This window comes from Vicia villosa, linkage group LG2, assembly GCF_029867415.1.
Source record: "Vicia villosa cultivar HV-30 ecotype Madison, WI linkage group LG2, Vvil1.0, whole genome shotgun sequence".
NCBI lineage: Eukaryota > Viridiplantae > Streptophyta > Magnoliopsida > Fabales > Fabaceae > Vicia > Vicia villosa.
In genome coordinates, this window is record NC_081181.1 from 153,436,896 (window position 1) to 153,508,984 (window position 72,089).

General features: G+C 35.9%; 2 protein-coding genes and 2 long non-coding RNA genes across 10 annotated transcripts; all 4 read right to left on the bottom strand.

Moving 5' to 3' along the window:
• Window positions 1-1,222: 1,222 nt before the first annotated feature.
• Window positions 1,223-16,580, bottom strand: LOC131652538 (protein EXPORTIN 1A-like). The gene is made up of 32 exons (XM_058922420.1): window positions 16,307-16,580; window positions 15,724-15,840; window positions 12,324-12,416; window positions 12,137-12,208; window positions 11,773-11,880; window positions 11,618-11,700; window positions 11,056-11,194; window positions 10,906-10,974; window positions 10,738-10,815; window positions 10,502-10,564; window positions 10,368-10,412; window positions 9,785-9,892; window positions 9,449-9,550; window positions 8,464-8,661; window positions 8,142-8,201; window positions 7,252-7,362; window positions 5,671-5,768; window positions 5,480-5,588; window positions 4,930-4,995; window positions 4,705-4,803; window positions 4,528-4,608; window positions 4,306-4,395; window positions 3,920-4,005; window positions 3,698-3,778; window positions 3,431-3,613; window positions 3,189-3,255; window positions 2,907-3,017; window positions 2,675-2,782; window positions 2,309-2,446; window positions 2,097-2,234; window positions 1,920-2,024; window positions 1,223-1,815 (listed from the first exon to the last, which is right to left on the bottom strand). The coding sequence occupies exons 1-32, from the start codon at window positions 16,403-16,405 to the stop codon at window positions 1,693-1,695; spliced, it is 3,228 nt and encodes a 1,075-aa protein (XP_058778403.1). The 5' UTR covers window positions 16,406-16,580; the 3' UTR covers window positions 1,223-1,692.
• A 9,374-nt stretch (window positions 16,581-25,954) lies between these two features.
• On the bottom strand, window positions 25,955-27,473 carry LOC131652540 (chalcone synthase 4-like). The gene is made up of 2 exons (XM_058922422.1): window positions 27,198-27,473; window positions 25,955-27,038 (listed from the first exon to the last, which is right to left on the bottom strand). Exons 1-2 carry the CDS (start codon window positions 27,373-27,375, stop codon window positions 26,047-26,049), a joined length of 1,170 nt encoding a protein of 389 aa, XP_058778405.1. The 5' UTR covers window positions 27,376-27,473; the 3' UTR covers window positions 25,955-26,046.
• A 21,194-nt stretch (window positions 27,474-48,667) lies between these two features.
• On the bottom strand, window positions 48,668-51,113 carry LOC131652543 (uncharacterized). 4 transcript variants are annotated; one of them, XR_009298739.1, is made up of 3 exons: window positions 50,419-51,082; window positions 49,251-50,318; window positions 48,668-48,955 (listed from the first exon to the last, which is right to left on the bottom strand). It is a non-coding gene; the product is annotated as an uncharacterized LOC131652543 (long non-coding RNA). The 4 variants fall into 4 exon arrangements; XR_009298738.1 differs by having other exon boundaries at window positions 48,668-49,383; window positions 49,952-50,318; window positions 50,419-50,964; XR_009298737.1 differs by having other exon boundaries at window positions 49,952-50,318; window positions 50,419-50,946.
• Window positions 51,114-58,960: 7,847 nt separating this feature from the next.
• LOC131652542 (uncharacterized) lies at window positions 58,961-61,429 on the bottom strand. 4 transcript variants are annotated; one of them, XR_009298734.1, is made up of 3 exons: window positions 60,712-61,404; window positions 59,544-60,611; window positions 58,961-59,248 (listed from the first exon to the last, which is right to left on the bottom strand). It is a non-coding gene; the product is annotated as an uncharacterized LOC131652542 (long non-coding RNA). The 4 variants fall into 4 exon arrangements; XR_009298735.1 differs by having other exon boundaries at window positions 58,961-59,676; window positions 60,245-60,611; window positions 60,712-61,256; XR_009298733.1 differs by having other exon boundaries at window positions 60,245-60,611; window positions 60,712-61,239.
• Window positions 61,430-72,089: the final 10,660 nt, after the last annotated feature.

Consider the following 72,089-nt stretch of genomic DNA (forward strand, 5'->3'; position numbering starts at 1 on the left):
TACACAAGACAACCTTTACTCAAGTTTCCCTCTCCCTCAAAATATTCTTAAATGTCGACAGGGGAGCAGATTTTAATAACAGAAAACCCACATCTGAGTCATGCATTTATCTAGGTCATAACCTAGTATCTTCATAGTCCAAAAAGCAAACTATGGTGGGCATACTCTGATAATATGAAATCCACATATGACATGCATTTATCTAGGTCTTAATTTAGAATTTTGATATTTCAAAAAGCAAGCTATGGTGGTCATATCCAACACTTCAGCAAAATACAGGAGTTTGACCAACTCAACATCTAAAATTTTGTGGATTCAATCTCTCATAATTGAATTTCAAGTTCCCTACACTACACATATTTTGTTCTGTGACAAGTTGAGCATTTTGATCGTGTCTCGCAATCCTGTCTCACATGCCAAGACTAAGCCCATAGAGCTCAACACCGTTTTCTTAGGGTAAAGAAATTAACAAAAACATGATTGTGCAACATATCTCTACCACATATTATATTGACTTACTAATCAAATATATCTCTCTCTCCAGTTAGATTTTGGCATCTCAGAGATAAGATACATATGTGGACATGTCATCTCTTCAACAAAGAATGAACATATTTTATAAAGAAAGATAATAGAATATAAACATATAGCATAACCAAACCGTCTCTAGTTGACATATAACTGACTGTATCTTAAATGTAATTAACTATATGAGTCAACACAAGTTAGTGGGATGTTGTAACTAACTTTCAATCAATAACAGAATGAAATCTATTTGTCCGATCAGTATATTTGAATCAATTAATATCCTAATATTACGGCCTCTTTTGATTAGTTAAAAATTGGAGCGGCAACAAGTTACCTTTTCAAGAGACTAAAATGATGAATTTTCCTTGATTAAAATACTAATCAAATCTTAGTTAAATAAGGTAGACGTGTTTAAAATTTTCATTAAAAAGATACTTTTCATTAGACAAATTATTAAAAATTAGAAAAGATTGAAGCACAAATGATTTTCTTAATTTTATGTATCTTGTCCTATTTACCCCTTCATTCATATTTTAGTGCAATTTATAAGGTGAATACGTGCTTAGTTACTCAAAAAGTTGTTTTTTCTTTTTATTAGTCTAAAGTTTGGCAAAAATTAGAATAATAATTACCTTACATATATACGTTTACAGAATATTAATTTAAGAGTCCATAAATGTTCAATTCAGTAAGGGATAGAGAACAAACAACTCATCAATATGCCATAAAAAAACAAACTGCAATTATGGTACATTTGTTTTCCTAAAATCAATAAATTGGTGAAAAAACAAAATCAAACCACATGGGTTTTCTGCACAATCCGCCAGAGGTTAGGAGGTAATCAACAATGGAATAATTCTATAGAATGCTGCCTTGACTAAACACTTAGTAAAAACTAACTAGTATTAGCATCAACCTAAATCAGCAACAGAAAAACTACACTCATCACCCAATAGACAAGAAAAGGCAGTATCGCCGGCCTAACCTCTGAAATCAGGAATCTCTATTGCAAACCAGTCCCAACATGAAATATTGGGAGGAGTGCATAATGTTACTATAAATTAAAGAGGAGAATGTTGCATCTGGTATTTGTTTGAACGAATGCACCTGCAACTAAAGTATAAATGCCCTCCTATTTACTTCCCATGTTGATAACCTATATAACTATGAGTCCACCATTTCATCTTGCAATTCAATTGGAGCGATAAGCCCAGGAATTGAAAGCATTCTTTGCCGTTCTCTTTCTCTCTGGGCTGCAGCCTCTTCTGCATAAAGATCTTTGTTATCCTGCCATGTAGAAAGAACAAGTTAACTTTAGGGTGCTCAAATAAGGTATGCTCCAATCTATCATCATGCTACACTGTATGGTCAAATAATTAACAAGGCATTACCTGAGCTGAAAACTCTTTTGACTGTATAAGAAAATCCCGTATGTGAGTTTTGAATGCGGAGAGATCATTTGTGGAATTAAAGAGTCCATTAACAAATTGGGTAACCTGCAAAATTCATGAAATTAGTCATCTTCTTGCAAAGGAGGGGTTAAATTTTCATTGTTTCTCCCCAATTACCTCCACATTAGTCATGTTGGGAAATGATGTGCTTAAAAGTTTTATCGTGAACTCGCGTACAAAATCAGCATTACTTGGGTATGGATATGGATTTGTAGCAGCATCCCATAAAGGCTCAGTCAGGGCACCAGATTCAGCCTGAAATGCACCAAACTCGTTATTTAACATTTTCTCACTAATAAAAGAAATTTAAAGCAGGATTTAGACGTTACCAGACAAAATAAATGTTGAAGCACCAAGACATGCAATTTGAACCCAGGCTTATGAAAAGTGTCTGTCAAGACAGCAAATATCTCTTGTTCGATTGTCAAAAAATATGTCCGATAAAACTGATTGCTGAACTCCGAAGCCTGTTTTTCATACACAAATAGGCATTCAACCGGCATCCCAAAAGATACGAAAATAAAAATAATATATTAAGAATAAATGAGAAGTAAATCAAGGAGAGGGCAAGAAATCTTCCAAAGCAGGAAAAGCTACACACAATACAATAAAAAAAACTAGAAAAATGTAATTTAAAAAGAACTTTTGGAAGTTAAGAGCAAGTTCTTGAGAAAAAATATATATAAAGATCACACCTGAAATTTGTTCAGCATCTCCAACAACAGATTGAGCCCAGTTTCAGCAATGTTTCTTTCTGTATGCCGAAATGCCCATATGATTGAATCCATAACAAACTTCAGTTGCTGACATATATTACAAACATCAGGTAGATAGCAAATTTTAAAATAGTCATGGTCAACATCAAATGATGACAAATAAATTGATGTGCTATTCGTTTATCATGCAAGAGAAGAGCAAGAAATAAACCTGACTTGACAAGCAGATCAACGCAGGGAAACAATGAGTAGCTATGGCGCGTAGTAAAGAGAAAAATTTTAGCCTGTGCTCTGGGTAATCTTCAAAGTTTTTCGTAATCATCTGCGCAACAGAATAAAAGGATAAATATAGTTCAGTTGTTATTCCACTGCAGGAATCCAACAATTTTACACCATCAGATTTTTCAAAACTGAAAATCAGCGCAAGGGCCACTATAGAAACGATTGTCAACTAGATCACTCAAACCTAGCCAAAAGACAAACAATTACTTACTTCTAGTGTGCACTGGAAAACAGCTTCAAATATGTGAGGGATGTCTTCAATCATAGAACCTTTATATCTACAAGTATGACATAGAAATGAGTGACTTATAATTAAAACAGCTGGTATTAGAATATGCTTCCCAGAGATGTTTTCGGTCAGGGGTAACCATCAGGAAGTAAGACAAAAACAAATGTAGTGCCTACATCAATTATAAATGAAAAAATAAAAATTGGGACAGAAATTTTGCATACTTATTTATAATTGTGGCAAAAAGTGACAAAACCTCTGATTCTCTAGCATCCGGTACATTCCTGGCATAATCTCCCAGAACAGGATCCATCATTGGTGGCACAAATTGTTTTCCAATTTGTGGTTGATCTTCAGCCTTCTCTAAGAATGTCTCGATCAGTTTAAGTATTTCCCTCTTAACCGAACTGCGTCAAGAAGAACACTTACAGAATTGGTACTAATTTGTGATCCAGTTAGAACAATACTAACATAATCATAATTAACCTTACCGCAGAAGTTTAACATATGAGGTTCTAGATGCAAAGGGTCCCCCTTCTGCAATACTTTTTGAGATAAGCTCACTATACATCCTGTTGCAGGGAAAACAATCATGGGACTTAATGTTCACTGAGACAAAATATAACCTAGCCAAATTATTTACTGCTTATTTACTGCTAAAACTAAGTCCCACACCAAAACAATATAAAGACTTAGAAGCAAACAAAAGATACCTGTACACGTTCAACGTGTCCAAAAAGATCAATGTGATTTGGGGCAGGAAATATGTTCCTAAAGAAGATGCAACACTTGTATTCGTCTGCAATTTGGAAGTGACATCAATAACAAGCTTATTATCATATTAGGAGATAAAACCAAGAAAAACTACAGACCATGAAAATGACAATGGATAAAAATAAATAGAGAAGAAATAAAAAACTAATCATGTAACCAAAAATGTAAAAAGTTTTGAATAAATTAGTCAAGCCCCTCAAATGCTCCCCAAACATCCCATATAAAACCTAATGTGTAGACATAAATGTTGAACTTTATAGAGTAAAGATCAAACAACAAATCAAGGAAATAACATTTCACACTAAAAGTAACGACGAAGTTATACCTGCAATATATTAAGCACAGTTCGGATGACATCTTGATCCTTAAGGAAATCAACATTTTGACGTGCCTGTCCAATAATTTCCAGCCATTTCTGCAGAAGAAGATTATCGAGATATATATAACATTATAACACTTGGATCACTACAAATAATGTGGCGTTCATTAACCTAACATTAAAAGGATATTGGTAATAATTTTATGGCTACTCTAGAAAGAAAAGAACCTGATACGGAAGCACCATCAACCGCTGAAGATACTCATCTCTCTTCTGTGAATCAGACTCTGCTTGAATCATGCTGCCAACCTACAACAGGATATGTGCAACAAAAGTATCAAGATACAGTATAGTACAAAAAATTACAATCAAAGAATTTAAGATAAAAGAGAGATAGATGGTTACAGATTCATAGAAAGTGTGTATTTGATGGGGTTCAAGGTCTGCAATTGTAGTTGGAAGGCCAGATAAGAGTTCAGACACAAATGGCTCATTCTCCCCAACCTGAAATAATGACCACAGTTATTATGTTTATTTTTAAAAAAATATCAAGAGCTGAATACGTACTTAAGAGACAAACAAAAGTTTCCTTTGGGAATATAACAAATAAGGAGAAGTAGCCCATTTTACCTGGGTAATTACAAACTTTCGCCTACACTTTTGGACTATTTTCAAAAATGTATCACAGGCCATATCCTGATACAGATACATGAAACAATAACAAAATTAAGCTTAAATAACTCCAAGAGAAGATGTTTTCTATACATACAAAATATTTTGAACATCAAAGAATGTCTCAGTTTAAATTATTTAAATAAGACACATACTTCAAGATATACATGGATTTTTATAATCTAATGCAGTACCACAAGATACTGAAAAATTAATACAGTTTCTTTAAGATTTATGATAAATTACAAGGCCTAATAAGTAACAACTCAGAAGTAAACATGAAGAAGTATTCATATTCTTAATACACTAGAAATATAAGATGTCGTAATCATACTTAAAATCAAACATGAAAATACAGCATCTCAAATTGAGTCATTTGACAACAAAAATAACATGACACATGAAAAACTACCACAGACTAGTTTAATTTAATCAAATTATACAAGCATCACTTGAGATAACAGACATCTAGAGACTGGCAGAAAACCTAAAGGAAGAAAATAACAACCTGAACTCCAGGATGTGTTTCATGCATAAACTCAAACAACTTGTTCACAACAGTTTTTAGAAACTTCCAATGAGCTCTTAAAAACCGTGGATACTGCCCTACAACATACCTGCCAACAGACAAGACTATATATTATTCAACAACGAAACAGAAACTTCGACAAATAGCACATGAAAACAAACAAATCTTACATGATATTACTTGCAATAACAGCTTTGTTATCTTTGCCTTTTGTTATTTCACAAAGATTTAATAAATCACGAATGACCAAAACCAAAAATCTGTTTTCCTGCAACAAAAGCAAGACTTGATCATTTGAGCTATAGATGCTAAAAACTAAATATTAGATCCAATAAAAGAATCTACAAGAGAAACACTGATATCAAACAAATTTAATCAGAAAAAATATCGGATAAAAATATAAAATTGAGTTGCATGCACACAAAAACTAAAGTTTGAGAGTCCATGCTAAAAGTCATAAAAAATATATATTGAAGACATCAGGACTCCGCTGTAAGTCAGTAACAGAAATCCGTACAGCCAAAACAAAATTTAATAATCACTTATGTGGAATTCACCAATTAAATAATTGCACCAAGTTCACTGAACATAAAAGCCTGGAATTCTGCTAACTTGCAAAGTAGCGGGGAACAAAGATGTGTTAGACTTGCTCCTATGTCACAAACTAATATGTTTTACGGTCAAGGGTAGAGAATTGAGAAAACTGTTTATGTCATCATACTTTCACCAGAGTCATCAGTTCAAAAATCAAAATAGCAGCACTATATCTGTTACTACATGTCGCAATAGGTGGCTGCTGTGGAGGCCCATTCTTGCTGCAACTGTTGAAACACAAACTGCAGCCAATGTATCAGGAATCAGGGTATTGTGGCCATATTCTCTAGCTAAACCCGGGTTTTATCCATACACTTGGCCGCCAATCTCTCGAGTCTTCAATTCAATTTTCTGGATGATCGCATATTTCAGTGAATTTGGGAATTCAAAAAAAAAAAAAGGTTTGAAATTTTTGTCAATCAGTCACGTAAAAAAACTGACCAGTCTATTGTATGATGATTAGACCCAGTGACCCGTTCCTTGCTTTCTTACCCCCTCTCCCACACTGCTGATACCTGGTGATCCACTCCCTCTCTCTGTTCAGTTCTTTCCTCACGGTTTTCTGTTTTTTTCTTGTGTAATGCTCATACTTCTTCTTCCTTAGTTCACATTCTCCTAGTTATTAATTGATGTGTTCGGGTATTTTTCTTTTAAACTCATAATATTCCCTTTTTCTTTCTACTCTATTCTTGTACTTATCATTTTACTTCACAAACGAGGTGTTTATAGATTTTAAACTACAATTTCGGGAAAAAATTTCACCGGGAGGCAATGGGTCAGCCGGGATTTTTTTTTACCATTCCTATATTAATATTTTATTATAAATATTACCAATTATGAATATCTTAATAGTGAGAAAAACAACAATCTAGTGTTGAATGTTAATGTGCAGAATCCAATCATCCCACTATTCGTACACATAATGACATGGGATTTATAACAAGGATTCAGACAAGGTATACAATACCTGTCCTGGACATATATTTAAATAAAACATTCTTCCGATTAATACAAGTGACACAACAAGCAGGGCGATAAAAGAAAAATGGTTTAAGAATATTCTATAATTCCTCATAATATGTTAGAACCAATAGTCTAATACAAGTAATGGAAAATAGGAGTTTGCTGAACAACGCATATTAGTTTATTTGTAATACCTGTTCTTCTATCATGGAACCTGAGATAGATCCTATTGCCCAGCACAATGTGTTCAAAGTGTTCCATGTCAAATCTTTACTACTTAGTTGCTTATTTAATTTTCCAAGCATCTGTACATTACAACACATTAGACCATTGCATTAAGGAGTGCTATTTATAAAAGGCGCAAATGTAAATTTCATGACAATTTATAGGTAAATCATATAACTCGAAATGAAAACATATTTGTGTAGCATTAACTAAATCTCAGTCAAACAATAATTTTATTGTTAAAGAATAATGATGAGACAAATTTCTATCCCAATTTGGCCATTAGATGAAAAAAAATACTAAATAGCTCGTAAACGATATAAATCTCCATATAATAAAATTTAAAATGCATACTGTCAAAACCAGCTGTACAAGTGTTTAATTAGTTGTATATTTTATATTTAAATAGGATTAAACTCTCATAAATAGGATTTGATTAGCTGAATAATGTGTATGTATTTATAGAAATTATTGGCCCTTAGTTATAGAATTGAAACAGGGCAGTGATTAGTATTTATTAGGAATTTCCTTTTCTAAATACATTGTATCCTATTTAAGAGCACAGGCTGCTCTATCATAATAACAGAAAAATTATCTCTGTCATGGTATCAAAGCCTATCGATCGGACCCTGACCGCCCACCGTTAATATCCACGCACCAAGCCCAAAAAGAGTGTTGGGCGTGAGGGTGTGTATTAGGAAGATTCTAAAGTGTATTAGGAAGATCCTAAAGTCCCACATTGGTTGGAGATAGAGCATTGAAAGAGTATATAAAGAGGGACACTCCTCACCTTACCAACCGGTTTTGTAAGGATGAGTTAGGTCAACAAGATAAAATCAGTTCTTTCTGATTCACATACCTGCTTTTCAGTATCCTGATGATCCAGATGTGCCAAGTAAATAAGAGTTTCCCTCATAATCTGTATAATGATTGAACTTGGGTTAGTACAAAATGCTTGAGAGAAAGAACCAACAAACCTAATCTACAGAGATATTTACACAGTATAGAAGAAATTAATTCAAATTCAAATAATATATGTATACTAACATTATTTAACCTAGAAATGTCTCAAATTTAACTTGTATAAATCATCAACTACAATATAATGTTCAGATGAAAATGGCTTCAAGACTGATTGTGTCCATCTATATGTTAATACTAGTCAGATTTAGCCTTACTACCTTGTACTGAACGAGAACATCACTGTCTTTCATGGTTTCCCGGACTATATTCCCATTTTCATCTTCAACTATGAGAACCTCTTCTGGTTTAGCCATACGACAGATCATAAGCATCCTCAACTTAGACATGGGACCAGCATAAAGCTGTCGGCGCTGAAGAGGCTGGCCATCAACCATACCAGGAGGCGTTACTGACACCTGTTAATTCAATTATGAATATAGACAAATGTCATTCTAAGAAAGGTGAAAATCGTAGGATCACAAGAGATATTCAGACTAAAATATATATATGTTAAGCAAAAATATAATGTTGCAAGATATATTGAAGCTCCTAGAAAACAAAAAAAAAAATTTAATACTACAAAGTCTATAGTTCCTAGGAACATGAATGAATACCATATTTCTACACAATGTATACCCCAAAATCATGGTTGCTGGCTTAAGACCTACTGATCCAAACTCTATCTTGCAAACTCAATTTACAATAGTAATCAAATAAAATTAAACCAAATCAGAACAGATTGTGTATACAAAACAAACAGTATGGAAAAATTGCAGTGGTTTGCTTATAGTTTTATTGAATAAATTTATCAAGACAAGGAGAATAGAGTTACAGAGGGATACAAAGATAAGAAAAATTCATTAAAAAGGGGGGAGAAGCAAGCAACAAAAAACAAAACACATCAATAGTGAATGATGACAGAAATATCTGCCAAGTTACAAGCAAATGGTGACGAACAGTGAACATTCAACAAAAACAGCAGCATCAACTCTCAATGTTCCATGTGTGTGTGTGTGTGTGTGTGTGTGTATATATATATATATATATATATATATATATATATATATATATATATTACAACACCAAGTACACTAATAGAAAGAATCCTATCTTGCTACACATAAGTGTATTGGTTGTGGAAAAGAAATAGTTGGATTCTAACCATCAAGGAACAAAGATTTGATGCATCATTAGAGAGAGTACCTGAGATCCCATCATGTTTGTGGCTGCTGCAGCAGAATTCTCCAAGCTACGGTTTGGCTGAAAAAGTTCTGACACCAAGATATTCCAATAGTCCAGACAGACCTTGTATTTTTTACAAATAAACGAAATATAAGACTAGTGCATATTGAGAACAGGAGGAAGAGAAATGAATATGCATGCAAGATAAAGTCATAAAAGGCTACTGGAATGGGGATGCTTTTGGGGATAAGAGAGAAGAAAGCTCTATCAACATAACTTGCGGAATGAGCACATAAAGTCTGATTACTCATAAGATTAAAAACATGCAGAGCAATGAAACATATATTAACATCATACCTTGAAAACCTCAGTATCGTCCACATATGAGATGTTGATAAGATATTCAAGACCCAATAGTAAAGTAGAGATATTCTCTTGAGTGGATTCCAGAATTCGGATGTGAACCTGCATAAACAGATAAAAATGTTTTTAGAGTAAGTGTGTGACACCAATCAAGCATACAGGAAACCTAATATGGGAGCAAAAGAGAGAAGGAGGAGGATAAGGTGCCACACAGTATAGAAAAGGAAATTTGGGCACCACAGTATAAGATCCGAAAATAAGGGTCCAATTTCAAATATGCCATATTTGATATTGTGAATTCTTGAGGTACAATTGCTTATATACATACTAATCCTGCACCAACGGCAGTGTTTATCCTACACCCACTGATAACTGGCTTGAGACAGTTACAAATCAGTTTAAGCTGATGCCTGGCAATGAGCCGGCAAGGACCATATAAGCAATAATAAAGCTAGTTATGCTCACACATAAGAAAGGTCTACTTCTTCCGTCTGGTTCCATTATGTTTCATTATTATATACTTATTTATATAAGAGAAAATCCCAGAAAGACGTCAAACAGGGAAAATAAACCCTACCTTGTAAAATAAGGTGAAGAACAGTGCCAAATTCTGTATAAATGCCTAGACAGACAGTGCAAAAAAATTAATGTCAGATCACAAATAATTCAGTAAATCAAGCTTCTTATTTTCAGAAAATTGCAAAGACTCACTTGTTCCTCACTTGAACCATGCGCATATGCCTCGGGCATATTTGTAGTAGGAGGGAGTATGGTCTGATGCATTAAACATATTATCATCCCAAAATCAGCCACACAATTTATAAATTATTTTATACAATCAAAATATAACAAAATAGATACATGACTACAATGCTGCACAGAGACAAAAAGAAAAATGCAGCATGAGTATGTGGAACAAAATGAAAAGCTGTTTAAATTAACCTTACCTGCAACTGAACCATGAAGATGTTATACATCTTAATATATTGTGCATCATAGAAATTCCCAAATTGAAGGGATGCCACCTGTGAATATAATATAAAATATGAATAATAATAGCCTTGAAACTTGAAAGTTCAAAGTAAATGCAAAAGCACTAGGAAAAGGGACCATACCTCGGTTAAACATTGCAATGTCAGGTTTCGATATGCTGGCATTGTGAAAAACTTCAGTAATGTCTCAAGCTGTAATTAACACAAATACCAATAGGTCTCAGATTGCTCCATGGCAGTGTAATACGGAATTAAACAGGCATGTATACCTACCATTGATGATTCAAATATATAGCCCAGGGGAATCCAGGATAGGAAAGCATGCAATGTAGACAGTGTTGCACGTATGAGTTCAGTTCGTTGGGAAACTGACAACACATATAAGCATAACTCATGTATGAGCTGAAATTCACTGCAAACAACCATGTGTAATTCTTAGCAATGTAAAGGCACTCCATAAAGAGTAAAAGTAGACAAATTACATTAAATAACTGAACTGCCAACAAGCTAAAACATCTAAAGCCAGAACCAGTTTGAGAATCAGTAATTGAACCCAACAGTTGGCGTGTTTTCAGCTAATTAAAACCACAATATAGACTTCTTTAGGGAAAAAGCTAATTTACAATATCTATCATTGAGAAATAATAATTACAGAAACCATTGTCCAGCCCACAACCCGTGTGGGCTACCCTAGGACCCATTGTTTCCCACCTCAATGGTGGGCCCTCCTTACTCCTTAGAACAAAAACAATTGCCAAATCTCCAAGCTTATGTAAGGGGAAATGAAATAACACCCAAAAATATCATGTTAGATACAAAAGTTATTAACTGTTACCTATTCAATGATTGTTTAAGCTCTCTAATTTTCTGCTGAGTCATCTCTCCTCTTGAAAAATCAAAAACCTCTTCACTCAAAAGCTGAAAGAACATTTCACAATGTTACTGACTGATTGAAGGAACATAATTCAACAAAAATAAAGATAAACATACCTTCAATATAGCCATACAATTCTCACAGATAGTTTCACTAGTTTTAGCTGCTGAAACAAGGTCGGGAATAAAGTTTCGCCATCTCGCTGGCCACTCATGCTTCAAAATCTACATATATATTGAACATTATATAAAATGCTATAGCTTGCAAAGTTTTAGATAGATAACAAAGAAATATTGCAAATCTAGATTTTTAAAGACGAAGGAAAAATAAATCCAAATCTCCGTATAAATACCAGAAATAAAATGAAGAAATATATAACTTTCATCAAGATAGATAAAGCAAAAGAGCTGAATAACTGTTTGAGAATAACAGGAACAGATCAATTTAAATGATAGAAGGGAAATGCAAGGCCCATTTTACCTGAACTAATATAATATTGAGTTTGTTGACATACAACCGCTCTGTTCGAAATGAGGCCTCATTGCCAGAAAGCTGTGCAAGATAGGTAAATAATGGAATAAAGGATACATAATTATTATAAGTATTGATAAAACAACAAACAAAGTCAGACTAGCTCATGTATCAGCTTCCACCATGTAAGTGATACCTGTACAATAACATCGGATATGAAGTTTTTCATTCCATCCCGTTGCTCAACTGGTAATGCATTCCATCTATATTTAATTACACCCTCTAGCACCTGTATTTGCAAGCATAGGGAAAATAAATACTGAGAAAGGCAGCTAAGAATAAAATTATGGTATCAAAGTAAAGAACTTGTTTTTAATAATCATTACTTCGGCAGCACTGACAACAATGATGGATGCAGAGGTAAAAAGGAAAAATAAACCATGTAGAGTGAAAATAAGCAAATGGAAAACATGATACATAAGTACAAAAGTTCATAGTTATATCTAACAAAGTGATACATAAATTAGTATTGAAGATTGATCTCGCAGCCCATTTATGACTTTGACATTTCTCCCTCCATGTCCACCAAGGATACATCAGGAGTACAAAGAAAGAAGAAACGAATCTCAAAGAAGCTGACATTGGTAGAGATAGCGTATCACCGAAGAGAATAGCACCAAAGACACTTGAGGGACTTTCCAGCAAGTTTATCTTTACTTTGAGTAAGGTCATGAACAAAACATGTGCTTCCGGAGGCTTAGAATGGTAGAAAATATATATGGTGTTGGGGAAACAAAATAGAATGTAGTACCGGATTGTCAAGTACATAGGAGGGCAAGAGATTGTTTAAATAGCAAGTTGTAAGGATCACGTGTCCCTAAAAATGAGTAGGTGCATTATTGTGAAAGAGTATGGTACGAGCCGATTCAACTAAATGTCAATTCTTTCTCTCAGCAACATTGTTTTGTTGAGGAGTACGAGCACATGAGGTTTGATGAAGGATAACTTGGGAAGTCAAAAGATTGCAAAGACCTAAACAAAAATGCAAGCACTATCACATCACAATATTTTACTATGGGTACAAAATTGTGTTTATGTTTTAGCAAAAGGCAATAGGATTACTAGTCCGAGCAATATGTGATGTAGTTTGCATTTGTGCCTTCAATCGGAGGTTACTTATTATACTTTCTGGTAGAAAGTGAGACTTGACCACTAATGTCAGAGGCTTGAATTTGAGCGACATTTGCGACTTTGGGTTGCAATTGACTAGCTTTTGTTCAGCATTGTGCCTCAACATGGCCAAAAAAATTCAAGAGCTACAACGAGGTCGAATACAACTATTGCCACATCCTCCTCCTCTACCATTTCGTTGATAAGAATGAGATGAGCAATAGCGTCAACTGGCACATTGAGAGAAGCAGGGGCTTGAACAGAAGCAGAAAGGGCTGAGAGATGTTGCAGTTGCTCGCAAACAATGTCATATGAGGGGACAAGAGCGCTAGACGGAATTTGGTTGCGAGTTGAATCAAGGTTTGGTGTAAGACCACCAAGTGCCAGAGCCATACAGAATTTTGCCGTTTGTTCAACATGTTTGTCAGCATTGAATTCAAAGAATGTGAATTATGTTTATGGTTTATTTATGATACAAAAGTTAATACTTAATATACTAAACCTTATCTATACTATTAATAGCTCTTCAGCAATATTTAATATGGAAAATAATCATTATAATCACTAATCTCATATTCCTAATCAAATAAGGAAACAAAATATGAAATAAGAGAAAATAAGAAAAGGGAAATGATGGTTAGTACGAATCAAAATTCGCTAACCCAGTACGACGACAAGGTGTATTCCACCTAATTCCTAGTATACAATATTTAATTTTTAAATTATTAGCTGCTGGTAATAAAAGTAACGTCAGCCACGTCCTTGTTCATTGCTTTCGACGAATAAATTGTCGTACCATATAGCAAAGCCCATAAGAAAATTAATATTGCAATATAATCTAAGATACTCATGGGATAAGAACAAGATCTGATTAGATAATTTTCATATAATCCTTAATCTAAATCTTGAGTTTACTAAACTTTGAGATTGTTACAAATATATCCTTAGAAAAAGTATATATGATCCAAAGAGTATAATTTAAGATTATAGATTAAGGATAAGGTTGTTTTCATTAGGACCGTCCAAGGGCCAACGTGATTCCCAGGGACTGTCATGGGACCAAGCTGATTCTTTGGGATGAGTCAGAGCCATGCTGACTCTATGAGACTGCTACGGGCCAAATACTGATTCTTTAATATAGCCACATGACCAAGCTACATCTGAGATTAGCACAAGGCTAGGCAGAACTTAAGCAAAAAGGGTAGATTCTTGTAGAAATAGTAGCGGGACTCAAATAGTGCATACAGGGCATGATGGGGACACCGGCCAAAAGAAGACATTGAAGACTGTCTGAAAATCAGTGTTTCAATGAGATGCACCATGCATCCAACTGTAGCCGAGATAATACGGTAAAGAAAGACTTATCAATCAAGAAGGCTGGTTTATTTTTTGAAACACAGTCACGTAAAATGGAATATACAAAAATTGGGCCAGTGGGTTCAAATATATAAAAATGGGAGGAACAAAATAAAAATAAAAAACTCAGGATAATAATTGTAATATATTAAGCCTCAATGTGACATCTACACACATGAGTCTGCCACTGATTAAGATTTTGTCACCCTTATGAGTTAGTTGATCAATTGAATAGTGACTGTATACAACCAATAGGCAAAGCGGTAAACCAGGTTTAGAATAGTGATCCATACACAATTAATTGGTCAGCTGGATTACAATTGTTCAATGACCAAACTTTAACTCTTGTTCATCCAATAGGTGACAAGCGTTAAGGTTTGGTCATTATAAATTGAAAGATTCCTATTGATCTTGTTAAGAGTCCCACATTGGACAATATATGACATGAACATGTCCTTATAAAGTGGGGGCAATCCTCACCCTACAAGCCGGTTTTGTAGGGTTGAGTTAGGCCCAACCACACTTCTTAACATGGTATCAGAGCCTCGTTTAAGATCCGGTGGGCCACCTTCTATGGTTTCCGCTATCGGGCCACCCGCCATTTATTTCCACGCTCCAGTTGTCTAGTCCTGGGCGTGAGGGGGTGTGTTAAGAGTCCCACATCGGACAATATATGACATGAACATGTCCTTATAAAGTGGGGGCAATCCTCACCCTACAAGCCGGTTTTGTAGGGTTGAGTTAGGCCCAACCACACTTCTTAACAGATCTGATTGCCTATTTAATATTAAGATTAGTCAGCGTGATAATTGCCAAGGTTTAAAACAAAGATCCGCAACTAGGATTATGACTGCAGTGTCAAATTGTCAAGTTTTTAAGACCTCGCTAATAGCACAATATGACTGCAATTGTCTGCAATATCAAGGACCGCTTTGCAATCGCAATTTAAAACCATGTAATTATTATGCCATATTATGGGAACAATCTAAACTCTTTTATTACTTGAGCACGAGGATACATTTGCTTTTGGGGTTCTCAAGCATAAAACAACAAATAACTTAAAAACTAACCTGCAAAGCAAAGAACTTGGTATTAAGATTCTGAGTGTTCTGTAAAATATGCATGACTTGAAGCCACATATCTGGATTGTTTTGCAAATCCCGCAAAATCTGGTCAGCAGCAGTTCTCTGCATTATATAGAATGTAAAGAATCGCCGTTAATAAAATTCCAGTATTCAAATTTTAAAACAAAATAAGTAAAAAATTTAAACAGATATAAATAATTTCACTCATCAATTATACTTCCCAACTCTTTCTAAGTAAAACAATAGTGTTTTCAAACAATATCACCCACAAATGTATAATTAGAGACACGAAAACAAATTCACAGTCGAAAATAAATAATTAAATAAATAAATTCCTAATAGCCGTTGATAACAAAATACGCAGAAGAAAAGAGTAATAAACCCTAACTCTTAAATTTCCTTAACGTTTCCCTATCATCAAACATTGGAAAACACCAAATAGTGAAGAAACGATAACTAGATTGGGACTGAACCAAACCAAAAATTGATGAGTGAAGTAAAAGAGTTCACTAATGAGTGAAATAGAACAAAATGTTGAGTATATACGAAGGTGAAAACGGAGATAAACCTGTTCTTTAGATCCGGTGCCATAGAAGGCATCGACAGTGGCGTCGAGCAAGGGGACATCAATTGGTTGGGACAAATCTCTGAGTTTCTCGGCGGCCATGACGAAGGAGGAGAGTGATAAACCCTAGAAAGTGAGTGAGGAAGATAAACGCGATTGCGGGAGGGAGAAAAACGAAAAGGGAAGGGAGGGAAGAAGAGAAGAGAGAAGAAGAGAAGAGAAGGAGGGAGAGAAGGTTTTTGGAGTTTTTATAGTGAAGAAATAGCTTGAATTTGAAGCAGAGTTTGAATTTTTGGGTAATATTTTTTTATTTATTAATAATTAATTTTATTTTTTATTTTGTTGCTCGTTTAAAAAGGGTAGTGAGTTTGAAACGCTATCATAAGACTAAGCGAGCGAGCGCCTCGCTATTTTAATTTTATTTGACTTGTTTTTATTTTATTTTATTTTGTTTTTCACTTTTTTTAAATTGTTAGTCTTCGGATTTAGTTCATGTTTTGATTGGTGGAATGAGACTAAATGAAATAAAATAATGTTATGTTTTATTGTTAGATTGTTAGATTAGTATAAAAAGAATGAAATTGAGTGAAACAAAATACATTTTATCTATTTTTTTTCAATTTAGATGAAATATCATTTTATTATATTTCATTTTAAAATATATAAATAATAGAATAAAATATTTATTCTACTCCACTCTATCCAACTCTATTTCAATTTGTTTCATTTTGTTCCACTCTATTCGTTTTGGGATATTCAAAATTTGTTAAGAGATGAAATTATATTTTAATATTAATCATGTTTACTATATTTTTTACATATTGGGGTCAAATAATACAAATAGTTTGCTTGTGACGGTCTCTTATTGATATTTTATGGATTGGGAGTGAATTTGTTGATATACTCTGAATTTATTTGGTAATGATAGGTCATTTTATTACTCGATGTGTAAGAGTATACACGGTGCGCTAATGGTTGTGGAGAGGAGTGCTTGCTAAAGTGCATACCCGATGCGCTAATGGTTGTGGAGAGGAAGAATCAACGTCGCATCTTTTTTTGTGTCCGATTTTTTCAGGTATATAGAGCAAAGTACGTGCTGTTTTGAGTGTCAACAACATTACATAATGATAGTTGTCAACATCTTGATCAGTTTGTGGAACTAATTAACAGAGGCAGTTGGGCCTCTAAGCGCGTAGTTGTGGTATGGTTTGCCTGCATATGGAGCACTTGGAAGCCAAGAAATGGAAAGATATTTCATAACATCAAAATTTGCATGGATAAAATGTGTGAAGAAGTGAAGTTGTTGTCTTGGAAATGAATGAGCATCAAATCCAACAGTTTGGGATATGTTTTAACTCAATGGTGCTTGAATCCTTGGGCATGCCATGGAAGGTTAGAGGATATATTTGTGAAATTGTGCAAAATCTTAGAATTTCTGGATCCTTTTTGGCTTGGTGTATCTCCTATTGTGTGGTTGGATTTTTTTGATATCTTGTCTGCTTTGGCTTGGGTTTAGGATGTGGATTGGTTGTAATTTTAGGATGCTTTGTTTATAATTTGTGCTTTTTTTTAATTGTTCATGTGTAGCAATTATTTTGAAGCAAATTTTGTGTTGGTGTTAGGGTGTATTATTTTTGTTTATTTTGGTTCTGGTTGTAGTGTTTTGGTGCAACTTTATCTTGGATTCAGGTGTAATGTTTTTAGCGCATCTTGTGGATTTTACCTTTTGGCTTTTCCAAAAAAAAAAAAATACATTGGACAAATAATTTTGTATTCAACCCTATTTGATGTATTTACGTAATGGATAAAATATTGATGTTGATGAATGTAAATATTAAAAAATGGGAAGGGAGAAATATATATAAAGAAAGAAACATGAGGGAGATAATAAAGATAGAGTGGAGAGGGAGAAAAAGAAAGGATGAATGATCTCTCTGGTGATAAGAGGAAGAAATAAGAAAGAAATTAAAAATGCGTGTGTATGTGCCTGCGCGCGCATGTGTGTGTGTGTGTGTGTGTGTGTGTGCGAGGGAGGGGAAGAGAGAGAGAGAGAGAGAGAGAGAGAGAGAGAGAGAGAGAGAGAGAGAGAGAGAGAGAGAGAGAGAGAGAGAGAGAGAGAGAGAGAGAGAGAGAGAGAGAGAGAGAGAGAGAGAGAGAGAGAGAGGAGAGAGAGAGAGAGAGAGAGAGAGAGAGAGGAGAGAGAGAGAGAGAGAGAGGAGAGAGAGAGAGAGAGATGGGGGGAGAGAGTGGGAGAGATAGAGAGATAGGTTTGAAAGAAAATATAAGAAGGGGCAAAGAATGTGTGTGAGAGAGGGATAAGGGGGAAAAGAGAGAATGTGTGTGCATGTGGAGAGAGAGAGAGAGGGAGAGAGAGAGAGAGAGAGAGAGAGAGAGAGGGAGCGGGACATGAGACAGTAAAGTGTTGGTGTTGGTTGAAAATATACATGTTAAAGAAGTCTCACATTGTTTAGTCCTATAAATAAATAGGGAATGCAATGGTTATATAATGGACTCAAGTTCTTCATTACGAAATACATCGTTCAAAAGCATTTTAAGCTTGTCTTGTGTTAAAGTGTTTGAGATGTAGTTAAATATTTGCTTTAGGAAGTGTGGGTGTACTAAGGTCTGGGAGGGGTATATTATATATTGTAATAATTTCCACATGGTGTTATTCTCTGATTGTCATTTGATAACAGTCATGGATTTTCCTTCGATTTTGGAGTTTTCATGTTTTTTCATTGTGTTGTAATTGTGCTCTTTATTTTTACTTATGTCAATTTTCTCAACAAGTATTATCTGAGTCATGGTTCGACTTTGTGGAAGAGTTAGATCATGTTATATGATGTGGGGGATTCGCACATGTAGGAGAGTTTGTTGGGTGCAAGTGTGAGTGGTTAGGTCTCACATCGTCTATGAATGGATGGAATGATGGATTTATAAGAGAGAATACTCATATACCTAATATCTTAAGGTTTTGGATTGAGAAGTAGCTTCTCCCTCTCTTGTGGTACTAAAGAATTGGTCATGTAATTGCATATGGAACATATGGAGGAAGGAGTTTTCTACTCTTAGAAGAATGAGGGATCACCTCATCCATGTGCTCTGCTGCTTGACCGGGCTCTAGGGACTTTAGCTTTGGACCTTGGAAACAACCCATAGCAATTGGCATCATGTCCCTGCTTAGTAGAGCAATGGTTTGCCATGTATCCCCCCACGTCGGGTGCTTGGAAAGAGTAGACGAAGAGTCTTGATGGGACGTCACTTTCGCTAGGAACGGGCACATTAAATATTATCTTTGTAACATGTAGCATTAGGGAATTTTTGCACGTATTCTTACACTAGTTAGTAAACGATACCTCTTGATCTTTTAGGATACCTGAGTGCCTCGAATAACTCACGAGGAGATTTGGATCGTTAATAATGGGGTTTTATATTCCCCATAAAGCAGTTTGTACAATACCATGTGGTTAAGCCAGATATAAAGATTTTTTTGAAGTATTTTTCCCCTTTTTGTCATTTGTGAAATGTAAAAACTCCTTTTCTTTTGTGTCATCAACTTACCTTTTTCTTCTGAGCTCTTCTATGATGGTTTTCTGATTAGTTTCATCTACGACATCTCATTTGGTGGTACATGTGGCACATAAGCGATCAACTCATTTCTTTTAAGATAAGACCTGCATCTTTCTTATTACTTTCACTTCCTTCATTATAAGTATTTTGTGGATAATAAGGTTTTGGGGATCTCTAATGCTCGAACTTTTATTCTTTGTATGTTTAAACGAAGCACTGAATCTTTATTGTTGCTTTTATATTATGTTGTTTCTTCATATTTTTCTTTTCTGTGTTGACAGATTTTTCAGAATGGAGATTCCACCTATTATGCTTAGAAAGGAAAGAGGGACAACTCACCATTGTGGCTAGATCAGTAGATGTTGGACACCACCTCCACTTTCATCTCTGAGAGCGATTTGGATTGTGTTTTCACCTAGGTGATGCTTCACTTTGATCCCGAGGTTCATTTTCCTCCGATTATTCAACTTTGAAAGTTGTTGTCACTACTTTCTTGCCTTTAGAATTAAGGACAATGGACTTGGGTTTCCTTTTGGACTTATCTTTACTATACTCAATATTAAGACTTTAGAGGGAGGTTGTGTGTTATTCTAAGTCAAACTTGTTATGGTCTATTTTCTCTTGTATGAGAGTTACCTTATATTTCTATCTTCCCATGAGACTTCTAAGAATATTCTTAACGATGTTAACATTAGTTTAACTATTGGAATCAATAATTTTATCGTTTTTAGTTGTATAATTCTATTATTTTATTCAATAATTTGTTTTGTTTTTTTTACATCCGCTTTGTTGCTTCTGTTGTGTTTCAGAAGTATGAAAGTGTACTAGTTAAAAAGTACAGGTACATGTGGTATGCCTTAAAGGATAAGGGATACTCAGAGACCTTATAGGATGGTGTTTAGGGTGGTGAGACAAGCCAACTCACGTGGGGTGAGAGGCTTTGTATGTGGGCGTCAAACTTAGGGTGTAATGCTGGTTAAGTTATGATATGCCCATCTCCCGTTAGGGGATAAGTACTTATAAGGGCCCTTAGGCCCAGGGTTTTCTTGGGAATGATAACTACCCACTAGTCAATGGTGGACCGTTGAATCCCTACTTTCTAGGAGAATGTTGTTGGATGAGAATATGGAGTGGGGTAACAGTCTAGAAGAGGGTGAATACACTAAAAATAAAAATTCATCTGATTTTCCAAAATGGATTATCAAAGGTTTTTTTATATTTGCGCGCGAAATACTTAGAGTGAAAAAATGAGAATTATACTTTTATTGAATTTTATCACTTCGACAAATACACAATTCACAAAACTCATAGATTGTTCAACAATGAGTAATTGAACTATTGTATATTACACAATATGTGTCTTACGATAATTCAATTGTGATAAAATTCTAACAACACCAGTTACATAGAATTTAATCACCACAAAAGGTTTTCCCTTTTCTTTGAGAAACGTTGCTCGTCTCGTAAGGATGTTGAGGAATCAACTTGTCTTGTTTTGATGGAAAAAGGTATGGATATTTTAGTTTTTTGTGGGTAAATATACACGTGTGATGCATATGCATACTGCTAAAATGAAATTCAAAGTTATGTTATGCATGGATGCAAGAAGAGAATGTACGATGCAATTTAAATAGTCCGCGTACGGGTTCCTTATGACAAGAAGGTTTGTGGATACATGGTACAAAATGATTCCCATAATATGATGGCTCTAAGGTTTTATGATTCTTAAAGCCACAAGATAGTTATGTCTAACAAGTCAACAATATGCAACCATCGACTCCAAGGTTCTAGGCGCAGTTCCCAAAGTCATGGATTCTCCTTAAAAATACGGTAATCACAACAAATAACTTGCTATCCAATAGTATCTCCAATGGAATATATTATGAGAGAGGTTTTTGCACCAACCCAACGAGACATGTACGTTTAACAAGTACTAAACCATCATCCTTAATAGCTATCAGTTTAGGGTTATACTAAAGGTCCCTAGAGTCACATACCCGTTTTGAAAATATTATCGTCAATGCAAATAACTTACGAGCCACAACACTTCCTAAATAATCTACTCTAGGCAGGATTTCACATCAACCCAACAAGACAATTACGTCCAACAGGTCAATACTATGCAACCACCATCCTCTCCTAGGTGTTTTCTCAAAGCATGGGTAGTGAGTTTTTCCTCACAATATGCCAAATATCAAAAGATTCCAACCATACAACAGATGAATAATTAGTAATAATAACACGTATGAGATATATAAGGAAATGAATAAACAAATCTATCAATACCACAAAACAAACTAAACTAGGGTGGACTTGCTTTAGGAAATGTCGCCAAAAGAGTCTACAGCTATCGCGGTGCGAAAAAATACTTGAGTACATCGCACACTCGAAATACAATAGACCAAACTTTATTTATTACAAAAGGAAATGTAAAATATCGATAAAACCCACAAAGAACGGAGGATAAGATGGTCATCACAATCAAATTAGGGTTCGAGAGTCAGTTACGTAAGAGGAATGTATTAGCACCACTCACATATGTTGTACACAACAGGACCCATTTAGTTAGTTTTGCGAAAGAAATGTCACCTTAAGTTATTTCCAATCTTCTTCTTATTATGCGAGAAAAAGATAAAAGAAGGTCTTTATACCATGATTTTAGGATTGACACAATTTTTCTAAAACATGATTTACTGCAAATATGTTATGGAATATGTTCTAACATGTTGCTCAGGAAAGATGTCCTAATAGATATTGTGATATGTTATACCAGAACATTAGCACAATCTGTTTTTAAATCTTGACAGATTTGATTTGATTATGTGATATTTTTTTTGGATATATCTCAATTTTTCGCAGGTCAAGAAGATTTAATATGGAACATCCTTTTGTATCTCCAGATATGCAAGTTGCCAAAATTGGATGCTAAGACAATTTAGGAAAATTGATATTTGTGTTCCAAGTATTAAGGAAATTTATTTACACGTTTGGTGCATCAATCAACTTATGGATTAAGAAATATTTGGATGTAGATTTTGAAGCCCATGGACTGCAGAGGTGTATTTAAAGAGAAGACCTGACCTAATATAATTCGTACTTTCAAAATTTTGTAAATTAGGGGAAGCTTAGAGTTGCAGGTTTGAGAGTCTCTTGTGTAGGTATTTGTCACCCTTGTATCTTCTAATACTTGTGGTAGACATTTTGTTCTCACTTAGAAGCCTTTAGGTAATGAGTTGAGTTTCGTTCTCACTCTTGAAGCTTTGAAGCAAAAGAGTTGATTTTTTGTTTTGGAAGAATGATCTTCTTGTTAAGTTGTTTCTTGATACAATCACTAGGATTGGGGTTGTTTGATATCACTCCGGTGATTTTGGTTGTGGGATATCGACTTCCTTGGTTTAGATATCTATTTCTAGGAAGAAGTGGAGATGGGTAGTGATTAGGCGAAAAGTTATAAACTGAGACTGTTTAGCTTTGAACTAATACTGTTGATAGTGAACTTCCTTCCTGACTTGGTAGCCCCTAGATTATGTGTTGTTGCACTGAATTGAGTTAACAACTTTATGTGTTATTTATCATTCTTCAATTTTAATTAAGATCAAATTCAGCTTGATGAATATGTTCAATTCAGAATCCGATGTCGTAACATCTGTCTCGACATTGTTCTGATGTAAAGACATTAGTATTAACATGTTTTACTTGTATCAGAAATTTCAATTGGTATCAGAGTAGGCACCCTGGTCCATTGAGTGAGCTTCAGGGAGTATTTTACTGGTACTACTGTTCTTGTTGGAAGGATGGAGTATTATCATTCTAGGTATTTATAGAAAACAGATCTTGAAGAATTATCAGGATAGGAGAATCATGGTGTTGAAGAGATAAAAAGGGAAATATTTGAGTTGGCTCTAGCCACTCTGATATCATCAACTTAATTATCTATGGAATCAGTGAACTCTCTACATTACTTGTGTTGTGACCCAAGATACTTGGGAGTTCCTCAAGTCCACTCATAAAGGCACATCAAAGTGCAGTTGGGAGAAAATAGTTCAAAATAAACGATTACCAAGAAGGAGATTCTCTGGTCTTTACTCAAGAGGTTTGACATGAAAATGGAAAATCTTTGAATCTTAATAAGATCATTTTTTGCTGTTTCCAACCTTTAGGATCTTATGCCCTGGTCTCTAAGGAAGGGCTTCTTATTAGTTCCTTGAAAAACAATCTAACCAGGTGTTGAGGAGATATGCCAGAATGTCAAGGACATTTGTGTTTAGTTCAACAAGTATACTACACTCAAGAAAAGACTGGAACTGGAGTATAGATCAATCAATGTCATAACATTCAAGTATATGGGTGTGAAAACCTTGGATATGTGTGGAGCAGAATGCCTTACTTATCTCAAGAATAACTGTATAGGTTTTCTATTTCTTAGTCTAATCAGGAAGGTGATTTTGATTATGTTTCTTGCTAAGATGTTATTGGTTTGGCTGGAAGATGAACTTCTAATAAGGATTTCCTTTTGAAGAATTATTTCTTGACAAGATAACTGCTCATTCAAGATATATGCATCTAGAATGTAAAAGGTTGTCAACCATGAAAAATACAGGAGGTGACTATTTTGTATCTTATGGTTTAAGAGAAGGAAGGTGTGTCTACCATATATATTCTACAGGGTGAGGCAACTCTAATAACTTTCATACTTTATATTCTAATCAACCTTGTAAGGATAGTTCATCTCAGTCAAAGGAAGTTTTTTTTTGTGGAAAGAAAATTGGAAGTCTAAAAGGAGGTTAAGTTTTCAAGCTTTAACAGGAAGTGAAAAAACTCAAGTGACAAAAGATTGTTTCTATCAAAAGTCAAGCTGAGTCAATGATGTCTAGCTAAATGTCTTAGCATTGTGCCAAAACATCTGAAAAACTCAAGCTATATCAAATACTTACACTGAAGAGTTTTCCTATGTAGAAAGTTGATTTTAACAATCTATTTTTGTTAACTTCCTCTAAATGTAAAAAACAACTATGGTTAACGAAGTTGTGGTTGAAACTCAGGGGAGATGTTATTTGTTGTATTTCTCGTACCCTTCTTAGAACTTCAACTAAGATGTTTTGTATTTTGGTAGTGACTGTTCTAGACACTTGCCTACAATAAAAGTGTTTAACTTGTGGATGTCTAGTCTCATTGTATCCACTTGTAATTTATGTTGATAATACTATAAGGGAAAATTAAAGGAGTTGGACAACTTCAGAGTACAATATGGATTATCAAAGGTTTTGGTTATGATCTTCTTAACCTACAGACTGATGACTCTTGTATTAAACATAAGTCAGTTGTGTATGCAAGGTCTGAAGGTGCATGTCATCAAGGAAGAATGATTCATTTCAAATGAGATGTATACAGTTCTTATGAGAATTTAAAAACAATTTCTATTTGTGGCCACTACAAGTATTTAATTGTTCATTCTCTTGTTTAGTGTTCAATGAAAATAATGTCAAGACGTGACACCCGAAGATGCAACATCAGATAGTTGCGGAAGCTCTAGAACCTTTTATATGAATTTGATTAGTCCAATACAAAGTGACGTGACACCCGAAGATGCAACATCAGATAGTTGGGGAAGCTCTAGAACCTTTTATATGAATTTGATTAGTCCAATACAAAGTGAATATCCTAAAATATGGATGTTTCTTTTGTGAATCTTAACAAGAAGCTCTAGAGGTAGGTTTCGTATTCCACGATGTTTAAAGAAGGATTAGTTTTACTTATAAATACTCATTATATATTTCATCTACAATGTATGTACACAGTAAATAAAGAAAAGTCTTTTTCACACAATTCATCCTATATCTTTCTGATTTACTTTCACTTACGTTTTCATTAGTTTTGTAGCTCACAAAAAATCCAACTCCATAATTAACATTTTTTGGAGGAGTTAAAAAATCTGCAATAGAGGGGACATAAGTAATTTCTTAGTATAGTTTTGTGAACTAAAAAAGTAAAATCACAAACAAATTAGAAAGTAGTACATGAAAATATATATTAATTATTTTCAAAATAAATAACGACTATTAGAATAAAATGTTGATCACAATTATATTATTTTTATATGATGGTACATGTTGAATTCCAGACATACATAAAAAAAATCAAGAAATAGATGAAAATAAATAAAATTAAGCATCTCATATAGTCACACTGCGTAGAACTACTGTCTCAATGGTAAGTCCAGGTCCAAAACCGAATAACACACCCCATTCAAGTCCTTCTCCAGTTGTCTTCAAACCGTCTTGCATTGATTTCTTTCTCATTTCATCTAAGATAAACAACACACAAGCACTTGACATATTTCCATACTCACTAAGTACTTCCCTAGTGGCCTTCATCTTTTCAGGCTTCAAGGCTAGCTTTTGTTCCACTTGATCTAAAATTGCAGGTCCACCTGGGTGTGCAATCCAAAAGATTGAGTTGTAATCAGAAATTCCCAATGGCTGGAAAGCCTCAACCAATGCTTTACCAATGTTCTTTGAAACAATCCCAGGAACATCTTTAAGAAGGTGAAAAGTTAGCCCCGCTTCACGAAGGTGACCATCAATGGCTCCTTCACTATCAGGTGCAATTGTTTGCGCAGTCCAAACCATCTCAAAAATAGGTTTCTCAATCTCTGGTACTGGGTCAGAACCAACAATAAGTGCAGCAGCTCCATCTCCGAATAACGCTTGTCCAACAAGACTGTCCAAGTGAGTATCACTAGGACCACGGAATGTAACCGCAGTGACTTCAGAACAAACAACCAACACACGAGCGCCTCTGTTGTTCTCGGCCAAGTCCTTAGCCAAACGGAGCACCGTGCCACCAGCAAAGCACCCTTGTTGGTACATCATATACCTCTTCACATATGGACGAAGACCTAAGAGTTTGGTGAGTTGGTAATCGGCTCCAGGCATGTCTACACCACTTGTGGTACAAAAGATTAAGTGAGTAATCTTTGATTTTGGTTGACCCCATTCTTTGATAGCTTTGACAGCAGCTTCCTTCCCTAGTCTAGGTACCTCCACCACCACCATGTCTTGCCTAGCATCCAATGAAGGTGCCATGTATTCACAAAGACTAGGATTTTCTTTCAAAATCTCCTCAGTTAGATACATGTATCTCCTCTTGATCATAGATTTATCACCTGCAGTAGTTACAAATAAATGACATATCATCAGCACAACAATTTTTAGGTAATAATACCAAAACCAATGACATAATAATATGTCTCTCAATGCAAACAATTTGTATCAAGTTGGTGTAAGTATTTAAGAATGGTGATCATAACATAATATATACTTACACATGCGTTGGAATTTCTCTTTGAGAACAGTCTTGTGCTCACTGTTAGTGATTCTAAAGTAGAAATCAGGATATGTGGCTTGTTCAACACAGTTAGCTGGATTTGCTGTGCCAATAGCCAAGATGGTTGCAGGGCCTTCTGCCCTTTGAGCCTTACGAATTTCAGAAACAGTCACCATCTTGATATATTGAATACTAGTTTCTAGGTAGCAAAGTTATGATATGACTTAGTTGAAGGTTTGTAGAACTGGTTGTTGTAGAAAAGGAAAGGGTACGAAGAGTGTTGTGTTGTAATTAACATGTTTGAGGTTAGATGGTTTTATAGTGTGAAGAAAGGAGGGTAGCTCCACGAGATTCACAAAAACACTTGTAATATTCTATGGCTGCAGGCTTGGTGGAACTGACCATGTAAGTGTTTGGTGGAAAATACCCGAATGAGTTTTTTAAGACCCTTTCTAGTCAAACTTTTTGTTTTTTTAATATACTACTTACGTACCAAACTGGCTTGCAATTTTTTCATAATAAAATTATTTCACCATTTAACATGTGTGGTGAAAATTACCCACTTCATAAAACCAAGTTGCATATAAATGAGTTAATTAATTAAGGATGTGGCCGACTTATGTGCAAGCTGATTGGTTGCTCTAATTATATATTGATTGTAATTAGATTGATTTGGAATGATACATTATATATATATATATATATATATATATATATATATATATATATATATATATATATATATATATATATATATATATATATATATATATATTTTTGGAATCATTGACTTTAAATTACATTACACTTTGATTGTATATATATGTATTGAGTTAAGTGGTTTTTATCATAAAGAAGGAAAGGTTGGATGAGTTAATTCTTTTTAAGTTAATAGATCACTATATAAAATAAATACAAAGTACTTATACATTTTTTTCCCCTTTTAAAACACGTTTCATTTTCATAGGTTAATTTGGTATTTGTGCATTTATATATTAAAATATTAATTGTGGCTTTTTTATAATATTCAAATTGGCTATATATCATTAATTTAATTTTTGTTACATTGATCGGGTTAAAGCTAATACAAATGGAGTTTCCCTTCTCAATCTTTGCCATGCAACTTACAAAGTATTTTTTATATCGGGCATGGGTCCGATGTAAAGTCAGGCAATATAATAAGTCAGAGATATTTTACATCGGGCCAATGTTCGATGTGAAAAATTAACATACCACAACGGTTGAATTCAGACATCTGATGTGAAAAATAATGCAATTTTTTAATAAAAAATATAGATGCCATATTTTACATCGGTTTTCCTGTCCACATGATGTAATAGACAATTTTTACATCGATTTTCTATTGTGGAGGTGTAATTAGAAATAATATTGAAAATCATCTTGGTTCTTTTGCCTTTTTTCTTAGAGCATTTCCAATGGTGAGAACTTAGAGATTACTTAGCTTTTAAATTCTATTCCTTAGTTTTTTTTTTATCATTGGTGAGACCTAATATACGTTGCTTATTTATAATTAAACAAAAATAATTTAGATTGTTTATAGATTCCTCAAATGCAATGTGATCATTTAGACACACAAAATATGACAAAAATAATTAAAGATGCGATCATTAAAATTGCTCTTAGTCACACGACTGTCTTTGAGGCAGAGTTTTTTTTTGAGGCAGAGTTAAATGGCTTAATGTACGCTATTGAAACTGCCTTCGAAAATGGCTGGTAATCAATACCAAAATAAAAATAAAAATAGCTTGTAAAAGTTTTGGATTGAATGCAATTCCAAATTTGCTTTGCATGCCTTTAGAAACCCTTTGGAAGTTACTTGGATGTTAAGAAACTGGTGGATTAATTGTGTCTCTAAAACGAGAAGTACGAGCTTCCTCATCACTCGTGTATTTCAGAAAGGGAATCAATGTGCCAACAAGCTTTCTAATTGGCTTTTATTTACACAATTTTAATTGAGCTTATTAATTACCATTTTCATTAGTTACACTACAAAAAATGTTGTCTGGACAACACGTCGCAACTTGTAAAATCACGTGGCAACAATAAATTAGCGACGTGGGTCAACACGTCGCAGGAGCTAAAGTGGCAACATTGTAGCGACGTAGAGACCACGTCAGAAAGTAGCGACGTGACTCCAACGTCGCAACAGAATTACATAGGAAACAGCTCCCTGCACACACAGCAGGTGTGGCAGGTGTGGAAAAGTGTGTTTGTTGACCAATGTAGCGACGTGTTTTCCACATCGCTACATTAAATACTTTTTTTTTAAAAAAAAATTAATACGCAGGATGTATTTGATTTTATATAATTAATTAATTTATTTATATAATAAAATTTATATATAATAGAATTTATATAATAAAATTTATATATAATAAAATTTATATAATAAAATATATAAAATAAAATTTATATAATAAATAGATATTACATTCAATGTGATTGGTTTTATTGGTTTTATATAATTAATTAATATATAATAAAATATATATAATAAAATATATATAATAAAATTTATATATAATAAAATTTATATAATAAAATCTATAAAATAAAATTTACATAATAAAATCTATAAAATATAATTTATATAATAAAATTTATATAATAAAATTTTAAAAAATAAATTCATATAATAAACTTTATATAATAAATTCAATTAAATAAAACTAAAAATTTAAAACTAATATTTTAATGAATTAAAATGTAGAATAAGTTACATAAATATAAATTAAAAACAAATAAAATACAAAATATTTTTAAGAGGCATCATCATCCCGAAAATAATTATCCGGATTAAAATCATCAGCCACTCCGTCATCCTCCGGCTCTTGAGGAGGAGCATTACTGTAATTTCCACCTCCTTGCATAAACCGTCTCATCTGCTCCTCCATCTCAGCTTGCTTCTTCATAATGCCCTCTATCTGCCGCGCATGCTGCTCCTCCATATCAGACTGCTTCTTCCGCATCATCTCCATCTGGGCCTCATTTTCGCGTCTCGCCAATTGTCTTATTAATTCAGTTTGTTCCTGTGTCAGATTTGGTTGACGCGATCCACCCTCTCCATCCTGAACTCTTTGAAACAGATTGCGGTCACCACGTCTATAGCTGGACGCCAAATTTCCAGCCCCAAAAAAGCAACCATTAGGCCCCTTTTCTTTTATAACCTCGCACCAAATGTAATGATCAACATCCGCGTTAAGCGGCTCCCCCTCTGCTGGCATGAACTGAGGATTATTTTCCAGAAAAATGGCAAGCCGTCTATCATATTCTTCCTGCACACATATTCAATAAAAAAATTTAAGTTAAATATTTACATGCATATTTAATTATACTAAATAAATATGTACATAATAAATTAAAATATATTAAAAAGTTGCCACGTGATTTTCACGTCACAACTTATGATTTGCCACATGATTTTCACGTGGCAATTTATCAATTGCCACATGAAATTCACGTCACAAATTTTGTATTAATTTAAAAAAAATAAACAACGTAAATTTCACTTACAAGATACATCCTCGTGCGCTCGTCGACAACACCTCCCGATCTCCTTGTCCGGGTCCTCGAAATCAGCTCAGACATCAATGGTCTTCTCCCCAACTCCTTAGCCTAAATAATATAATTAAAAATAATTAGTAAAATATATTATGAATAAAGATGTAACTTAAAAATTTTAAATTTTTTTATCAATCGTCGGGCATGCTCGGCGGTGCTAATACTTCCAACTGTGTTGACACAACCGCCCTTTTCAGATGCCCTCATCTTCTTAAAAGTTTTTGATTTAGCCCGGAATTCTGGAGTCCTCCAATATATTACAAGCTCCTGAAAAACCTTCTCGCCTATCCAGCTAGGACGGATGCCGTGAAGCTCATAACTCTCCCTTACTCGCCGCAACATATCATACATTCTTTTAGAGCATTTGGTATTGAAAACTTTCTGAACGGCTTTTTCACTCAATGGATCCAACACACATTTCTCCTGCAATAATGTTTTGTATGACATTAAAATAAAATATTAAGTAATTATAATGAGAATTTCATTTAAATAACCATAACTAAAAAAATAAATTAAATGCACAACTTAAATAAATAACAATACCTTAAACATTCTAAACCATTCATCTTTATTCTCGACGTCCCCATAGCTCTTAAAAGCTGATTTATACATCTGCTGAATTATATAGTTAACAATCCTAGCAGCAGTCTGACTCGGCGTAAAACTGAAACAAAAAATGAAAATGTTAGATATAAATTTATACAAAAAATGAAAATGTATACATACTATAAAAGTTTTTAAATAGGAAACTTACTTGCTTCCTTCGGGCTGAATCCAAAATCTACCGTCAACGACATGAATCTCATCAGGATCATCCCTCCCACGAAGATCAGCTCCATCTATCTCATCAACTGCCTCATCAACCTCACGGGCTGGTACATGTGTGGGATGTGGGGTGCGTGAGCCTCCAACCTGTGTGGGGCGTGGACTAGGAGATCGTCCAGCCTGTGTCGGACGTGGACGGGGAGATCATCCAGCCTGTGTGGGGCGTGGACTAGGAGATCGTCCAGCCTGTGTCGGATGTGTACTGCTGGATCCTCCCGTCTGCTGGAAGGATGAAGTCATCTGCATGGGATATGAAAAACCAGATCCTCCAGTCTGCTGGAAGGATGAAGGCATGCCAGTATGGGCGAATGGAAAGCTGGGCGGGGGCACACCAGTATGTGTGAATGGAAAGCTGGGAGGGGGCACACCAGTATGTGTGAATGGAAAGCTAGGTCCTCCCGCCTGCTGGAAGGACGAGGGCACACCAGGATGCTGGAAGGATGTGAAGGATAGAAAAACACTTAGAAAGGGGGGGGGGGTTTGAATAAGTGTAGCTTTAAAAACTTGACAGATAAAAATAAATTGCACAGTTATTTTTATCCTGGTTCGTTGTTAACTAAACTACTCCAGTCCACCCCCGCAGAGATGATTTACCTCAACTGAGGATTTAATCCACTAATCGCACGGATTACAATGGTTTTCCACTTAGTCAACAACTAAGTCTTCCAGAGTCTTCTGATCACACACTGATCACTCCAGGAACAACTGCTTAGATACCCTCTAAGACTTTTCTAGAGTCTACTGATCCACACGATCACTCTAGTTACAATCTGCTTAGATAACCTCTAAGACTTCCTAGAGTATTCTGATCCACACGATCACTCTAGTTCCTTACAACTTAATGTAATCAATTCTAAGAGTATTACAATTGCTTCTTAAAAGCTATAATCACAAACTGTGATATTTCTCTTAACGTTTAAGCTTAATCTCACTAATATATTACAACAGCAATGTAGTGAGCTTTGATGAAGATGAAGATTCTGAGCTTTGAGTTTAACAGCGTTTCAGCAAGTCTTTTTGAATAATCTTGATCAGGATCGTTAACCTTGCTTCTCATCAGAACTTCATATTTATAGGCGTTGGAGAAGATGACCGTTGAGAGCATTTAATGCTTTGCGTGTTCCGTACAGCATCGCATTTAATGTTATACGCTTTTGTCAACTACCTCGAGCCTTGTTCACGCTGTGTCTACTGACGTAGCCTTTAATAGCTTTTAACGTTCCTTTTGTCAGTCAGCGTAGCCTGCCACTTGTACTTCCTTCTGATCTGATGTTTGTGAATACAACGTTTGAATATCATCAGAGTCAAACAGCTTGGTGCATAGCATCTTCTGATCTTCTGACCTTGAAGTGCTTCTGAGCGTGATACCATCAGAACTTCAGTGCTTCTGATCTCATGTTCTTCTGATGCTTCCATAGACCCATGTTCTGATACTGCTTCGACCATCTTCTGATGTCTTGCCAGACCATGTTCTGATGTTGCATGCTGAACCCTTTGAGACAAAGCTTCTGAGCGCTGAATTATGCGTACTCTTTATATATTTCCTGAAAGGGAAATTGCATTGGATTAGAGTACCATATTATCTTAAGCAAAATTCATATTATTGTTATCATCAAAACTAAGATAATTGATCAGAACAAATCTTGTTCTAACAGGATGGCGGTACCGCAGAGTACTAGAAAGATGCAGGTACCCCAGACGGGAATGTGTGGGAGGAGAGTAATGGGGTAAAAGTCTGAGTACTGGCTAAAGACATAGGATCAACACTCTAAGGGCGGGGAGACACGACCATGTGAGGCGCGTCACATACTACTATCCTCGGACGTTGGGACTTCTTACCACTATCTTTACTCTTAGGTGGCATTTTACCTATTTTATTATTCATCAACAAAGATAATAAATTCATTAAGATCAATATATATTCATTAACAAATAAATAGATATTCATTAACACATAAATATATATTTAATAAATATCCATTAACACATAAATAGATATTCATTAACACATAAATAAATATTCATTAACACATAAATATACATTCAATGTTTAGTTATTCTTCATCTTCGCTATCCACATCATTCTCTTCATCATTCTCTTCGTCGTTCTCTTCGTCATTCTCTTTATTGTTGTCATCGGATTCAAACTCTTCATCATTCTCTTCATCCACATTATTTTCAACCAACAATATAGATGCATCAACTTGATGTCCCTCAACAATTGTATCAGACAAACTTGTAATGTCTTCAGTTGCAACCACTTCATTAATTTGATCAACATTATCAACTTGATAGGCAACATCTTCTACTTGATCGCCATTTTCAATATGACCTTGCGGTTTTGTTTTTATTACAACACACCATCCTCTTTTACGTGTCACAATTGAAGGATAAGGTACATAATAAACTTGCCTAACAATATTTGACATTATGAAAGGATCATACTCTTTGTATTTCCGGTTCATTTGAATCTCAACAGTACCGTATGACTTGTCTATTTTTGTGCCTCTACTTGGATCATACCATTCACAATAAAACAAGACGACTTGGTATACCAACTCGTAGATATGTTTAATAACTCCATAAAAGTCATCTTCACCACCATCTGTAACTCCTTTTACAAATACACCACTGTTTATGGTTTTTTTCCCTTCGGTCCATACCTCAGTGTGAAACTTATATCCGTTCACGAAGTATGTGTGCCAATCATTTGCGCTTTGGATAGGGCCTTCTGCCAAGTTTCTCAAATGGAGTATTTCTGGAGTTGGTGGAAACACGGTAGACAATCTTTGCTTGAACCATAAGGGAAATTGAGCATGAATGACGCCGGATGTTGACTGTACACCGGTACTATGAAAATAGGCATTGTTAAATTCCCTACAAAATATACACCATAAGTTAAATAAGTTTGGTATACAGACATTGTCAACAATGGTAAAAAAAATTGGGTAAACTTACTCAAGGTATTGTTTAACTTCAACGCAGTTGATCAAGACATGGACATGTGCGGATTGCATTTCTTTCTGGGTCAACCAATGCACACTCTTCTTTCTAGAAGGTCGACCTGGAAGACCGAATACTGATAAGGTGAATTGACTCCTCTGGTTGACATTTACCGGATTCCGTATGGTTCTAGGAGTTAACATCAAGTGATTGAAATAATGACTGCAAAAATGTGATGTTTCTCGATGCAGGTAATGTGCACATATAGAACCTTCAATTCTTGCTTTATTCTTCACTGATCGCTTTGAATCACCCATGAACCTTTCAAACGGATACATCCACCTATATTGAACTGGTCCACCAAGAAAAGCTTCATATGCAAGATGCACAGGTAAATGTTCCATGGAGTCAAAGAAACCAGGCGGAAATACTTGTTCCAACTTACAAAGAATGATTGCAATGTTTTGGTCCAACTTCATGATGTCTTCCACTTTTAAAGCTGACGCACAAATATCTCTAAAAAACTGACTAATTTCAGTTAGTGGAACATGTTTGGGTAGCGAGCCAAATGCAATTGGTAACAATTGTTCCATAAAAATGTGACAATCGTGACTTTTCACTCCATGCAGCTTCCCAATGTTAGGGTCAGAACACCTTGATAAATTTGATGAATACCCATCGGGCATTCTCAAATCTTTTAGCCATTGACAATCAGCTTTAGCTTCTTGGGAAGTCAGAGTGAAACAAGCCTTGGGTTTTAATAACTTTCCATTCGGTAGAGGCTTCAACTCCAACTCTCTTCTGTTACACCATTTTTCCATGTCTTGTCTGGCCTTTTCATTATCTTTTGTTTTGCCTTTCACATCCATCACTGTGTTAAATACATTATCAAAAAAATTCTTCTCAATATGCATAACATCTAGATTATGGCGCAACAAGTTATCTTTCCAATATGGGAGGTGAAGGATAGAAAAACACTTAAAAAGGGGGGGTTTGAATAAGTGTAGCTTTAAAAACTTGACAGATAAAAATAAATTGCACAGTTATTTTTATCCTGGTTCGTTGTTAACTAAACTACTCCAGTCCACCCCCGCAGAGATGATTTACCTCAACTGAGGATTTAATCCACTAATCGCACGGATTACAATGGTTTTCCACTTAGTCAGCAACTAAGTCTTCCAGAGTCTTCTGATCACACACTGATCACTCCAGGAACAACTGCTTAGATACCCTCTAAGACTTTTCTAGAGTATACTGATCCACACGATCACTCTAGTTACAACCTGCTTAGATAACCTCTAAGACTTCCTAGAGTATTCTGATCCACACGACCACTCTAGTTCCTTACAACTTAATGTAATCAATTCTAAGAGTATTACAATTGCTTCTTGAAAGCTATAATCACAAACTGTGATATTTCTCTTAACGTTTAAGCTTAATCTCACTAATATATTACAACAGCAATGTAGTGAGCTTTGATGAAGATGAAGATTCTGAGCTTTGAGTTTGAACAGCGTTTCAGCAAGTTAATATGAGTTGTTTTGGTGCAGAATCGTTAACCTTGCTTCTCATCAGAACTTCATATTTATAGGCGTTGGAGAAGATGACCGTTGAGTGCATTTAATGCTTTGCGTGTTCCGTACAGCATCGCATTTAATGTTATACGCTTTTGTCAACTACCTCGAGCCTTGTTCACGCTGTGTCTACTGACGTAGCCTTTAATAGCTTTTAACGTTCCTTTTGTCAGTCAGCGTAGCTTGCCACTTGTACTTTCTTCTGATCTGATGTTTGTGAATATAACGTTTGAATATCATCAGAGTCAAACAGCTTGGTGCAAAGCATCTTCTGATCTTGAAGTGCTTCTGAGCGTGATACCATCAGAACTTCAGTGCTTCTGTTCTCTTGTTCTTCTGATGCTTCCATAGACCCATGTTCTGATTCTGCTTCGACCATCTTCTGATGTCTTGCCAGACCATGTTCTGATGTTGCATGCTGAACCATTTGAGACAAAGCTTCTGAGCGCTGAATTATGCGTACTCTTTATATATTTCCTGAAAAGGAAATTGCATTGGATTAGAGTACCATATAATCTTAAGCAAAATTCATATTATTGTTATCATCAAAACTAAGATAATTGATCAGAACAAATCTTGTTCTAACAATCTCCCCCTTTTTGATGATGACAAAAACATATATAAATGATATGAATTTGCGATCAGAAAGAACAGACGGCAAAAGACAAATTACACAGCTATAGCATAAGCATATGAATATGTCTCCCCCTGAGATTAACAATCTCCCCCTGAGATAAATAATCTCCCCCTGAAATAAATACTCGAAGAACTTTAATAAAAGACTTCCCTGATTATTTCGGTAGAGACGATCATATAAGCTTCTGTCTTCAGAGAATTCATAGCTTCTGACTTCTGCTTCCATTGGACAGCTTCAGAATTAGAATTTCTTTAGATCCCTAGAACACTCACAGCTTCTGATTCCTGCTTCCATCTAGGACAGCTTCAGAACTTGAATTTCTTTGATCTTCTGAACATTCACAGCTTCTGACTTCTGCTTCCATCTAGGACAGCTTCAGAACTTGAATTTCTTTGATCTTCTGAACATTCACAGCTTCTGATTTCTGCTTCCCTCGGATAGCTTCAGAGCTTGAATTTCTACCAACCTTACTTCATGCTAGATTTGTATCAGAACATTGTTGAATGTACCAGAGCATCATCAGAGCATCTCTACATCCTGAAATGTTACAGAACAAAAAACTAAACGACAAAAGTCAGCATGAACGAGTCAGAACATAAAATGTATATTCGAACACATTATATGTATCAGAGCCATATAGGCTAAAATAATGTATCAGAGCAAATAGAATTTTGTCAAAGCAAATAGACAGATATGGATTAAATTCTATTTTCAGTGCTTCTGATTTCTGAAGCTTGATAGCACTCAGCTTGCTTCAGTTTCCATGAGCTTATTCTTTTTACAGAATAACACTTCTTATGGTTTTGCTTCTTGTGTTTGCTTTGAAGATTTTCTTCAAGATTCTCTTCACTTCTTTATACCTGCAAAACACTTAAACCATATAGAACTTGCAGTTCTTGTTAGTAAGAGCAACTGATTAAATCAAATCATTTATCACATATTTCTCCCCCTTTTTGTCATATCATCAAACAGCAAAAAAGATTCAGAGACAAACAAAACGAAACACACGGAGGAAGAAGATGATTTCATTGAAGTTCAAACAGCAGGTACAGAAGTACATGAAGATAAGTAAGATTAGATGCACAAAGACAGATGCAACAAAAAGAAAGAACCAACATAGACTCAATCTAAGATGGCCCTAGTCTTGACAAGATCTTGGTCAGCATCTCTTGAATCTTATTGTTGTGTCCTTCTTGCCTCACCATGAAAGCGCTATACTCAGCATTGAGTGAGCTTTGCTCATCCTGTCTCTTCTGAATTTCTACCAGAGTCCTTGCAAGACGAGAAGATTCATCAGAAGAAGCTTCACCGCTTTCAACCACAGGAATAGCAACTTGATCTGTAGCTTCCATGGATAGATCATTTGCATGGATTTCCTCAACAGGATCTGATTCAGCAACATGATCTTCAGCATCTGCTTCTTGCATAGAAGCATCTCCATATTCTGCAGCAGGAATTTCCGAGTCTCCATTCTCAAGTGCCTGAAGAATGGCAGCTAGATTCCTGGGAGCAGAAGGACCTTCAACTACTGGTGGGTCAACAACTTCTGGAATGACCAAGCTTGGATCTTTCTCAGAAGGATTTTCCCTCAGATAGTCAAAGAGAGTCTTGAAGTCCCCAAGTAGAACATGATATTGAGGTATCCAGACCACAATCTCCCTGCAAGGATTTGCTTCCATTTCAGCAGCCAATCTTAATTGTTCCATCTCATCCAAGAAGGGCTTCTCTTCCAACAGATGTCTTCCTTTGAGACTAGCAAACCAGAAGTCTTCATAATTCCTCAGAATTCCACGAGGCCGTGGGGCAGCAGCTACACAGGCTTCCTGAAGTTCTAAAAACAGAGCATCTGATTCTCTGCGAAAGATCCTCCAGAAGTTCCGCATAGCAACATCATTCAATCCAGAACTTTCAGCAATTCTGAGAGTATCAAAGGTACTTCTGAGATTCCTCTTTATGTTTTCAAAAACTACACCAATAGGATATACAGGGCGGAATTTTATTTGGGTTTTTGAAAAGGCAGGGTTGGAAGTGAAGTACGGATGAGGTTCTCTATCCAACCTATAAGAAGATTCTGCTTCAGTATCAGAATCTAACACTACCACTTCAGCTTCAGGACGAGGCTTGGGAGTGTAGTTGCAATCACGGAGCAGCTGCTCATGTGATGCAGAGGTTGGAAGAGGAGAATCACAAAGATTGTTTTGAGAGGTGGAGGGAGTATGTTCAAGAGTGGCATTGAGAGAAGGTTGAGATGGAAAGAGAGTTTGAAGGGGTGGTATATCCAGAACAGGATTTATGGTAGGTGGAGAGGAAGGAATGGTTATAGGAGAAGATGGAGGTGTAAGAACATGGACAAAGACAGGTGATTCTGATGTGGCTTTTTCTGGTTCAGGTGTAGGGACAACCTCTATTGGTGCAGCTTCTGAACAAACAGCAGGAACATAATCAGGTTCAGAAATGCATATACCTTTGGAACCTCTCAGAAAAGCTTTGGCCACATCCTCAGTCTTCTTCTGCTTCTTACTCTTCGGCTCTTCAATAATCTTTGCTTTGCCGCTAGCGATTTCTTTCCTTCTGACATATGCCAGAACTTCTGGTTGATTCTCAGCCTCTTGAGAGATATTTTCTTCATCAGATTCTTGAAGAATCATCTTTCTTTTTCTGATTTTCTTCTTCTCAACCACTTCAACAATCTCAGCATTGTTATTTGACTTCTTCTTCTTTTTCTCAGCTTCCTTCTTTTTCTTCTCAAAATCAGCAGAGACAGCCTTAGCAACCTTTGCAATGACTTCTTCTGGGACCACTTCTTTATTGGTGGTAGCAGCAGGATGATCAAACTTTCTTTTGGTCCTTTCTTCCTTCTTACGATTCACTTTAATAGGAGCACCTTTGTCTTGATCTTTAAGACTCTTATCCTCTTTTTGTGACTTCAGATACTTAGTTCTGACTTCAGGTACCTCACTATTGAAGAAGGTTTCAAAGTCAGCTAGTACTGGTTTTCTTCTGATTCTTGTTCCAGCTAGAGGTTGAGGAACTTTGAGGATAGTGTCAATTATTTTCATCTTCTTTAAAGAAAAAGCATTCAGACAGGCTCCAGAGGTGACAACAAGGTTTTTGATGATACCTTCAGACTCCAGACTCTCAACAATCTTGGAATGCACCAGAAGGTTTGTAATAATTCTACCAAAAGGAATGATTGTTCCACCATTTTCTTTTCTGAAAGCGTTTCTGGAATCCTTTACTGCTTTCCACATATGGTTGAAGATAATGTAAATCGCATCAGCCTTCTTCTGAGTGGCAATGCAATAAAGAATATACCTTTGATCATTACTGATGAAATCCGAGGCATGTGTTGCTTTCCTATGGTAGAAGCACCCAAGAAGGATCTTTGTCCAGATTCTGTAGACATCTTTCAAATCCTTGACGTGTTTTGTTTTCTTGACATTTAGATAGAGAGTGGATAGAACATCTCCCAAATCTGCCCTTTGATCAAACTCATAAACCCCTTCAGGGTTTTTCAGATCAAACATCATTCTTAGGATGTTTTCAGTAATAACAACAAACTTTCCATGGACGAAAGAAAGTATAGATTTTGGAGCAACCACAGCATGTGCCCAGAACTCCTTAACAAGATCCGGATAAACTGGACCAACAAACTCAGCAAACAACGAGGTCCATCCTTGAAAGATGATGTCTTCTTTAAGGTGAAATTGGTTTTCTTCAATGTTGTCAAAGTCAACCATGAGTTCACATAGAACTTCCAATTCATCTTTAGGAATGGAGCATGCAACAACAGGAGTGAGTTGCAAAGTTTCTTCTTGGAGATGATGAGGAACAGATGACTCAGCATTTTGGGATGAGAAGGCAGCCATGGATGCAGAATGAACAAAAACGAACAAGAAAAGCGAACTGGGTTTTCGATTAGGGTTTTTAGAAAACGGCTAAGAACTTTTCAAACGAGAGAATGCAAGGAGAGAGAGAGAGACAAGGGAGCGAAAAAGATGTAAGATATGATTTGAAAAGAATATATAGAGATGGATTTGAAAAGGAAAATAATAAGAAATATAAACTGAACAGTTCCAGAATCAAAAGAAATCAATTTTATTAAATGATGAGTGACGTAAGGAGAGAGAACGTGGTAAATGAAATGATTTAAAACAGTTACCTAGGTCGGCGTCTTTTCAACTGCACGCTTTGTACAAACCGTACAGACACGTGTTCACCATAAGATAATAGATGACAGCTGTAAATTTCAGAATAGACTTTACGCCTTCAGATTCAGATCACTGCTTCTGATCTGATCAAGTTTCTCTTTAGGAAACACTCCTTCTGAAGTGTGCTGATATAAATCTGAATGATCTTCTGATCCATTACTTCTGATATACACAGCTTCTGGAGATTCACTTCTTTGTTCTGCAGCTTCTGATAAGACAAAACTGTATCTGCAGAAATTCTTAAGCGCTTTGTTTCATTAGAAACAAGTTTATCATCAAATCAGATATTTATTGATTCGTCCACAATCAATGTTTCAATATTGTATATTCTGTAGCATTTAGAGCATTCAGAATAAACAAGAACGAAACATCAATGCTTTAGAGACAAACAAAACAGATGGTTCCAAGACTAATAAACTTTCTTTTCTGATTTCCTACGAACATAGTTTCTTCAACAGATTTAAGAACCAGAACTTGGAAGACAATCTTTCTTTCCTTCAAGTGTTGAGACCAACTTGAGTCCAGGAGACATGTCATGTTGACTTTTATCTTCTTTGTCGCCAAGAGAATTTGCAAAAGAAATAGTCTTTTTCTTTGGTACCCACATTTTCTTGGGTCCTTTCTTGTTAGTTCTCCTCAAGTTCTGATTGAACTTAGGTTTAACGTTGTAAGCAGAAGGAGGAACAGCATGATAATTTTTAATGTGAGTTTCATGATATTTCCTAGGTTGTGTCACATGCTTTTTGGTGTGTGTTATGTGAAAACTTTGAGCATGTGAAGTGTGCCTAATATCATGGGAGTGGCCATACTTGAACTGATCATACAATGGCTTGTATGTGAATTTCATTTCATCAACAGGTTCAAGTTTGTATGGGGTTTCACCCTCAAAACCAATGCCGACTCTTTTGTTTCCAGACACAGCATATATCATAGAAGCTAGCTGACTTCTGCCAATACTTCTAGATAAGAACTTCCTGAAACTTAAATCATATTCTTTCAGAATATGGTTTAGACTAGGAGTGGATTTTTCTGAATCAGAAGGAAATCCAACATTATTGGATAATTTTAAAAGTTTTTTTTTTAATTCAGAATTCTCCAACTCAAGCTTCTTTGTCTCAAATTCAAATAGCTTTTTCAGCTTCTTGTATTTGAGACTGATCTGAGACTTGAGTTCCAGAAGTTCAGTTAGACCGGAAACTAACTCATCTCTAGTAAGTTCAGAAAATACCTCTTCAGAATCTGATTCTGATGTAGATTCTGATCCGTCATCTTCTGTCGCCATCAGCGCACAGTTAGCCTGCTCATCTTCAGAGTCTGAATCATCTTCTGACTCATCCCAGGTTGCCATAAGACCTTTTTTCTTATGAAACTTCTTCTTGGGATTTTCCTTCTGAAGATTTGGACATTCATTCTTGAAGTGTCCAGGCTCATTGCATTCATAGCACATGACCTTCTTCTTGTCAAATCTTCTGTCATCAGAAGATTCTCCACGTTCAAATTTCTTTGAACTTCTGAAGCCTCTAAACTTCCTTTGCTTGGTCTTCCAGAGTTGATTTAGCCTTCTGGAGATCAAGGACAGTTCATCTTCAGATTCTGATTCTTCAGGATCTTCTTCTCTAGCCTGAAAAGCGTTAGTGCATTTCTTGATATTTGATTTTAATGCAATAGACTTACCTTTCTTTTGAGGCTCATTTGCGTCCAGCTCTATTTCATGACTTCTCAAGGCACTGATAAGCTCTTCCAGAGAAACTTCATTCAGATTCTTTGCAATCTTGAATGCAGTCACCATAGGACCCCATCTTCTGGGTAAGCTTCTGATGATCTTCTTTACGTGATCAGCCTTGGTGTATCCCTTGTCAAGAACTCTCAATCCAGCAGTAAGAGTTTGAAATCTTGAAAACATCTTTTCAATGTCTTCATCATCCTCCATCTTGAAGGCTTCATACTTCTGGATTAAAGCTAGAGCTTTAGTCTCCTTGACTTGAGCATTTCCTTCATGAGTCATTTTCAAGGACTCATATATGTCATAGGCCGTTTCCCTGTTAGATATCTTCTCATACTCAGCATGAGAGATAGCATTCAGCAAAACAGTTCTGCATTTATGATGATTCCTGAAAAGCTTTTTCTGATCATCATTCATTTCTTGCCTTGTCAGCTTTACGCCTCTGGCATTTACTGGATGTTTGTAAGCATCCATCAGAAGATCCCATAGATCACCATCTAGACCAAGAAAGTAACTTTCCAGTTTATCTTTCCAGTATTCAAAGTTTTCACCATCAAATACCGGCGGTCTAGTATAACCATTGTTACCGTTGTATTGCTCAGCAGAGCCATATGTAGATGCAGGTGTAGACTTTTCACTTTCATCAACCATCTTTTACTGAAGCGTTTTTCTCTTCCTGAATCTTTTCTAAACACGGTTAAGTGCTTGCACCTTAGAACCGGCGCTCTGATGCCAATTGAAGGATAGAAAAACACTTAGAAAGGGGGGGTTTGAATAAGTGTAGCTTTAAAAACTTGACAGATAAAAATAAATTGCACAGTTATTTTTATCCTGGTTCGTTGTTAACTAAACTACTCCAGTCCACCCCCGCATAGATGATTTACCTCAACTGAGGATTTAATCCACTAATCGCACGGATTACAATGGTTTTCCACTTAGTCAGCAACTAAGTCTTCCAGAGTCTTCTGATCACACACTGATCACTCCAGGAACAACTGCTTAGATACCCTCTAAGACTTTTCTAGAGTATACTGATCCACACGATCACTCTAGTTACAACCTGCTTAGATAACCTCTAAGACTTCCTAGAGTATTCTGATCCACACGATCACTCTAGTTCCTTACAACTTAATGTAATCAACTCTAAGAGTATTACAATTGCTTCTTGAAAGCTATAATCACAAACTGTGATATTTCTCTTAACTTTTAAGCTTAATCTCACTAATATATTACAACAGCAATGTAGTGAGCTTTGATGAAGATGAAGATTCTGAGCTTTGAGTTTGAACAGCGTTTCAGCAAGTTAATATGAGTTGTTTTGGTGCAGAATCGTTAACCTTGCTTCTCATCAGAACTTCATATTTATAGGCGTTGGAGAAGATGACCGTTGAGTGCATTTAATGCTTTGCGTGTTCCGTACAGCATCGCATTTAATGTTATATGCTTTTGTCAACTACCTCGAGCCTTGTTCACGCTGTGTCTACTGACGTAGCCTTTAATAGCTTTTAACGTTCCTTTTGTCAGTCAGCGTAGCTTGCCACTTGTACTTTCTTCTGATCTGATGTTTGTGAATATAACGTTTGAATATCATCAGAGTCAAACAGCTTGGTGCAAAGCATCTTCTGATCTTGAAGTGCTTCTGAGCGTGATACCATCAGAACTTCAGTGCTTCTGTTCTCTTGTTCTTCTGATGCTTCCATAGACCCATGTTCTGATTCTGCTTCGACCATCTTCTGATGTCTTGCCAGACCATGTTCTGATGTTGCATGCTGAACCATTTGAGACAAAGCTTCTGAGCGCTGAATTATGCGTACTCTTTATATATTTCCTGAAAAGGAAATTGCATTGGATTAGAGTACCATATAATCTTAAGCAAAATTCATATTATTGTTATCATCAAAACTAAGATAATTGATCAGAACAAATCTTGTTCTAACAGGAGGTCCCAAAATATACTTCTTTTTGTCCAATTGTGCGTGACTCCGTATCCTTCAATTCGACATTCTTTGCCAGTATCTGTAAATTTTGGTAGCTCACTAACTTGTTCCCATATAGCCCATGGTGACAATCGAGGCGGAGGCGAATCTTTCACTCGTACATCTTTTTTAAAGTGTGTCATGTTTCTTCTATAGGAGTGATTTCGTGGTAGGAGTCTGCGGTGACAGTCAAACCACGAGCTTTCCCCACCTTTATCCAACGTGAACCCTTTGTTGTTTCCCATGCAATGCGGACAACCCATTTTGCCATGCGTACCCCAACCAGACAACATGCCATATGCTGGAAAGTCGTTGATGGTCCACATCAATGAAGCTCGCATTGTAAAGTTTTCTTTACGTGATATATCATAAGTCCATTGTCCAATCCACAATATCTTCAAATCATCAATTAAAGGTTGTAAATACACATCAATTCCCGCTTTTGGACTCGAAGGTCCTGGAATGACGCACGTCAAAAACATGTATGGTTTTGTAATGCACATCTCAGGAGGGAGGTTGTAAGGGGTTACAATAACTGGCGAACAAGAATACATACTTCCCGACGCTTGAACATAAGGAGTAAAACCATCTGAGCATAATCCAAGCCTGACATTTCTAGGTTCTGCGGCAAAATCAGGATGTATTCGATCAAAATGCTTCCATGCCTCGCCATCAAATGGATGCCGCATAGTGCCTGGACTTGTGTTATTTGTGTGATGCCATGTCATTTGACTTGCACTGTGCATTGAAGCAAACATTCTTTTTAACCTTGGTATTATTGGAAGATAAAACATGGACTTTACTGCTACACGGTCTTGATTAGTGTTAACGGCTCTACTGGGAACTTTATATCTTGAACTCATACAAAACTTACATTCCTCCAACAACCCATCTTGAGTACCAAACTCATTGTCGTAAAACAACATACAACCATTAATGCAACAATCAATCTTTCTTACTCTTAAGCCCAACTTCGACACCAACTTCTTTGCTTCATAAAATGTTGTAGGCAAGTTGTCTTTCATTGCAGTTGAGTCCAACATCATTTTTACGAAGAATTCCAAACACTGATCAGGAACATTCCAATTTGCCTTGGCGGCCAACAATCTCACACACATTGATAACTTTGAGTCAGACGATCCATCAAACAACAGCGTATTCATCTCATTCAACAACTGATAAAATTTCTGCGCTTCCTCATTCGGCAACTCTTCCCCACCAAAATCGTCAGGTTCATTATAGGTCACGTTCACACCAAAAGCATCCTCAACCATGTCACCAATCAGATTAAAGTTTTCCTCATATTCCATAGGCGGCCGACTACTTGAAGCATGAGAGTTGCTAGTCTCTGGTACGTTACTAGACAGTTCTTCACCGTTAAACGTCCAAACCCAATAATTTGCAATGAAACCCCTTCTATGCAAATGAGATGTTATTTCCTGTGGGTCACTAATTATTGGTCTACATTCACATTTAAGACAGGGACACCTAACTCCTCCTTCGCTTCGACATAATTCCTGAGCAAACGCCCAACTGATAAACCCTTCAACTCCTACTATAAAATTGGGTTTAAGTCCCATTCTTCCTAGAAATGTTCTATCGTACATCCAACTACGATAATACCGATAATATTCCATACTGCACATTTATACAATCATTGTCATTTTGAGTTAGTAATATTAATCAACTTAATATTATTCTTAGACGTATACTAGTTAATATTTACTATTCTTAAAAATATTATTTAATAACAATACTACTAATATTTTTAACTACACATGTTATATTGAACCTATGTTAAGCATAAAGTTACTGTTTTATTAACTACACATTTTAAGCTACACATATTGAAAATATTCTTTAAAAAAAATACGACTTTTAAATATTTACTATTATTAAAAATATTATTTTTGATTCAACTATTAAACATGTACCATATAAATATATATTACATATTAAAAAGTACTACTCATATAACACCATAGTTTATAAAGATAATAAATATAATTTTTTATTAAATATATAATATATTCTATTTACAAATTGTAAATTTATAATTTATAATTTTTTATTTTTAAATATTAATAATATATTGTAAACATAACTTTTACACTCATTAAGATTAATATGTATATTATTTTTAATAATAATTTCTATTTTTAAAAACAATAATATATATTACATATAAAACATATTCTATTAGAATTTTTTTAATAAACTATTTTTATCAAATATATATAAAAATGATGTATTTTTAATTATAGTTTGTTTATATTTCTATTTTTCAAAAAAATAACTTATTTTATATAAACATAAAAAATTCATAACTTATATGTATAAAAATATTTTCTTTTAAATATTTTATTTTCATAATTCATAATATAAAAATATTATCTTTTTATTATAAACATAAAAAATTTAATTTCTATATATGTAAAAATTAAATTTATAATAAAAATTAAATTCTATATAAAAATATAATAAATATTCTGTTTTTTTAAAATATAGTATAATATACCTAATAAACAAACATATTTAATAAACATATCTAATAAATAAATATATAAATATAATATATATTCAGTTTTTTTTAAAATATAGTATAATATTACTCATTATAATAAACAATATATATATATATTAAAAATTAAAAATGAAAACTTTATAATATACCTAATAAACAAACATATCTAATAAACATATCTAATAAACAAATATATAAATATAATATATATTTTGTTTTTTTTAAATATAGTATAATATTACTCATTATAATAAATAATATATATAATAAAAATTAAAAATTAAAACTTTATAATATACCTAATAAACAAACATATCTAATAAACATATATCAAATAAACATATCTAATAAACAAACATAACTAATAAACAATACCAATTTTATTTTCAACAAACACAAAAATTATCAAGTTAACTACAATACCTATTAAACAAATTTTATAAACAAACATATCAACAAACATACCTATTAAATCTATTTAAAATATACTACAATACACAAAAATAACTTACCTCTTCTTCAATCTACTCCTCCTTCTTCAATCTACAACCTTCTTCAATCTACTAATCTATACAAAAAAAAATCAAAAATTAACATCAAAATATATAATGAAATTATAAGAAAATAAACAAAATATCAAATGTAACCTTAACTACCTTTGAATTAAAAAAAAATTGGGATTGAATTGATCTTGGGAGAGAAGGGTTGGATTTTAGGAGAGAAAGGGTTCTGTTTCGTTTGTGCAGAAGAGAAAATGGAAGTTGTTCGTGAATGGTGGTGGAGGGAAGTGAGATGGTTATATTAATGGACAATGTAGCGACGTGGATTGCACATTGCTATTTGCCACGTGACATACACGTCGCAACATGGCAACGATCACATTCATCAATGCTTCTGCCTGCAAAGCTGCCACTGTGTCACATCAATGGAACGTTGTTTTTGATTTCTAAATGTAGCGACGTAATACTAACGTCACAACCAAATTTTTCAAAAATTTGAATATTCCCCCCATTTGAACGTTATGGGTTTTAATGAATTAATTTATGCAATTAATGTAGCGACGTGTATCCCGCTGTTGCACCCCAAAATTTGCCCTCCTAATTTTATTTCTACTTGGCTTATGACTTTGGATTCATCTGCATACTTTCTTATCGTTCATTTATTTTAGGGTAAAATCATTTATTCATCTGCATCATGTGTGGCATTATTAGGTCGAGGGTTGGCTTACATATATTGGATTCTTATAAGTTCACCTGATCAAATATTGCTCCTTATGTTGCGAGCTATCTTGGTTCCAGTTTTCTCAAGGAAAGAAGTTTTAGAAGAAATGCATGTCGGAAAAGGAGTGAAATTGAAAATATTCATTGGAGTTGACTTTTGGTCAACCGAGTCAACCATGGAGGGTTGAGTTTTGTTGACCAAGTCACATTAACCTCTTCTTTAGTACTTGACTATAACCATATTTTGGAAGTATTTTATTCAACAAAGAAGGGAAATCATTCATTTTATTATTATTTGAAATACAAAGTCAGACTCAAGTTCAATCACATACTACAAGGAATTCAATTACAAAACTGTTCTGTTACAAAAGGGAACAGGAAGCTACATGAAAATCCATGTTGACCAAAAGTCAAACAAATTTCCTAGAAGCCTACTGTCCCTAAATCTTCAGTTCTTCAAGTTATCTCCAAATTATTTTCATGAGCCAAGTAACTCCATATGTGCCGCAATCCGCACCTCACGCTCTTGCCAATTTGCAACCTGCCATTCATAAAATACAAAAGTATCACCAAGTCAATCCAAAGAAACAACCCATGTCATGTATCACATTAACATACCATTCAAATTCTATTGCCTAACCATTACTGCCACATGTAGAAAACACCTAGCAATTGGAACATTAGTTCAAGAAATGGGTTCTTTGACTGTACTTGTCCTGTTCAGTTTTGTGATCAAGTTTGAAGATGGACTTTCTTTCTGCTACGGTATCTTTGTATTTCATTAAACTATATGCAAATTCTCCTAACTCTACGTATGCAAAAGCCAGTAGCGATACCTATCCTAACAAAATGTACCATGCCTTCAAATGGCTCTGAACACATCATGACAGCAGAAACGGTTCAGCAAGTATTGTGGTACACATGCTATATCGTCACGACAGTACAAGCTCACATACTGAATGCGACTAACTGCAAACTCAAAAAGTAAAGAATTCAAATCAAGATGCAGTTTAACACCAATGTCTTACCACACAAACAATTTCAGGGCAGCCATACGCATCACATAACCGGTATCGGTCCGAAGAAGAGTTCTGTTTCAGGATACCCAACTCTGAATTTCCCTAAACTCAACTAGTCCTAACCCTCTAACTGTTTTACAAACCTTTCCCAACTGTCAAAAAAACTAACAAAACCCTTCAACCAATTTCCAATTGCATAACTAACTTTATGTAACAAACTTTCAAATACCAACCACCAAAACAGAAATCTAATTTCCCCTAACAGTTTCTAACAACCTGTTATAACCAACTTCCAACCATCACTAACTGAATCATAACTACCTAGTACTTCTAACAGTTACAACAGAATTCTAACCTCTCCCTAATTTCTCTAACTGATTTAACCACCTCTAACAACCTTGTAACTTACTAACAACCCTAACTAACTTCCCAAAGTCGGTTACAAAACTCTAACAGATAACAGAATTTTGAAAAAGGAGGAGGAGAGGGAATTAACTGAAATCAAGAGTTGAACTCACCTCATAACCGGGAATTCTCTTCATCATCAATCTCTATTTAAACAGAACTCCACCCAATTCAAAGTTTCCTCCACCATTCTTGCTCATCTCCACTCTGTTTCCATCTCTGAACCACCTTCAAGCTCTCTTCAATCTCCCATTCTCCATCACTTTTCTCACTTCACCACCATTTTCAGTCTCCACCATCTTTCAGAACCACAATTCCCCACCATTCATCATCTCCATCTCTAACTCTTCACTTCATCACCATAACCATCATAACTTCATCATCTTCCATCCTCCAACCATAACCAAAAACCAGAACCAATCTTCATCAATCACCATAACCGTTCCCTTCAACCTTCAAATCATCATAGCTTGCATCTTTCTGAATTCAAGAAAAAATATGAGAAAACATACACAAAAAACTCTCGATATCTATTTCACTGAATTCACAATTCTGCAGAAAATCATACAAGGGAACTCACCACAATCTGAACTTGAACTATCTCCTTGGCGCCTCAATCTTCAACTCTCAACTCGTCTTTCTTCATCATCGCATCAGCAACCTTCAATCATCAATCGCAACATCGCAACCCTCGTCATCAATAATCTTTCGATCTGATTCAAGAAAGGAAGCGCAATAAAAAAGGAAAGAAGAGCTGAAGGAGTTTGATTCGGAGACTAGGAATCGAAGACTTAAAAGTGTGAGATCCTCTGGACTTCAGTTCATCTTCATCGTCACCTAAGCTTCTCCGGTCGAATCGAGCATGGAGAGTGTGATTTCGGATTAGAGAAGGAAGAGATCGGAGTGAGAACGCGAGTAAGATGGGAACGAAAAGCGGCGTCGTTGTTCGCGGTGACGGTTGAGTGAAGAGAGTATCCGGCCGCCGTTTGGTCTTGCGAGGAAGGAGAACGTCGCTCTTCAATAATCCCAAAGGTCACAATGTACAAACCTAATTTCCATCTTTCGTTTACTTTTCTTTTTTCTAATTATTTGTTTTTCTTTTAATTTAATTATTCTGAATAACAATAACTGGATCAATACAAGGAAATGCTCTTGGGCCAATTGCTTCCTACACCCCTGAAGGCCCATATGCACCATTTTTGGTGTGCTGAGAAAACATGAACAAAAAACAAACTCTGTTGGGCTATCCTGGTTGGGCCCTACGCCCAGTTACTCTTCACAATCCCATTTTCACTGTTCACCCCCCTGTTTATATCTTTTATTTAGGTTTAATTAGTTTTTTTCACCAATTTCTTTTAGATGATAAAATACTATTTTCTCCTACTAATTTTAGACTTTAATACAATCTTTTGACATATAAAAATAATCAACAAATAAACATTAGTTTAGGCTTTTATTTCATTTCTTTTTGCTTGATCAAATTCTTGTCTTTTTGGCACATAAAAAACCATAAAAATAATAGTATTTTAAATTCGATTTTTGTACTATTTTGCATTGTTCACTTTCATGTCTTGTACCATATTTTCAAGTGTTTATGTTAGCCATTTTACACTAATTCTTGTATCGTTATTTACTTGTATTTTTACTTGTAATTTCGATCTCCGCTTATGCTTATATTCTCATGTCGCTTTTTGCTCCTAACCATTAGGTAGAAACCATGACAACTTTAGGAATTAGAGGTTCCCATCATATTAGGCTAGTTTTCATCTTAGGCTAGTTTTGTTTATTTTCCTTTTCAACTTTAAAACACTTAACAAAGGAAGAGGCGAATCACATTAAAAGTGGGAGAGAAACGAGTGGGATTTATTCCCTAATCTGTTTCTCGAACACTTAGTGAGAGAGAAATGAGTGGGATCCATTCCCTAATCTGTTTCTCGATCACTACAAAGAGAAATGAGTGGGATTCATTCCCTAATCTGTTTCTCGATTATTAGAGAAGTGAGTGGGATTCATTCCCTAATCTGTTTCTCTATCCATGTAGAGAAATGAGTGGGATTCATTCCCTAATCTGTTTCTTTGACATCATACATTCTATGTGATTCAACTCGCAGATTAAAATCCCTTAAAAATCATCAATAAAAAACATTTAAAATACTTAATAAAGGCTCAGACCTAAACAAAGTAATGAAGTGGTGCGAAACCTTGTATTGGGTTTTGTTCATCATGAAGTTACATAAAAAACACAAACCAATCCTCTCTCTTCTTTCTCTTGCCTCCGAGGCATTCTTTCTCTTGCCTTCAGGGCATTCTTTCTCCTAACGGACACGTTATTTCCGCTCCATTCCCAGCTTAAGACTCCAGAGGTCGAGCAGCGGAGTGTGAATGTAACTGTTCAACTAAAAAACACAAAAGCAAACAAAAACTAAAGAGCCGAACTACGGCGCTCTGATTCCTGAAAAGGATACGTAGGCATTAGGTCGCGGGGCCTAAGCGAGCACAACTATTTATAAACCTTATTTTCCCCGTGTTTCTTCTTTCATTTGCATGCATTCCCTTAGTAATTAAGCTTTAGATTTATACACCCTTAGAATAGAACAAACATAAGTGGATCCTGTGGAGTACCACAGACGTGAGGGGTGCTAATACCTTCCCCTTGCGTAACCGACTTCTTACCTGATCTCTGATTGCAAGACCTTTTCTTATCCATTTCTTATTCCAGGTTTTCTGATATTCCTTTCCCTCTTTGGGATAAATATATTGGTGGCGACTCTGTTGTTTATTTTCGCGAGCGTGCGACAGCTGGAGACTCTGCTGGGGATCTAGCTTAGTCGATCCTAGCTTGTGTTTGCTTTCTTTTCTTTGGGTGTTCATTTATTGATTTATTGCTTTATTGCTTTACCGCTTTATTGCTTTATTTCTTTATGCCTTGCATATCATGACTATTTATTGCTCGCATATCATGTTTATTTTCTCGCATCCTGGACTATATTATGGGTCCCCGTGGGGGCCACATATTTTCTCTGTTTGCAGGTTGGGTGGGATTTCTATGAGGTAAAAGGCCCAATACCCAGGCCAGAGTGATACATAGGCTACCTAGGATAGAGTGGATAGTCATGACGCCAACAGAATGTCAGGTTCTGTTGATTGCGATCATGAGACCCACGACCAGTCGAGGTTCAAATGGGATACCATCGTTGGCATGTATTTGCAACGATGATGGTGTCTCAGGAGAACTGTTAACGCTGGTGACCTTTTTGACCTACCATATACTAGATCCTACCTGAGAGAGGGGTTGGGAAATTTTGTTTTGCAGGAAAACATGCCTCCATCCTACCCCATGCCCATTCAGACTATCCATCATAATCAACGTCGAACCTCTGAATCTGGAGGGTTCGACCTTATGTGACTTATGCAAAGGTTATCTATCTTGAATCAACGTCGAACCTCTAAATCTGGAGGATTCGACCATCTTTGACTTATACAGAAGTTCTACATCAGTTATCTATCAGAATCAATCAACGTCGAACCTCTGAATCTGGAGGGTTCGACCATCTTTGACTTATGCACCGCCTATTTATCCAGAAAGCAACGTCGAACCTCTGAATCTGGAGGATTCGACCATACCTTATTGACCATGAGAAGTTGTTATCCAAGAGGCCTTGATCCTTGATCTTGATTTATGATACATTTGCATCTTCATTAACATTTTTGCATTCATGCATGTGCATCCATGGTTATCAAGACTCTTACCACTCTTCCTCTCCATCAGATCAGTCAAGACGATTCCTCCACACCGATATCTGACAAGAGCTCACAGAAGAAGAATCATGGAGAATTACGAACAAGATCAAGCTGCCATTAGAGAAGAGATGGATCAAATGAAAACTAAGGTCGATGCTATCCTGGAAGCTATCCAAGCCTTGCGAACTGAAAGGGTTCCTGCTACACAAGAGATTCCCATTGATGCTAATCAAGCTGCTGCTAGTCAACCTGATGTCATTCCACCTTCTACTAATCCACCTGAGTTCCAACCAAGGACTAATGCTACTCTCGGAATGCCATTTAGCTTCATGACTGCTGATACTCTTGGAGCTTCAAACCAAGGAGGGTCCATGCCCTTAACCTCTGGAGTGCCAACTATGACTGGGCCTGTTTTCCCATTTCCTGTGCCACCTTCTCAAACAGAGATTCCTATTCCTGCTTTCTGTGGTACTCGTTCTGCTAATCCAGAAATGCAAACAATACCAACTGCTGAAAGAGCTCGACCCGTTGAGAAATCTGCTGAGAAGTACAAAATCCTTGAGGAAAGAATTCGAGCCATTGAAGGATTTAGTGCCTATGGGATGGATGCTGAGGATATGTGTCTAGTTCCTAATCTGGTTGTCCCTCCTAAGTTCAAGACTCCCGACTTCCAGAAGTACAAGGGTTTGAGCTGTCCGAAGAGCCATATCGTCATGTATTGTCGTAAGATGGCTTCTCACATCCACAACGACTCATTGCTCATTCACTGCTTCCAAGATAGCTTATCTGGGGCATCTCTGAACTGGTATATGAATCTGGAGCGTAATAGAATCCGATCTTGGAAGGATTTGTCTGATGCTTTCCTCAAGCAATATCAGTATAACATTGACATGGCACCGACTAGGTTGCAACTTCAAAATCAAGTGCAAAGGACCAATGAGACATTCAAAGAGTATGCTCAAAGGTGGAGAGAAATGGCTGCTCAAGTGAATCCACAACTTTCTGAATCCGAACTGGTTGACATGTTCATGAACACTCTTCAAGGACATTACTATGAGAGAATGGTTGGTAGTGTTTCTTCTGGTTTCTCCGATCTAGTCAGGATTGGTGAAAGAATTGAGAATGGTTTGAAAATTGGTAAGATCCAGAATCCCGCCAATGCTGCTGCTTCAAACCAATATGGGTACAAGAAACCTCAGGGTAACTTTGTCAAGAAGAAAGAAGGCGAGACCAGTGCCACCTATGCTCAAGATCAAGCTCCTTGCTATCAAGTGGCCGCCACCGCCCCTCAAGCTTATGTGGCACCTGTTGGTCAACAACCTTGGGTCCCTTATCAACAATATGTCCAACAACAAGGTTATCAGCAGAGACAGGGTCAACAGAGGCAGAATAGGCCTAAAAGGGTGTATGATCGTGTACCAATGACCTATAGCCAACTTCTCGCCGCCTTGCTTGATCAGAAGCTGATTCAATTAGCTGAAGCGAGGCCCCCTCCTAATCCTCTCCCTCCAAATTACAAGATTAATGCCAAGTGTGAATTCCACTCTGGAGGATCTGGTCACACCACTGAAGAGTGCAGAGTTCTCAAAGACAAGGTTCAGGATCTGCTTGATGCAAAGGAGATTACATTCACACCGGTGGCACCTAATGTGGTCAATAATCCCATGCCACCTCACAATGGAGCTTCCACCAGTGGACCATGAAGACTTTATATTTGTCAGAAAACATTTCATTTGCATTAGAATAAGGCCAAACTTGCCATTGTATAGATTTCTTTAGTATTTTCAATTGTACTACTTTTGTTGTTATCAAGTACTATCCATTGTAAGAAACTCATTCTGTTTGAATAAATAAAAATGTAATATACATGTTTTTCTCAAATCATTTCATCTTTGTCATGATGTTCATTGATACTTCACTCATTTGTCTTAAGCAACTAAAAAAGGAGAATGATGAAAATTCAAAAACACATGAACTACTAATTGTATACTTTTGGAACAAAGACCCTGCTGAGGATGTACAGGCATTGTTTCAATTCCTAAACACCGGAGTTATAAGGGAGCGAAACCTTCGTAAACCCCTTTGAGCCTATGGAGTAGTAGTTTCTTTTCAAAAAAATTCAAAACCCTCAATATTAACCAGGGGAAGGGTAGTCTTCAGTTAGTGCGACCGAGCGCTCGACTTTCAGGTATTCCATCAGAGGATCGATCATATTTCATCTCTCACAACAAAAGAAGAAGAGCACAATCCACAATGGATGTCTCTCATTCATTAAGAAGAAGGCAGTCACAACCTTTCCATCAAGTCAATCACAAAAGTCATACAACTTGTTCCCGAACGAGACAAAAAGAATAAAAAAAAAAGAAAGTTATGAATCATGATCAAAAGAAAAAAGAAAGAAGCAATAGCCCGCTAAGTCAAAAAAATAGAAAAGCTTTGAAGCAAACGACTCAGGCAAAAATTAGGGCATATCCCGCTGGACAACGAAAACCAAATTCAAAAGAAACTTTTTGTCCAGGCAAAAATTAGGGAAAGCAAAAGGCAAAGCAAAAGAAAAATCCTCCAAGGGGCAAGTTGTTGTAACCATCAACAAAAGCACCAAAGGGTGACTGCCACCTCCATCAAAGCTATAAAGGATCCTCATCCATTGCAATCCTTCCTGAAAGGTGAATACTCGTGTCAAACTATCTGAACATAGGCTGGAGAACATCACGAAGAAGGGGTGGGTTAAGTAGAACTTGAGCCTTTATCCTTTGTTTCTTAAACCGTGAACCCGGCCACGTTACAACCCTCAAAAGTCCTAATTGAAGCAGGGTTCGTTCCGAAAGCATACAAACTGTAAAATCATGTCAAAACTGACTCCTAATGTTGCTGTGTCATTTGTGTTAGTATCAATACAACATTTTGACAAATAAAACTTTTCTTTGAGATTAACATGTGCATTGCATTCTCATTATCTTTCTCAAAACAGAATCGTCTCTAATCAGAAAGTAAGTACTTGATACCAAGGAAAGTTCAACATTGAAATTCCATCGAGTAATCTTACAAGGGGCAAAGTTTGGTCATCCACTAAGCAAATACCTAAAGAATCCATTAAGTGGAAGAATTCCTTTCAATCTGAGGCATTCATTCCATGATCAACGCTGGGGCAGACCATTTCAATCTCCATGATTCAAGCATCATCAAAGTTATATCTCAAGAGATCCTGCAATCTGGGGCAAGCTAGTAACAATTCATCTCTTCATCTTCAAGCAAGTGTCAGATATCGAGATAAGTGTCGAGGAGTCAAGCCACACTTCACCTTCACAAGTTTTATCCTTCAAGCAACAACCTTCCTGCAAGGAACCCTCCATTCACTCCTTGTATCATGGAAACAATCATTCCATTCATAATCATACATACATCATGCATATCCTTGCATTTTCATTATCATTTCTCCCGCATGATCCAATCACCAACAAATCAGGGGCATCCACCCCACCTTGATTCCCAAATAGAGTTTCAGAACTCCACCTAATCTATTCCACATCAAAGCAGAAATCCTAATCAATCAGTACACTGCATATATAACTCATTGCATTGCATCTCCAGAAGTGCATAAAATAAATCAAACATTTGCATGTGAAGTATAAGCCAAGTTACTCATCAGATGAGGTTCCTACAAGCAATCAATTGATATTCCACTGGATCACTCAGAGTTACCATTGTGGTGTCATCTCCCATAGTCAATCATGTTTGTCTTTCTTCAACCCAGAGTTGATGTCTTTGTGTTCAACCCAGAGTTGATTTTCCTTTCATCTTTTAACCCCGAGTTAATTATCTTTTCCCACTCAACCCAGAGTTGACGGTTATCCTTTGTTCAATCCAGAATTGATTATCCTTTTCCCACTCAACCCAGAGTTGACGGTTATCCTTATTTCAACCCAGAGTTGATCCTTCCCTTTTCCCACTCAACCCAGAGTTGACGGTTATTCCTTGTCAATTTCCTTTCCCACTCAACCCAGAGTTGATGGTTATCTTTTATCCTTTTCCCACTCAACCCAGAGTTGACGGTTATCTTCTACTCAACCCAGAGTTGATCTTTTTCCCACTCAACCCAGAGTTGACGGTTATTTCTTATTCAATCCAGAATTGATTTGTCTTTCCCACTCAACCCAGAGTTGACGGTTATCTTTTATTCAACCCAGAGTTGATCCTTGTCTTTCTTTCCCACTCAACCCAGAGTTGACAGTTATCTTTCCCCTTTTCCCACTCAACCCAGAGTTGATGGTTATCTCTTGTTCAATCTATAATTAATTCCTTTTCCCTCTCACCCAGAGTTGACGGTTATCTGTTGTCCTTTCCCACTCAACCCAGAGTTGACGGTTATTCCTTGTTAATTTCTTTTTTCCACTCAACCCAGAGTTGACGGTTATCTTTTCTCTCTTCCCACTCAACCCAGAGTTGAAGGTTATCCTTTGTTCAATCCAGAATTGAATTTCATTTCCTTTCCCACTCAACCTAGAGTTGACGGTTATTTCTAATTGTTCATCCTTCCTTCTCTCAACCCAGAGTTGATGTCTATCTCTTGTTTTCAACCCAGAGTTGATTTTCTTTCTTTCTTTCTCAACCCATAGTTGATGCCTATATCTTGTCCCACTAATACTGATTTCCCTTTTCTTTCTCAATCCAGAGTTGATGCTGACCTCTTATTCAACCCCGAGTTGACTTCCCTTTATTCTTCGACCCAAAGTTGACCCACTTTTCTTTTTCAACCCAGAGTTGATGTTTATTTCATTTCTAACCCAGAGTTAATTTGATTAATCCAGAATTGATACATTCTTCCTCAATGGAGTTGACACCATCTTTTCCCCCAGTGGATCCTATCTCTCATCAGGCAAATTTTCAGGTTCACATGGTAATTAATCTTCTTCTACCTTGATTGCTCAAAAGGCTAACGCCAATCTCTCATTCAGGTTTAAGATGATTAAATAGGGGCAGCTGTTGCACCCCAAAATTTGCCCTCCTAATTTTATTTCTACTTGGCTTATGACTTTGGATTCATCTGCATACTTTCTTATCGTTCATTTATTTTAGGGTAAAATCATTTATTCATCTGCATCATGTGTGGCATTATTAGGTCGAGGGTTGGCTTACATATATTGGATTCTTATAAGTTCACCTGATCAAATATTGCTCCTTATGTTGCGAGCTATCTTGGTTCCAGTTTTCTCAAGGAAAGAAGTTTTAGAAGAAATGCATGTCGGAAAAGGAGTGAAATTGAAAATATTCATTGGAGTTGACTTTTGGTCAACCGAGTCAACCATGGAGGGTTGAGTTTTGTTGACCAAGTCACATTAACCTCTTCTTTAGTACTTGACTATAACCATATTTTGGAAGTATTTTATTCAACAAAGAAGGGAAATCATTCATTTTATTATTATTTGAAATACAAAGTCAGACTCAAGTTCAATCACATACTACAAGGAATTCAATTACAAAACTGTTCTGTTACAAAAGGGAACAGGAAGCTACATGAAAATCCATGTTGACCAAAAGTCAAACAAATTTCCTAGAAGCCTACTGTCCCTAAATCTTCAGTTCTTCAAGTTATCTCCAAATTATTTTCATGAGCCAAGTAACTCCATATGTGCCGCAATCCGCACCTCACGCTCTTGCCAATTTGCAACCTGCCATTCATAAAATACAAAAGTATCACCAAGTCAATCCAAAGAAACAACCCATGTCATGTATCACATTAACATACCATTCAAATTCTATTGCCTAACCATTACTGCCACATGTAGAAAACACCTAGCAATTGGAACATTAGTTCAAGAAATGGGTTCTTTGACTGTACTTGTCCTGTTCAGTTTTGTGATCAAGTTTGAAGATGGACTTTCTTTCTGCTACGGTATCTTTGTATTTCATTAAACTATATGCAAATTCTCCTAACTCTACGTATGCAAAAGCCAGTAGCGATACCTATCCTAACAAAATGTACCATGCCTTCAAATGGCTCTGAACACATCATGACAGCAGAAACGGTTCAGCAAGTATTGTGGTACACATGCTATATCGTCACGACAGTACAAGCTCACATACTGAATGCGACTAACTGCAAACTCAAAAAGTAAAGAATTCAAATCAAGATGCAGTTTAACACCAATGTCTTACCACACAAACAATTTCAGGGCAGCCATACGCATCACATAACCGGTATCGGTCCGAAGAAGAGTTCTGTTTCAGGATACCCAACTCTGAATTTCCCTAAACTCAACTAGTCCTAACCCTCTAACTGTTTTACAAACCTTTCCCAACTGTCAAAAAAACTAACAAAACCCTTCAACCAATTTCCAATTGCATAACTAACTTTATGTAACAAACTTTCAAATACCAACCACCAAAACAGAAATCTAATTTCCCCTAACAGTTTCTAACAACCTGTTATAACCAACTTCCAACCATCACTAACTGAATCATAACTACCTAGTACTTCTAACAGTTACAACAGAATTCTAACCTCTCCCTAATTTCTCTAACTGATTTAACCACCTCTAACAACCTTGTAACTTACTAACAACCCTAACTAACTTCCCAAAGTCGGTTACAAAACTCTAACAGATAACAGAATTTTGAAAAAGGAGGAGGAGAGGGAATTAACTGAAATCAAGAGTTGAACTCACCTCATAACCGGGAATTCTCTTCATCATCAATCTCTATTTAAACAGAACTCCACCCAATTCAAAGTTTCCTCCACCATTCTTGCTCATCTCCACTCTGTTTCCATCTCTGAACCACCTTCAAGCTCTCTTCAATCTCCCATTCTCCATCACTTTTCTCACTTCACCACCATTTTCAGTCTCCACCATCTTTCAGAACCACAATTCCCCACCATTCATCATCTCCATCTCTAACTCTTCACTTCATCACCATAACCATCATAACTTCATCATCTTCCATCCTCCAACCATAACCAAAAACCAGAACCAATCTTCATCAATCACCATAACCGTTCCCTTCAACCTTCAAATCATCATAGCTTGCATCTTTCTGAATTCAAGAAAAAATATGAGAAAACATACACAAAAAACTCTCGATATCTATTTCACTGAATTCACAATTCTGCAGAAAATCATACAAGGGAACTCACCACAATCTGAACTTGAACTATCTCCTTGGCGCCTCAATCTTCAACTCTCAACTCGTCTTTCTTCATCATCGCATCAGCAACCTTCAATCATCAATCGCAACATCGCAACCCTCGTCATCAATAATCTTTCGATCTGATTCAAGAAAGGAAGCGCAATAAAAAAGGAAAGAAGAGCTGAAGGAGTTTGATTCGGAGACTAGGAATCGAAGACTTAAAAGTGTGAGATCCTCTGGACTTCAGTTCATCTTCATCGTCACCTAAGCTTCTCCGGTCGAATCGAGCATGGAGAGTGTGATTTCGGATTAGAGAAGGAAGAGATCGGAGTGAGAACGCGAGTAAGATGGGAACGAAAAGCGGCGTCGTTGTTCGCGGTGACGGTTGAGTGAAGAGAGTATCCGGCCGCCGTTTGGTCTTGCGAGGAAGGAGAACGTCGCTCTTCAATAATCCCAAAGGTCACAATGTACAAACCTAATTTCCATCTTTCGTTTACTTTTCTTTTTTCTAATTATTTGTTTTTCTTTTAATTTAATTATTCTGAATAACAATAACTGGATCAATACAAGGAAATGCTCTTGGGCCAATTGCTTCCTACACCCCTGAAGGCCCATATGCACCATTTTTGGTGTGCTGAGAAAACATGAACAAAAAACAAACTCTGTTGGGCTATCCTGGTTGGGCCCTACGCCCAGTTACTCTTCACAATCCCATTTTCACTGTTCACCCCCCTGTTTATATCTTTTATTTAGGTTTAATTAGTTTTTTTCACCAATTTCTTTTAGATGATAAAATACTATTTTCTCCTACTAATTTTAGACTTTAATACAATCTTTTGACATATAAAAATAATCAACAAATAAACATTAGTTTAGGCTTTTATTTCATTTCTTTTTGCTTGATCAAATTCTTGTCTTTTTGGCACATAAAAAACCATAAAAATAATAGTATTTTAAATTCGATTTTTGTACTATTTTGCATTGTTCACTTTCATGTCTTGTACCATATTTTCAAGTGTTTATGTTAGCCATTTTACACTAATTCTTGTATCGTTATTTACTTGTATTTTTACTTGTAATTTCGATCTCCGCTTATGCTTATATTCTCATGTCGCTTTTTGCTCCTAACCATTAGGTAGAAACCATGACAACTTTAGGAATTAGAGGTTCCCATCATATTAGGCTAGTTTTCATCTTAGGCTAGTTTTGTTTATTTTCCTTTTCAACTTTAAAACACTTAACAAAGGAAGAGGCGAATCACATTAAAAGTGGGAGAGAAACGAGTGGGATTTATTCCCTAATCTGTTTCTCGAACACTTAGTGAGAGAGAAATGAGTGGGATCCATTCCCTAATCTGTTTCTCGATCACTACAAAGAGAAATGAGTGGGATTCATTCCCTAATCTGTTTCTCGATTATTAGAGAAGTGAGTGGGATTCATTCCCTAATCTGTTTCTCTATCCATGTAGAGAAATGAGTGGGATTCATTCCCTAATCTGTTTCTTTGACATCATACATTCTATGTGATTCAACTCGCAGATTAAAATCCCTTAAAAATCATCAATAAAAAACATTTAAAATACTTAATAAAGGCTCAGACCTAAACAAAGTAATGAAGTGGTGCGAAACCTTGTATTGGGTTTTGTTCATCATGAAGTTACATAAAAAACACAAACCAATCCTCTCTCTTCTTTCTCTTGCCTCCGAGGCATTCTTTCTCTTGCCTTCAGGGCATTCTTTCTCCTAACGGACACGTTATTTCCGCTCCATTCCCAGCTTAAGACTCCAGAGGTCGAGCAGCGGAGTGTGAATGTAACTGTTCAACTAAAAAACACAAAAGCAAACAAAAACTAAAGAGCCGAACTACGGCGCTCTGATTCCTGAAAAGGATACGTAGGCATTAGGTCGCGGGGCCTAAGCGAGCACAACTATTTATAAACCTTATTTTCCCCGTGTTTCTTCTTTCATTTGCATGCATTCCCTTAGTAATTAAGCTTTAGATTTATACACCCTTAGAATAGAACAAACATAAGTGGATCCTGTGGAGTACCACAGACGTGAGGGGTGCTAATACCTTCCCCTTGCGTAACCGACTTCTTACCTGATCTCTGATTGCAAGACCTTTTCTTATCCATTTCTTATTCCAGGTTTTCTGATATTCCTTTCCCTCTTTGGGATAAATATATTGGTGGCGACTCTGTTGTTTATTTTCGCGAGCGTGCGACACCCACGTCGCAATTGTTTTTCACATTGCCCCATGTCTGACTTCTAATCACTTTAAGTCTGTAAAGTGATTTAATATTAAAATATAGGTGGCAATGTTAAACTCACGTTGCAACAAGCATTTTGGAGCCACGTGTTTTCCACGTCGCTAATTATGTCGCTGGGGAGGAATTTTTTTGTAGTGTTAAGGGTGTGGGCATAGTCCCATATTCCTTTGTATCATTTGGGTCATCACTGTTACAATATATATATATATATATATATATATATATATATATATATATATATATATATATATATATATATCGCATATTTAATCAACTGAAATAATAGGTGATATTTATGTGCCTGTATTTTTTTTATTAAAAACATTTCACTAAGGTCCATAATAGCAACCTTACACTATGCCAAAAAGGCCTTTAGACAACGCTTTTATACAAGCGCTGCTATACGTAAAATAAAAAAACACGGAAAATGTATAATAAAATGAGTAAAAGCGCTGCTAAAAGGCCAACCTTAGACAACGCTTGTGAAAAGCGCTGCTAAAAGCTTGCTTTAGAAAGCGCTTTACATAAGCGCTGGTAAAGGTCCACATTAGCCAGCGCTTCTCAGAAGTACTGTCTAAAGTCAAATAAATTAAAACAAATCTTAAAAGCGCTGGTAAAAGCCCATATTAGCCAGCGCTTCTCAAAATGCTGCCTTAGATTATCATTAGAAAGCGCTTTCTAAAAAAGCGCTGCCTTAGCTTGCTTTAGAAAGCGCTGGTAAAGGTCCACATTAGCCAGCGCTTCTCAGAAGTACTGTCTAAAGTCAAATAAATTAAAACAAATCTTAAAAGCGCTGGTAAAAGCCCATATTAGCCAGCGCTTCTCAAAATGCTGCCTTAGATTATCATTAGAAAGCGCTTTCTAAAAAAGCGCTGCCTTAGCTTGCTTTAGAAAGCGCTGGTAAAGGTCCACATTAGCCAGCGCTTCTCAGAAGTACTGTCTAAAGTCAAATAAATTAAAAAAAATCTTAAAAGCGCTGGTAAAAGCCCATATTAGCCAGCGCTTCTCAAAATGCTGCCTTAGATTATCATTAGAAAGCGCTTTCTAAAAAAGCGCTGCCTTAGGTGGATTAAAATTGAAATTTAAAAATAGTTTCTAATCACTGTTTCTATTCTCCTACTATCGTTCCTCTTCTCTCACAAAAAACCCTAGATTTCTTCTCACTGAATCCTTGAAAAACCATTCAGAATCTCACGAAATCGCTTCTGAATCCACGAAATCGCTCATTTCTTCTCTCACTAAATCGCTTCTGCATCCACGAAATCGCTTATTTCTTTTCACACGAAAAACCCTTCAGTTCGAAGAACACGGGGATTCGAAGAATCGATTTTCTTCTTCTGCAAAACGAAATCCGTTTCTTCTGGGTTTATATCTTCTTCTTCGGCATTAGAGGTATCTTTCTTCTATGAATTTAATAACTGTTAGGTTGGAAATCTGTTAGAAAATGAAGAAATTTGCTGTTCATTGATTTTTCGATTAATTGATTTCTATTTCAGTTTGTACTGGTTTGTTTTATTGATGTTGATGGAGGGTTGTTTCACTGATGCAAAATTCTAGAGAACTTGATTGACTTCCCTACAAGTATATATATATATATATATATATATATATATATATATATATTTATATATATATATATATATATATATATATATATATATATATATATATATATATATATCACATATTTAATCAACTGAAATAATAGGTGATATTTATGTGCCTGTATTTTTTTTATTAAAAACTTTTCACTAAGGTCCTTAATAGCAACCTTACACTATGCCAAAAAGGCCTTTAGACAACGCTTTTATACAAAAAAGCTGCTATAAGTAAAATAAAAAACACGGAAAATGTATAAGAAAATGAGTAAAAGCGCTGCTAAAAGGCCAACCTTAGACAACGCTTGTGAAAAGCGCTGCTAAAAGCTTGCTTTAGAAAGCGCTTTACATAAGCGCTGGTAAAGGTCCACATTAGCCAGCGCTTCTCAGAAGTGCTGTCTAAAGTCAAATAAATTAAAAAAAATCTTAAAAGCGCTGGTAAAATCCCATATTAGCCAACGCTTCTCAAAATGCTGCCTTAGATTATCATTAGAAAGCGCTTTCTAAAAAAGCGCTGCCTTAGGTGGTTTAAAATTGAAATTAAAAAATAGTTTCTAATCACTGTTTCTATTCTCTTACTATCGTTCCTTTTCTCTCACGAAAAACCCTATATTTCTTCTCACTGAATCCTTGAAAAACCCTTCAGAATCTCACGAAATCGCTTCTGAATCCACGAAATCTCTCCTTTCTTCTCACTAAATCGCATCTGCATCCATGAAATCGCTTATTTCTTCTCACACAAAAAACCCTTCAGCAAATCCGAAGAACACGGGGATTCGAAGAACCGATTTTCTTCTTCTGCAAAACGAAATCCGTTTCTTCTGGGTTTATATCTTCTTCTTCGGTATTAGAGGCATTATATCTTCTTCTTCGGCATAAGAGGTATCTTTCTTCTGTGAATTTAATAACTGTTAGGTTGGACATCTGTTGGAAAATGAAGAAATTTGCTATTCATTGATTTTTCGATTAATTGATTTCTATTTCAGTTTGTACTGGTTTGTTTTATTGATGTTGATGGAGGGTTGTTTCACTAGTGCAAAATTCTAGAGAACTTGATTGACTTCCCTACAAGTACTCCCCACTTTTGTTTAAACAACTGATTATTTTATAAGATTTTAGAAACAAGCTTAGTGTGTTGATTAATCTTAGGAGTGGGAAGTGTGTTTTTATTTTCAGATTTGAGTTACAGTGAGAAAGTTGAAAAGGAATTGGCAAACGAAAAGCTACTGAGTATTAATTTCTTCAAGTTCGATTATCGTTTCAGGTTAGATTATAATTTCTTCTTATTTGTATTTCTTATGCATTTAAGTATTGCAGTTGAAAGACAATAGAAAAGATTGGGGACCTAACCTTTTAAGTTTAACAACTTGTGGCTTAAGCATGATGGGTTTCCTTCTTTGTAGAAGAGGAGTGGAAGAAGATTACCGTTAAAGGGAGAGGTGACTTTTGCTTGGTAGAAAAGATAAAAGTTCTAAAAACTCGTATCTCTTGGTGGAACAAATCGGTCTACAGTTGGATAGATCTCAAAATTGACAAAGAAGGGAAAGAAATGAATGCTTTAGATAACTTGTTTGTTTATTTTGCAGGTAATGCTCCGGAAGAGGTGGTTAAGAAAAGGTTTAAAGCGGCGGAGGAGTTTTGGGATAATCTAAACAAAAAAGAAGGTTTTCTAAGGCTAAAGTCGAGACAACTTTGGCTCGCCGAAGGGGACGATAACACTAGATTCTTCCACAATTCCTAAAGAGATAGAAGAAGAAGGAATTCTCCTTGTTCTATTGGCACAACGATGGGAACATTGGAAGAGGTTAGCGAAGTTAAAGATCACATCTTTAAGCATTTTGAAAATTTCTTTAAAGAAGAAGTTGGTGATAGACCAGAACCTCATGGGATCCGTTTGAACTCTCTCACGAATGAAGACTCCTTGGTTATTGAACATCCCTTCTCCGAAATTGAAGTCAAGAATGCTATTTGGTCTTGCGAAGGAAGTAAAAGCCCGGGACCGGACGGATCCTCTTTGGATTTCTTTAAAAAGTTTTGGCCTCTCATTAAAGAAGATTTGATGAAGCTATGTGTCGCTACCGCGAAAAATGAATCAGAGTCGCCACTAATATATTTATCCCATCGCGGGAAAGGAATACTAGGAAACCTAACTCGAATAAGAACAAGGTCTTTCGACCAGAGAACAGGGCACGGGAGTCGGTTACGCAAGGGGAAGGTGGTAGCACCCCTCAGGCCCATCGTACTCGATGGTATCCACCTATGTTTGTTTCTATCTAAAGGGTGTGTCTATGTCTAAACCTAAATGCGAATGAATGCAAAAGAAATACGGGGAAAAGAAGGAATTATTTACAAGTGTGCTCGCTTAGGCCCCGCGACCCAATGCCTACGTATCCCTTTCAAGGAATCAGAGCGATCGTAGTTCGGCTCCATAATTTCCATTTGTTTTGTGTTTTTTAGTTGAACAGAGGTTAAGGTCACAATCCACGATGCTCGACCTTTGGAGACTTATACGCCTACTTTGGAAAGGACTTAACTTGTTCTTAGGTGCCTAACAAGGCAAAAGAAAAGAATCTTGGGTTTGTGTTTTTTATGTAACTACATGATGAACAAAACCCAATACAAGGTTTCGCACCACTTCATTACTTTGTTTTAATTCGAGCCTTTATTAAGTGTTTTAAGTATTTTTGGTTGAGTGTTTTTTTTTTAGGGAATTTACTTTGCGATTCGAATCACATAAAAATGTATAATGATCGAGAAGCGGATTAGGGAATGAATCCCACTCACTTCTATCCCATTATATAATGTTCAAGAAACAGATTAGGGAATGAATCCCACTCATTTCTATCCCATTAATTAATGTTCGAGAAACAGATTAGGGAATAAATCCCACTCATTTCTCTCCCATTAAGTAGTGACCGAGAAACAGATTAGGGAATGAATCCCACTCATTTCTATGCCACTAAGTGATTGAGAAACAGATTAGGGAATGAATCCCACTCATTTCTCTATCACTTTCTTAATGTGATTCGCATCTCTATTTGTTAATGTTTTAATGTTGAAAAGAAAAAAGAATGAACAAGGGGGAGACTAACATAATAAAGTCTAGCCTAATGATTATTCTAATCTACAAGTCTATTGTTAACATGGTGACTAAATTCTAAAAGGAGCATTAAAATGATATTAACAAAGTAGGCCAAAAATGAGGCCAAAAACAAGTAACAAAATCGCACAACAATTATACAAAAATAGCATGAAAATGATACAAAAACATAAAGAAAACGGTTCAAGTATTAGTGCAAAATTAACCTAAAAATACTACTATTTTTATGAGTTTTTTATGTGTTAAGAGAATTCTAATTCAAGCCTAGTTATACTAACATCTATTAATCCTAAAACTAACATTTTTATGAGTTTTATATGTCATTTTCTATTACCTAAAAATCAAACAAAAATTATGATTCTAAATGTTATTATTACCTAAAAATCTAATGAGAAAATTATGATTTTTACATGCTTTTATTATCTAAAAAGTATAGTAAAAAAAGAACTAAATAAAAGGACCTAAAATCTATCAATTAACATGTGAGTCGGGGGGTGAAATTGAATATGGTGGTGCAGTCAGCAGTTATGCGTATGGCCTAAAGGATAAAGCCCAGAGTCATGCTTTTGTTTTGTAAATCAGATTTTTTCTGTAAAAACGTATGGGCCTAGGGATGTGTATTCAGCATTTTGGTGGCCCAAAGCATTTGATTTATTTCAGATTTTTTTTGTGTCACGAAAATGGAGCATCATGGGCCAAAGGGGGGGTGTAACAGTGAATCGTGGCCCAGGGTGTTGGTCCAAATTCAGGATTTGTTCAAATTGACTCTATCATATTTTCTACACTAACGTTCTGATTAACATCCAATTAAGTACAATTAATCCTCATAATCTCACATTAATCTACATTAATTCAGACTAATGACCCATAATTAACATACTAATTCAAATTAATTAATCAGAAAATTAAAAAGAGGGGTTTAGGGTTACCGAAAGTGGCTATTGGAATTCTTTGCGTTCACCTCTCAGCTCCTCTCCTTCACGAACAGCGAACTGCGGCGCGGGGGCTCTTCTTCTCCGGTGAAATCCTCCGTTGTACCACCATGACCAAAGACAAACCGAAACGCTCTCCCTTATCTCTTCTCTCAGTTTATGATTCACTCTCAATCTGACCTCTCCGATCAAACCCTCTCAAATCGATCCTCCGTCTCTGTTCGATCCTTCTTCTTTTTTCTGGTTCTTTCGGTGTTTCGGATTTGCTACGATGATGAGATCGTGATAACTGTTGTTATTGCAGAAGAAGATGGCGATTGGAGAGAAATCGATGGTTCCTTTTGACGTCAATGATTGTAGATAGAGAAAGCTTGCTGCGGATACGTGATGGAGATCGAAGCGATGAAGGATGAAGGTGAGGTTGTTACGATTCTGTGATGTGTAGATTGAGGGATGAAGTTTTTGGAGGTTGATGATGAAGTGTCAATGAACCAGAGAAAAAGTTTAAGATCGTGAAGGTTATATCAGAAGAAGGTTGAAGTTTAACGATGAGATGATGAAGAATCGGTGATGGTTGAAGATGATTTCCTGTTTTTGTGATGAAGATTGTAGGAAGGTGGAGATGAAAGTCATGGCGATTGTTGTGAATGGAGGAAGATTATTGATGATTGAAAGATGAAGGTTGAAGAGGTTTCTTGTATGTGGTTAAGATTGAAGAAGTGTAATCGTGAAGGGTGGTGATGGAGAGTGGTGAAGAAGAGAATGATGGAGGGTCTGAAAGTTGCAGAGAGAATGAAGAGAAAAAATGGTAGAGGCGAGGAAGAACCTGATGGTATCTGAGTTCTGATCTTTTATAGAGGTCAGTCCCCACCCTGTTTCTTCTCTGTTATTCTGTTATATTCTGTTATGAGGCCTAGCAGAAAGTTAGTTAGGTTGTTAACTCTGTTGAATTCAGTTAGGAAAATGGTTAGAGATAGGTCAGTTGGTTAAAAAACTGTTAGGGAGTTGGTTATTCTGTTTGGTTGGTTCTGAAAGTTAGTTACAAGGGTTTTTAAAGTTGAGGGTTAGTTAAGGGTAGGTTAGTTATGAAGGTTAGTGACAGTTAGGAATGCTAGTTAGTAAATGGTAGTTAATTTGGTTGGAGGGAGTTGGAAATCTGGAAGGTAGTTAGATTAATAGGAATTTGGCTGAGCTGGGATTAGAAAATGTTGGTTTAATTTAACAAACTGTTAGTGAAACTAGGGATCACAATATTGTGTTAGCTTTTCCTCTTGAATTGGATGTGGATATATTAGATTGTTTGAATTCTGAACTTGTTTACTGAGTAATTGAATCTGAAATTCCAACACTTCTTGAAGGAGAACCCAATTGAAACACTTGCTTAACTTCTTCAGGTTTTGTAATAAGTGGTGGTGAGCATGATTGCAAGTTGCCTCCAATGTTTTCTTTTCTTGACTTTAAAGTATGATGTGAGCTGTGATAGTGCTGAAAACATACTACATAACTTAGTTTTAATTTGTTTTTTATTTGATTCAACATGTTTGTGGACTATATGTGTGACTATTTTGTACATTGATGATGTAGGTTGGTACATTAAATGGCCCTGAAATGATATGATGATCTGCAGATACAAGGTAGCCTAGAATTGATGAAAGAATGAAGGTAGAAAATGAAGCTAGAGTGGAATGGGCTTGTGATAGATTTGATACTGATTATGGCATTGTAATAGAATGTGAATCTTAGCCATCGCTAGTGATATGAATCAAGTATAGAATGGATTTGGAAATTTTAAGTTGAAACACTTTTTTTGAAAGTCAAACTGATTCGGTCAAACTCAGGAGTCAAAGGTCAATTGTTGTAAATTTGTATTTTTGTAATTCCATTTGGACATTTTTTGTAACCTTCTTGTGTAAAACGTTTGATGACGCTTGAATAAATTATGAAGCCCTTGAGAGGAATTTTTCTATTTCTTAACAAGCTTGAATTATTTTTTGGCAAATATTATGTTTAAGAATCTGGACTCCATCGATCAATCTTGAATCCGAATTTATGCGGTCACTTGAATCAACACAACTTAGTACACCGCACTTGCATAAGAATTTGAATTAAGACCTTGCATGTCGTGTTTGAACTTAGGTGAAACCTTAATTCAATACTTGAATCCACAGTTTGAGTTATCTTGCCTTTTGAATCAAATCCCTTGATAAGCATAGGACGTTGAAGTGTTCAATCTTTCTTCAGTTGTACCATGAAAATACCTTACGACTTGAACGAGCAGAGTTCTCGTATCAATAACCAATGTACCTCTTGTTTTGGTAAACTCTGAGCACGCAAGTCTAAAACACGAATCTTTAATCCCAATGCCAAATTATTTGATGATGCATGATTTATTGTATGACCTAAAATGCAAATGATGTTAAAGCAATAAGCCAGTTAGAAATAAATATGTGGGCAAATTTTAGGGTGCAACAGCTGCCCCTATTCAATCTTCTTGAACCTGAATGTATGAACGATACAAGTTCTGGACATTTGAGGTGTAAGTGGATTGAATACCCCAAGAACCCAAAAATTTGCGCTCTGGAGTAACAACTCTGAGGTGATGTTTGTAATTGTGATTTCGAAAGAGGACACCAGTTACTACTGATTCCAAACAAGGGATACTATTAAATGCTTGACATAAATAAGAAACGCCAGTCAACTACTGGACCTTTGCCGATAACAACCGGACTTTGAAGGAAAGGACCAATAACAATCAGACCTAACCGAAGGATGCCTGTAACCACAGGACTTTAAGGAAAAGGCTAGTAAGCACTAGACTCAACCAAAGGATGTCTATAACCATAGGACTTTTTGCTGGTAACAACCAGACTTTGAAGGAAAGGACCAATAACAATCAGACCTAACCAAAGGATGCCTGTAACGACAGGACTTTAAAGGAACAGACTAGTAACGACTAGAACTGAACAAAGGATGCCTGTAACAACAGGACTTTAAAGGAACAGACTAGTAACAACTAGAACTGACCAAAGGATGCCTGTAACAACAGGACTTTTGCTGGAAACAACCAGACTTTGAAGGATGCCTGTAACAACAGGACTTTAAAGGAACAGACTAGTAACAACTTGAACTGACCAAAGGATGCCTGTAACAACAGGACTTTTATTGGTAACAACCAGACTTTGAAGGATGCCTGTAACAACAGGACTTTAAAGGAACAAACTAGTAACAACTAGAACTGACCAAAGGATGCCTGTAACAACAGGACTTTTGCTGGTAACAACCAGACTTTGAAGGATGCCTGTAACAACAGGACTTTAAAGGAACAGACTAGTAACAACTAGAACTGACCAAAGGATGCCTGTAACAACAGGACTTTTGCTGGTAACAACCAGATTTTGAAGGATGCCTGTAACAACAGGACTTTAAAGGAACAGACTAGTAACAACTAGAACTGACCAAAGGATGCCTGTAACCACAGGACTTTAA

What these genes read in the sequence shown, in the direction of transcription:
- LOC131652538 (XM_058922420.1), bottom strand. Translation starts at nt 16,405, where the DNA reads ATGGCCGCCGAGAAACTCAGAGATTTGTCCCAACCAATTGATGTCCCC. An exon ending in TATCCGATGTTATTGTACAG is followed by an intron (nt 12,209 to 12,323) that starts GTATCACTTACA and finishes TATCTTGCACAG; the next exon opens with CTTTCTGGCAATGAGGCCTC. An exon ending in TCATATGTTAAACTTCTGCG is followed by an intron (nt 3,614 to 3,697) that starts GTAAGGTTAATT and finishes TTCTTGACGCAG; the next exon opens with TTCGGTTAAGAGGGAAATAC.
- LOC131652540 (XM_058922422.1), bottom strand. Translation starts at nt 27,375, where the DNA reads ATGGTGACTGTTTCTGAAATTCGTAAGGCTCAAAGGGCAGAAGGCCCT. An exon ending in AGAGAAATTCCAACGCATGT is followed by an intron (nt 27,039 to 27,197) that starts GTAAGTATATAT and finishes TAACTACTGCAG; the next exon opens with GTGATAAATCTATGATCAAG.